The 72,089-nt window shown below is 38.3% G+C and overlaps 2 protein-coding genes across 2 annotated transcripts; one reads left to right on the top strand and one right to left on the bottom strand.

The window, feature by feature from the left end:
* Positions 1–15,896: 15,896 nt before the first annotated feature.
* LOC139736990 (lactadherin-like) lies at positions 15,897–39,747 on the bottom strand. Its single transcript, XM_071647664.1, has 5 exons — positions 39,612–39,747; positions 38,883–38,984; positions 22,871–23,034; positions 17,145–17,306; positions 15,897–16,100 (listed from the first exon to the last, which is right to left on the bottom strand). Exons 1-5 carry the CDS (start codon positions 39,745–39,747, stop codon positions 15,897–15,899), a joined length of 768 nt encoding a protein of 255 aa, XP_071503765.1.
* Positions 39,748–51,919: 12,172 nt separating this feature from the next.
* LOC139736991 (biogenesis of lysosome-related organelles complex 1 subunit 4-like) lies at positions 51,920–57,270 on the top strand. Its single transcript, XM_071647665.1, has 5 exons — positions 51,920–52,018; positions 53,595–53,666; positions 54,714–54,815; positions 55,895–56,023; positions 57,142–57,270. The coding sequence occupies exons 1-5, from the start codon at positions 51,920–51,922 to the stop codon at positions 57,268–57,270; spliced, it is 531 nt and encodes a 176-aa protein (XP_071503766.1).
* The last annotated feature ends 14,819 nt before the right edge of the window (positions 57,271–72,089 follow it).

A 72,089-nucleotide genomic window follows, 5' to 3' on the forward strand; every position in this document is an offset into this window, starting at 1 on the left:
TCTGATAAATGTAAAAAATCGGGAAATTTCTGTTGCATATGAGCTGTACGTGCGTATATGTGCGCGCGCGTACGCGTCCGTCCAATTTTTTCAATTTTTCAAAAAATGCTCCAAATGGTCTGAAACGTATGCAAAAAAAATTTGAGCTTGATTGGAGCATACAAATATTTCAACGCGCGCGTACGCGCACGTCTTTACGATGCGAGGAATTCTGAAAATATGGGTAGAATTCCCTTGAATTGAAATTTATGTGACGTAAATTTCATTGAGAAATTCCACTCCATTAATGAGATATGATTGAAAATGTGTTTTCATATAATGACGTCATAGTGACGTCACGGTCGACTGATCACTACGATTTTACTTGACATGTCGTCTTTGGGACATGATACACATATGGTATAAGTTTGACATTCATAGGCAATGCACTTTCTGAGCTTATCTCTACACAACTTTTGCGGAGAAATAAAGAAGAAGAAGAAGAAGAAGAAGAACAAAGAATCAGTACAGATACAGAAGGTGATCCGAGAGGATTCTCGGATCACCTAAAAAAAGAGAAATTTTGGCAATCACAATAGGTGATACGCTGATAGCGTATCACCTAACGAGACATGAAAACTCGTCACATTGAGGACGAGTTAGGTGATACGCTTGTGGTCATCAGATGACGGTCATCTGCGATCGACAAAGAAAAGAATGTGATATAGGCACCTTGAAAATATATTGAGCGTGCATGCCAAACCGTTTCTGTAACCACTCGGCCACGGGTCATCCACGGAAATGGTAAGACAAAAAAAAAATACACACAACAATGTATAGATATGTGGGGGAAAGTCAATGCCCACTCAACTATTAAACGTGGCCGTGTGAACATCTATTGCATTGCTAGACGGAAAAGCGGCCTTGTAACGACTGAGGTCGCTATGCCATTTCTGGCAACTTGGGAAAAATACGTCCCGCAGACATAAAACCTATAATCGGCTGGTTTTTGATACCTTGCCTTAAATCACGCACGTGTGCAACCTTACGTCTCTGAGACGTCGCCTTTAACCTCTCAGTCATACGTCTCGACGAGAAAATATGAGGAACGTAAACTTATATGTGAAAGATGACTCAGGAATCGTTTCGTCCATCTTCCATTCTCATTTTCAGTTTTATGCTGCAAAATACTCAACCTGGTGAGAAGATAAAAAAAAAATAATAAAATGTATGATTACTGCAGCTTATTGTCTCAGCTACAACATACTTAAGTTTCAGAGGAAATCAAAATCAAGTGAGGTAAAGGTGCTCGAGCGTTATCGAGTCAATGCATGGATAAAAAACAAAAATCCCCTTTCATAGACATAACGTACAAACTTCGCTGATTTCGATATCTCGCCTTTAACCATACCTTCTAGCATGATGACGTCATCAAATTAGAAAATAACGATATGGACTTGAAAGTTGTTCAATGTATAACATATTCATCGTACGTTGTCAGTTTGCTATTGACATGACGATCGATCACATGAACATGAGGCAGCTATTAGTACCTGTATGAAATTATTATAGGCATGGTTATCAAATTCCCCTAAAATTTCCTTATAATTGCTTTATTTTTACACACACTTAAGCTATCCCTTTAAACTCGTCACAGTTTAATTAGAATCATTAACATCATACATTAGTACCATATTCAGTTCCATAGCTGATCACGTTTGCTAATTAATTAAGATTAATTGTCTAGAATGTGTCATATGGCCAACCTGTATACACACGTACACACACACACAATGCTAAATGTATGTATCAAACCTCTGTAACACAACTTTGAACTAACTGTAGGAATTATCGCTGTACTTATCATCTATACTTTTTATCACTATCTGAAACTCCACAAAAACCACTAATTGACAAATAATCATAATACAGAAGACTGACTTAAAGGAACAATTCAAATACCTTTTTTACAATGTATAGCTTGTTCCATGTATAAATCAGCACAAAGTAACCACGACTACATTGTGTTACTGAATTGATATGAACAAATTTCATTTTATTACAATATTTTAAATCAGTTTGAAAAGCCCAGCCTGCAAAATTTTGCAGCAGTCGAAGTAATGCAATCTCCAACGCAAAACAAAGGGATACTATGTGAGTGTGTGCGTATAGTTGTGTTTACATGCGAACGTGATTTCTACATGGACGAAGGTGTAGTACTCCATTGAAGAAAAAACAAATTTAAAAAATAATTATTTTCTTTCGTGCTCTTGTGAGGTTCGAACCCGTACGTGTGCAACCTCACGTTTCTGAGACGACGCCTCTAACCACTCGGCCATACGTCTCGACGAGAAAATTAGAGGAACGTAGATTTATGTACGTGAAAGATGAATCAGGAATCGTTTCGTCCACATTCCATTCTCATTTTCAGTTTTAAATTGCAAAATTGTCAACCTCATGAGGAGATTTCAAAGAATAAAATGCATGATTACTGCAGCTTATTGTCACAGCTACAACATACTTAAGTTTCAGAGGAAATGAAACAAAATCAGCTGAGATAAAGGTGCTTAAACGTTGTTAAGTCAATGCATGGTTTAAAAAAAACTCACCTCCCATAGACAATACACGTAAACTTGTCCGATTTTGCGTCTTTACCTTTAATCACAATTTAAGGTATGATGACGTCATCAAATATCAAAAGCATGATATGGACTTAAAAGGCAAATGTTCAAAGTACAACATATCTGAATTTGGGATAATATTGAGCTTAAACAACAGAGATAGGAGTAAATGAATGACAGAAACAGTACCTCAAAAAAATTAATTCCACTTTTTTGATTTCAGATGATGATATGATGACGTCATGAGTTTTCCTGGCAATATTGGTACTTGAAACGTTATTTCCAAATCATATGCTTTTGTAATATGCAATAGAAATATAGGGTCAATGGACGATTTAAAGAGCTATGCCGAAATAAACAAAGACATGTTTTTTCACTATATTTGCAGAAAGACGCGCGCGCGGAATTTCAACTTTGACGCCAGTGCATTTCTTTGTTATAGGTCAACATCGATCGGAAATCAATGGATATTGTTACTCAAAGTATCAGGAATCCAAATCAGTCCAAAAAAAATGCATTTTCATGTTGCTTACGCCCTCTGCGCGCGAAATTGCGCGGACGGACGCGCACGCGAGAAAATGTTTGAAACGCTTAAAATTGTCTGAAACTTCGAGATTTCCCATTGGGAAGTCGGTTTGAGCCTTTTAAAATTTTGACGCGCGCAAACGCGCGCGTAATGAAGACCTGGGTAACTAGCGTTAAAAAGTAAGATAGAGCGTGACCTGAACTTTATGTCCACCGAAAATGATACAGAAATGATATCCAGTTATGAAGTTATGATCGATCATGTGACAAGGTCCGAAAATCACAAAATGGCGCCTAGATGACGTCATAGATATGTTACTGTCATGAAAACCTTATTGTGGCTAGATTTTGTCATGAGACATGTTGACTGAAAATGTCATGTTATTCCGTAATGTCATTGTTGAGATATTGACGACACAAAATGTGGCAGAAAGAAAGAAGAATAAAAAAAAAGAGAAATTTTGGCAATCACAATAGGTGATACGCTGATAGCGTATCACCTAAAAAGAGAAATTTTGGCAATCACAATAGGTGATACGCTGATAGCGTATCACCTAACAAGGAACAAGTAACCTCCAAAATACCAGGGACTGCAAGACAAAAGGTGCCTTTCCAAAGATCATCACCATTAGGCCTCTACGTAAATGTCTGAGTCTTTGTTAAAAGTGGATTTTGTTGGTCTATATTTTGTGCATTTTCTTCTAAAATATTTCTCTCCTTCTCTTTGTCCACATGGCTGAATCTATGAGAAAAGTTGTCTCATTTATTTGTCTGTATCTTGTTTGTGGATGGACAGAGTAAGCGTCTGGAAGAAGAGATTGAGGAAATGCTAACGAAACTTGAGCAGTTGTAGATATGGTGAGTATAGCAAGCTGACTCACTGCCACCAAACACACTCTGATAGTTACGCCATCAACTGTTTAATGTACTATACTGGCCTAGAAAAAAAAAAAACAAGATTAGTTTTTGTCCCCGCCGAACGAGTTCGAGCAGGGGACTATGAAACGGGCTCCGTACGTGTGTGTGTCCGTGTGTCCGTCCGTCTGTCCGTCCGTCCGTCCGTGTGTCCGTGTGTCCGTGTGTCCGTGTGTGCGTCCGTGTGTGATCAAAATCTTCAATTTGCTACTTCTCTGTCATTTATGAGCCAATTTTGATTCTGTTTGCTTTATATGATAGCACTACATGGGAGCTTTGAAACTTCTACACAGAATTTCAGTCGTGACCTTTGACCTTGACCTTTGACCTATATTGTACATTTTGCTACAAAATGCTACTCCTTCGCCATTTCTAACCCGATTTCGATTCCGTTTGCTTTATGTGATGGCACTAGGTGAGGGCTTCAAAACTTCTACACAGAATTTTGACCTTTGACTTCTTTGACCTTTGACCTTGATTTTTTGACCTATATTGTACATTTTGCTACAAAATGCTACTCCTTCGCCATTTCTAACCCGATTTCGATTCCGTTTGCTTTATGTGATGGCACTAGGTGAGGGCTTCAAAACTTCTACACAGAATTTTGACCTTTGACTTCTTTGACCTTTGACCTTGATTTTTGACCTATATTGTACATTTTGCTACGAAATGCTACTCCTTCGCCATTTTTAACCCGATTTCGATTCCGTTTGCTTTATATGATGGCACTAGTTGAGGGCTTCAAAACTTCTACACAGAATTTTGACCTTTGACTTCTTTGACCTTTGACCTTGATTTTTGACCTATATTGTGCATTTTGCTACAGAATGCTACTCCTTCGCCATTTCTAACCCGATTTCGATTCCGTTTGCTTTATGTGATAGCACTAGGTGAGGGCTTCAAAACTTCTACACAGAATTTTGACCTTTGTCTTCTTTGACCTTTGACCTTGATTTTTGACCTATATTGTACATTGGCTACAAAATGCTACTCCTTCGCCATTTCTAACCCAATTTCGATTCCATTTGCTTTATGTGATGGCACTAGGTGAGGGCTTCAAAACTTCTACACAGAATTTTGACCTTTGACTTCTTTGACCTTTGACCTTGATTTTTTACCTATATTGCACATTTTGTTACAAAATGCTACTTCCGGCGGGGACATATGTTACGCACCGCGTAATTTCTACTTTTCCTTGTTAAAAAATGGCTCTTTGATTTCAGTCTATTAGATTATCATGTCTGTTCAGTCATTTGTTAATCCATTTAGGACGGACTGATTTTGCTACAACACGCATTTCCCATAGACACCTGTCCGAGTATATTCAGGACCCGTCCTCAACGGGTTAAATCATGTACTTCACAAGTTTTTGCTCTGTTTTGTAACTCTTACAACTTATCCTTAATATATTCATTGAATCCCTACATTCATTGATCTTTATCCAGAACTATTTCAGTTCTAATTCATTACTTCATCTATTCAATTCATTATCCTCTTAAAGCAGCAAAATGTACAAAGGGAAAACAATTCTCTGCATGTAGCTATTTGTGCAGTTAGTGTAGTTTATAAAGTACCTTACTTTGTCATTTTCCATCCTATCATATTTTCATGTTTTTCCAGGTGTTTTTGCTTTATTTATTTTTTGCATTTTTTTCTTGGGGGGGGGGGGGAGTTACTTTTTGGTAATTGTTGGATCTTTCATTTACAACCCCCCTTTAAAATTCATCCTGACAGATTGCTTCTATTTGTGCTCTTCTCTGTCTGTTACTCTGACTCCTTGTTATAATGATAATGATAATGATGATAATAGTACTAATTATTATTGTCATAATTACATTCTTTATTATTATCATTATCATCATTGTCAGCATATTTTCAATCATCTCTTTTCACTATGAGAATGGGAAATAAAGGAAAAACAAACAAACAAATAAACAAACAAACTGTGCAACATCAGTTTGCAATTGTTGCATTCACATTCATTTAATGTTGATGCATTGTAAACTTATGCTTGCTTGAACTTGATTGATCATTTCTTTAGATATCCTTAAACTGTTCGCTGTTCATTCAACCTTATCAATTAGAACTTACAAACTTCTCTTCACCCCCTCCTTTTATTTCAGGTTCGAACAGACACATCTCTTGCCCTCAACAGACGCCTCCCAGAAATATACTCCAAAGCCATGGAAATGGATTCCATCTTCAAGAAAATTGACCAACTAGAGGTAGTGAAACAAAGAATTACTGTATTCACAGTGTCGATGTGTCCCTTTCATTCTTGCTACAACTCTCTTCGGTACTGGCGTACCTTCTTCATAATTTTTAAATGATTGATTGCTTGTAAAGCATAATAATTCTTGCAATGATTGAACATCGTCAATACAGTTTAAACATACTCATACTGGAAAAAAAAAATGCTGGTTGGAAATCCAGTAAGGTCTTATTTCCAATTCATTTGTTGTTGTTGTTTTGCATCTTTTTTTGTAATCAGTTTTTTTCAGAGCTAGTGGTAGTTACAATGTATCAAATAATGACTTGATGTTTTGTGGGGCTTTTTTTCAGTGTAATGGCTGAAGTGATACATTCGCTGCTGCTTGAATTGCACTACAAATTGGCGTGATTAAGTACAGGACTTTATTACTTCCCATTGTAATTGAGTCTAATTCAGTCTATCATGCTACAAAGTTTCATAGGGAAGTATAAAACCCAAATGAAACTCGAAAAGAGAAATATTCCCAAGAAATGTATTGCATTCATATTCTGTTTGAACTGCCATAATGTCCATCAGGATAGTTCACAATTAAAATTGCTCTTTCTTTGTTTTCATTTTCATGCCCCCACCCCCAGTTTCAAATACATCAATTTTCTGCAATTTCATTAACATTGTACAAAGCAATATTAGTACGGTATTATAAATACTTTCAACTATTTTCGTCATTTTCATCAATTATACAATAGATATATACAGTGTAATATAATTACATGAGTTACATCTTAATTTCCAAACAGAACGATTGCCAAGAATAAACACAAAGCTTGACCTTTTGCTAACCGGAAACAAATAACATTACAATGAAGAAAAACAAGACGGTCCAATGTAATGCTCGTGGAATGAGGGTTAGAGAGAGAGAAGGAGGGAAGGGGGGGGGGGTGATAAAAACCTCCTGATACTAGTGATGTGAAGATACAAGCAAGGAAATATAATAAACATACCAGAAGTTGACCACTGTTATCACTGAAAAATGCTTGTTTAATTTCAGTAAGATCAAATAATGAAGCTAAATGAAAAATTGTATGATGTGCGGGATATGTCTGTCTTGGTATGTGTTGAATATCTGTGTGATATAATTTTGCTTGTAGGGAAGAGATGTTACAATGCAGAATCTTCAGCAACCTTCTTATCACATTTGGTGAAATACAGCACCAACATTGATACATGTATTTAGTGATATACAGCTGTATTGTCATTGTGTCTGATAATTCTGTCACATCAGCACTACTTGTTGTAGAGAAAAATGTGATAGGACTTGTTATTTATTCACACAGGTGAGGTGATTACGGTGTACAATGTATACCCAAAACTAGCATTTGTGGTTTGAAAGGAGTAGTCCTACTATGCTTTTATCTGTGTGAATGTGTGTGTGTTAGTGTGTGTGCTTATGTGTATGTGAAATTGGCCATATTAGTGCATAAATCTAAGGCTCATGTTTCACACAGGAGTTCGTTGCTGTGGTGAGGAAGAATGTTATGACATATGAAAACCTTGTCAACACGGCGGAGAAAGATCTCGGGACGCTGCACTCCATCAAGTCTCTTCTGAACTCATTCCCCTTGTTTTCCTCAGTAAGTGGGCAATGCTCTCTGCATAACTACCACGGTCTAGATCATTGGTTTCTCTGTCAAGTGGTGTGTCTTTGCATTCAATGACCAATTGTTTTTTAAAAGAGCTCCCTTGTCGCATTTGTGACCATGCATCACAAAACCAACAAAAAGTAACTAGACCTGAATTTCTAGTTAAGGACAGATTCCGAAAGAGCAGACTCTAAGCTTTAGATGTATTTCTCAATTCAAATGGAATGTCCTGACCTATCTAAATAATGGAAAGAAAGCACACACTCTGGAAAGTGTGAACTGAAAAAAGAAGCTCCGAAGTACAGGGTCTATTCAAGCTCTTAATCTTTAGCAAGCCGAGCTAGTTGTGGTACAAATGGGACAAAAAAAAAAAAAACCCACAACAAACAAACCAGGATGTTAACCACTGGAGCAACAACAGTGAAGGGATTATCAGATTAAGCTGAAATTGAGCCTACTGTATTAACACATTCTGTCCATGATTAATGCCAAATTTCAAAGCAGTACCATAATCCTTTCAAAAGTTATTGGAGCTAAAAGTGAAGAGTGTGCGAAGGATAAGAAAAGGGACTTCTAGAAGACATACCTGATCACACTACTCTACAAAAAGGGGTTGTAGAAAACTGCTAAAAACACACTTTTCCATTCATTCTACGATCCCGAACTTAAGATAATGTAACAGAAGAATAACTCTTTCAGCCAAAATGAAAAAAGTCAAGATTGACGTGGCTGATCAGTTTCACCTTTTTTGAGTCCTCATGTGAAGTCAAGGGGTGCGACTTTTTGTTCGTGTTGTGATGCACGGTCACATTTATACACACTGTATCATTACCTCCAGACGACAATATATACTCTTGCAGGAATGACATATTTCAAAGTGTAAGAAGGAACTGAACAGCAATTAATATTGTGTCAAAGAAACATTCTCTTATACACTTGCTGAATTTTACTGAAACTGATGTATATTTAGTTGTCACTTTGCCTAACTTTTGATCCCTTAATATTTCTCAGATCTCCCCTTCCCTTTTCCTGCATGTCTTTCATTTTTTTTAACTAGTAACTACATGCAATATTTTCCTTTAAATTGAAATTCCAGTCGAGTTGAAAGTTAGTCTGAAAAGGAGTAAAGTTTTTGTGCACAACAATGAAAATTAGATCAATATAAGATGAAAAATCAGGAAGTTATGACACTGAAAGTTCTCTAATATTCCAGGAAAATACTTCCTGAAAAGCCAATGTTTATATGCAAATAGTGAAGTGATGAGGTCATCTCCTCACAACTTGCCAAAATTTGGTCACATAAAAATTTAGAAATTTATGCCCGTGTATAAAATCCTGATACATTGTATTTTTAAATTTCTGAAGTTATTTCACTAAGATTAACATTTTGCTTTAATTCTTTCGACCAGACAAATTCAATTCGTCATATTTCTGTACAAGATCATTTATCAGGTGATGACATCATCAGCTCACTCATTTGCATATTCATATGAACTCAATGAGAAGTTTTCTGCAGAAATTAGCAAAACTTCACAATTTCGTAACTTCCCTATTTTTATCAGATGTTGATCAAATTCGTTTTTTTTACTCTTTTCGATCAGACTAACTTATAACTGGACTACGATTCCTCTCTACCTCATGGTTAGATATGGAAAATTAATTTGTTTTGAGTGCAGTTTGTGTATTGTCTTTCATGTTTTCATATCACCTGGTATTCTTTACTGTCATCATGATAACAGAGAAAAGGAGCCAGCTCCCGTCCCACCAAGAAATTTATAGCGCCCCCAGTTTACTCCACAAGTGACTACATCTCAAAGAACTGGATACAGCAAGAGGAAGAAATGCGTTATGGAGACACAGACGACTGATGTTGATTATTTGGCAGCTGGTATGCAACGGAACTTTGGAATCTCACACCATTGCTGTGGAATATATGCAATAGAGACAAAAGATGTGTGGCTGCTGTATGCAGAACTACAGAACATAAGTGTCTATACACGTATTTCTCTTCATGGATCCGATAGCAAACTGTTCAGTTCCCATTTTTTTTCTTACTGAATACCTTTCAAATCTTTGAATCCACTGTGGAGTCAGTGACTTGGTATGTCTTACAAGGCTCAGGCAAGCTTCTGATCGCTGGGAACAGTTGATACAAAGTGTGAATGAAAATTGAATAAGTACTTTGTATATTAGTGACTGATCCATTTAACAGTGAACATCAAAACCTTCATTGTCCTAGCATGCACAGGTAGCAACAAAGAGTGGGTCAACTTCTGATATAAGAAATTAAAGCTATACCCGGGCTCAATGAGCCCCCTTCTGCATTTCACATTACATGTAATTTAAACAGGCAAAAGAAATATCGCTGAAATATGATGATTTTTTTTTCACATCTTAGTCACATTTTGAGACTCTATTCGTGAAAATTGGAGTAACATTTGCCGAGATGAAGCACATTTTCATGACCAATGTCACCAAAATTGGCAGTTTCCAGTGACATTTGTGTGTACAATGTATGGATTCTTTTTTCTGTGTTTTTCCTAGATAACATCCATTTTGCTTGTCATCAACTATGCCAGATAAAAAGAAGCAGTGACAAACAACAATTATTAAAAGAAATTTTCCAAAAGGTTATCATTTGGCAGCCAGATTGGGCAGCTAAGATTGAAAATGAAATTTTGTGTTTCCTTTTATCGCAGGCCACTACACTTGTACATCATTTGTTTGGCCCCCAATTTTCACATTGAAAGACTTAAGTAGCCCGAATTGGCTATCGCAGAAAAAAAGTTTGTGCCGAGTCCACATGTACAATGTACATTGTATTGTATATCCATGACATGGTTGCCTGTCACCTTATTCTCTGTTATGGATGCAGCCCTGATAAACTAAGCATCTTCACATGTCAGTACTTTCAGTGATAATGAGAAACTTCTGGATTTCCTGCATGTTATTTGTAATTTAGCTAAAAAGGGAAACATCCAAAAGAAAATGCTAGTTCATCTTTTACTCATTCCACCGTTGTATGCGCTCTTTTTTTCTTTTCTTTTCTTTTTTTTTAATTTGTGCAGTCGTTTTCAGAGGAATCTTGCTCTGAAGTGCAATACACAGTGTGACATTAGTGACTTTAATAATAGGATTGAGACAGAGAAGCTTTGAAGAGAATGTAGGTATTGAGATGGTCATTGTAGTCGAAATAACATATGTCTTATTTTATACGTCTTCCGCTATGATTATAACGAGTAAATGTGAATTGTGGTTGAAGGTAATTTACATGCATTTGTTACAAAAATCTGTCAATGACTGTCCTATTCTTGTATTTTGTATGCGATTGTGAGTACAACGTTCCAATTATCCCTGAGTTTCAGTGTGAAAGAGATGTGCTAAATTATATTCACCAAAGTGAAGCCTCAGTATTGTTGTATAAAAAGAAAGAAAAACAAAACAAAAACAGACAATTACATTCTAGTAATATATTTTGAATGAGCGTTTATTGTGCACTAAACATTAATTATGTACTGTATATGGTGAGATTTGCTGGAATTACCTTAATAAAACAGCATCCATGTATGTAATCATCAGAATGACAGTGTGTACACAATATGTCTACCAATATCTACTAGCATTGATGCAATAGGTGTGGCGGCATTTTGTATCAAAGGGATGGTGTAATTTTGGCTGAGATGGGGATCCAGATTTAAGCTTTTTAGAAACCACTAATATTAGATAACAAGGACCACACAATTCTGAGAAGAATTAAAAGTTTATTTGGTAAAAGTCGGTTTTGAAATGGCTGAGATAACCAAGAATGAAGAGGTCATAATAAATGGTATAACCCTTCTTTTACAGACCACCTTTTTTTTTTGCTTTATTTTTTATTTTTGTTGTATTCAGTCATTTCAAAACCGATTTTCATCACTTAGACTATGAATTCCTCTTATAATCGTATGCTTTTTTAACTAGTGGTTTGTAATTATCTCACAAAAAAGTTAAAACCTGAATTTCCACCTTAAGCAAAACTATGCCATTCCTTTAATATTTTGTTATGCGCAAAAAAAGTCCCAATAATTGAAATGTTTGTTTTTAGAATTATATTACATTTCCAGAAGTCTTTTTGAGTGAGTATTCAAGGCCAGACCTCACCTTCGCTGTACAATGCAATAATAAATTAAGTACAACGGGCATAGGCATGTACAGTGTTGTGAATCCTGTCATATACATTTAACTTCATTAAATGCATTTACATTTGATTTGATTCGATTTGATTTAATCGTATTTTCTGTATGGCATCGCCTCACAATTTCTTGTTTTCAGCAATATCATCAAATATTGCGATAACAATATAAATTATACGTAATATGGTATTACACAGCTTAGATATTTCCTACAATTTCAAGGCCTACAGATCTGTGCAATAACTCAATAATAATAATAATAGTGAAATTGACGTTATAACTTGACTATATTTCATTGCACACATCCTCAGGTTCTTTTTACTGTCACGTCTGCTCGTGGGCAATCCCTTTCATTTTTAAGCAACGCATTTTTTCTTCGGAAAATTTTCCCTCTACCCACCCTTCTAGTACTACATAAAGTACCATTGGCATCGCGTGTGTGGTGCAGTTGTGAGCCCTAATGGCAGAATATGCCAAAACGCTGACGCTGTCCTGATAGGATATTGTCGTATTAAAGCTATTGATCATAAAGACTACACAAATCACGACTACTAAAAATGGGCTCGATCTCGAAAAACATTGTGACGCCACAAGCATAAACATCTCGTCATTCAGACTACGAAAACCATCACGCAAGCAAGCAAGCAAGCAAGCAAGGAAACAAAAAAACCAACAGACTAACAATAATTATTCGAATTGCACGTTTTCATAGAGTTTATAGGAATACATTCCACTGCACACCAGAAACAAAACTAGAGAGAGTATATAGTGTCCTATGAATCATGTCTGAAATGGAAACGTGACAATAGTAACTAGGGAGACCAAAAAAAAAGAAGACTTAAAACAAATTCATTCATAACTGATTGTAGGAACTCTATATGCCTATGCATGTACAAAAATGTCTTACAAGAAGCATGGCTTTAGAAAAATTGTGTAACAGGTGAGGATTCAGAAGATTTTTGAAGCTTTTGATAGTCGAGATACATGTATCTAAAAAGCACAACTCTTTGATATTGTATTTATATACACTGTATGTATATTACATAGTCTTTTGTATAATTGACAATAGTCTACATCACAGGATGGTATCTGTCGTGACAGTATAATACAAATAGGCCTCTATATCAATATTGAACATCGCCAATAACTAATTGTTTTCTATACCTATACATGTAGTACCAAACAGTCTTGACATAATTATTATAATGTACATGTGTGCTGCCTCACAAAAAAACCCACATTATATAATTCTATATAAATACACAGAACAAGAAATATTAACTACAATGCCAATATACATGTAAGGCAGTCTGATGGGTGTGTGGAAATTCCTCGATGTTTAGAATCGCGTTAAACACAAGTTAAAAAATCCATAAGTTAACCGCGAACACCTTTCTCTTTCCGTTCGTTTTAATCATTAACAAGCCATGATATTACAACTGATTGTCAAAATTCCATTCATCGACGCAAAGAAACACCGAACATTGCCGAATAAGCCCATAGTGTTTACATAGGCATAATATAATATGTGACCGTGCACCTCAAAACGAAGATAAAGTCGCACACACTGAGTTTGCGTGAGGACTGGAAATAAGTGAAATGAGTCAACCTAGCCGAAATTGAATTTTTCATATTTTCTGAAAGAGCGGGTCTTCTTTTACATGATGCTAAAATTTGGTATCATAAAACGGGCAGGAAAGTGTGTTTTTTTAGCAGTTTATCTCGAACATTTTTGGTAGAATAGTGTGATTGGATGTGTCTTTAGAATTCCTTTTTCATTTCTGAAAAACCTTGTCCACACTCTTCACTTTCAACTCTAATAACTTTTGAAAGGATAGTGCTACTACTTTGAAAGTTGGCGTCAATTATGTACAGAATGTGTTAATGAGGCATGCTTAATTTCATTTTAATCTAATGATCCCATCATTGTTGTTACTCTGGTGGTTTACTTCCTGTTTTTTGTCCCATTCATCGTACAGCCAGCACGGTTTGGTAAAGATTGAGCGCTTGAATAGACACTGTACTTCAGAGCCTCTTTTCTCGGTTCACACTTTTGCTGAGTTTGTGCTTTCTTTCCAATATTTCGATAGGTTAGTAGAGTCCATTTGATTTGAGTTATACATCATTTTAAAGCTTAAAGTCTGTTTTTTCAGAATATGGTCTTAACTAAAAATTCATGTCTGGCGACTTTTTGTTTGTTTTGAGGTGCAGGGTCACATATTGTAGTACTCGGGTTGGACTCAAACCAATGATCCCCCGATTACGATATGGGCGTCATTATCCACTAATATACCAGGCTTCGGCCGCCTGGCAGCCAGTGCTGGTTCTTTTCCCTTTTAGCAGCAGGTTTACTGCGTACTAGTACTTTGGCCTACACTTCTATTAATTCTGTAATGGGTTCTTGAGTCGAATTCACTTTATTTCGATGAAGGGCAGTGTGATTGGTCAATCTCCACGCAAAATTTAAAATAGATACACCGTAATTTGAATCAGCTACCGCATTCGTTTCTATCAGTTTATCTCTCTATCATGTCTATTCAGTAGTATAAAAGAGTTGCATTATGGGTGAGAATCTTTTAGGAGTGACGTATTTCGATGGAAATAAATGTAGCTTTCCGCTACTTTCAAACACAGTGATGACAATACCCATCGCTCGTTAAAGAGTGATCGTATTGCTTAAAGTCAAATCTTTTGAATGTCAGTGGCCGATCGATTTCTTTTTTTCCAAATCCAAACGATTCTCTTGTCGGAGCTGATGACTGAAGTGCCAACGATGAAAGCGAAGATGATGACGATTATCATGCTAACTTACACTAATCGTAGACTCCGACTCCAACTAGAAGCAGAATACCTCCATTTAGCGAACTGTGAATATGAATTTGATGGAAACGGGTATAGAATATGCAAAATCCATCGAATAAATGTATTAGTCATTATTACTGTGTGCCGAGCTTATTTGGCAAAACCTTCAACTGTTCTAGCTTTTCTTAATTTTCTATCAGGCCATGTTCTATACCCTACACTCTTTCGACTTATCTTCTATACTTCTTACAACATGGACTTTCTGGACTTTCTTGTATATAGGTTCTTGTAGCTCTATTTTTTAAAGATGCAAGCTTACACCTCGAGTTTTTCTTGGAAATGGGTGAAATGGATTTTGTAATCTTTTATACGTCGACATCAGGGGCCTGTTTCTGAACTTTATCAGTGACAACTGCCACATTTCTATGACAAATTTGCTCTCAGCCAATCAGATGCAAGGATTTCAGTAGCTTTAATTGTCACATCTATGACAAGTTGTCACTGATGACAAGTTTTATGAAACTGGCCCCTGGTCATCAATCTCTGGGTCTGGGGAAAAAGAGTGGATTCTGCTCAAAACACTCGTTATTCAGGTAAAAAAAATAAGAACCCTAATCACTAGCCCCTGTAAAGAAAATACAGCTTTAGATGCTTTCGATAAAGACCCGTGCATGTGGAGACATGGACGTGGCCCGATTGAATCGAATTTTAATTCTCTGCCCACCGGGGTGCGTTAAATAATAATAATAATAATAATCATGAATAGCAAGCGCCCGTCAGCGAATACTAGTATGCCAATTGAAGAGTATAGGGCCTACATGAATACGTTCATGGGTAATCATAACGCTTGACACCTGTCACGTCAAGATTAGTTGGCTATTTTATGTGCTAGAATACAAAACTATCAGTGATAAAGTTATTTTTGCTGAAGGAATCTTTGATTATATCACAACCGGGCCAACCTTCCCATCTCTTGGTATCTCCACGCCACCCGTTTGATCAAATTGCAGGACATTTTTACAGATTAACGCTATGGCACTGCCAATGGTAAACTGAAATACCAATCGGCTTGCTCACTCGAAGTTTCGGAGTTCACACTCGCTGTGTAGAGCTCAAATCGCAGGCCAAGGACATTAAACCATGACACCGCATGGACCTTTACGAAGCGGCAAATGTGTGGTTCAGGAAGGCCATTGTACACCACCGTCCTTGCATCCGTATTGGCAGAAAAGATCTGATATGAAAACGACATGTCGTTTTGTATCTCAATTACATTTTAAAGCTTTGAAAAAGCCCCAACAACAATCACAATCCAAGTCTGAGCTCTATGTTCTGAGTTCATGATGTTGTCCTTTTGTTGTCTGTTTGGGTCAATTTGGTTGGGCTTTAAAACAATAATTATAACGAGACCCGAGAATTTGTCAGGACTGTCATGTCCTGTTATCTGTTCATCTCGGAAAAAAAAAGATGTTTTCATCTATGTTATAATTCACATAACCAAGGCATACGATATCAATTCAGGAAGTCGGCATTTCATGAAATGATTCCTGTAACATGCTCTACACGTGTGAAAAATATAAAGGTGATATGGACAGTAATAAGTAAGATACAAGGATAAGTTCGTCTGAAATTAAAACGGTACCCTAATTGCACAGCCAAGACATCGTGTGAGCAAGAGTACTTATTTAAAACATAATATGTTAATACGCATCCATCATGGTCAATACATTTGCAAAATACGGGGGGGGGGGCAATACATGTATTATGAATTCTACCATTATACTGGATAAGGGATTTCGGATCTTTGAACTTAATTTGCACAGCTGCGGGTCCGAACGAAAAGGGAATAATTTTATGAAAATTTAATGATCCTTGTAACTTGGTCTATAGGCAGTGATAGCTCAGAATTGATGTGCAAAATATGGGGGTGCAATACGGCATAATGCTAGCGAAATTACAGAGTGAAAGATATTATTTGACCTTCGACCCCATTTTGCACAGCAAAGATGGAATCGCTGGGCAAAAAGTTGTAATTTTTTGTTAAATTATTCTTGCGACATATTATAGTCTTTACACGTGCGAAGTGTATGGATGTGGATTCATTAACATACAGGATGCAACATTTATCTCTTCTTGCTATTGTTGTTTCTCCCTTTAGATTATGTCTGGTTGTGTTCACAAAGTAGTACGAATTGAATACTATTACAATCAGGTGCTTCTTTGCCCTCGATATGAAAAATAAAAAGACAACCGACGGGAAACATAGAGTTATTAAAACCTTGTCCGAGACACCATAGGAGGAGGTTTCTGTCACTATGACGATACTCTCTACCAGCAGTCCGCATCCAACCTTGTACTCTGTCACCCACATTTGCGGGTGAGTGTGCGAAATGCCTTGCGTTGCTATTCCAACTACGCAGGTCGGATTTTCGAGTTCGACCTGTGTTTAGAGAGGCGGAGACACACCAAGAACCTTGTTGTCAGTTCACAAGAGAAGATACATTATTTACCCATTCATTAGGTGATACGCTATCAGCGTATCACCTATTGTGATTGTCAAAATCTCTCTTTATTTCTTTTTATTCTTCTTTCTTTCTGGACAATTTTGTGTCATCAATATCTCAAGAATGACATTACGGAATAACATGACATTTTCAGGGAACATGTCTCATGACAATATCTAGCCACAATAAGGTTTTCATGACAGTAACATATCTATGACGTCGTCTAGGCGCCATTTTGTGATTTTTGGACCATGTTACATGATCGATCATAACTTCATAACTAAAGGTCATTTCTGTATCATTTTTTGTGGACATAAAGTTCAGGTCACGTTCTATCTTACTTCTTTTGATGCTAATTACCTAGGACATCATTAAGTGCGCGTAAGCGCGCGTCAAAATTTTAAAAGGCTCAAAACAACTTTCCAATGGGAAATCTCGAAGTTTCAGACAATTTTATGCGTTTCAAACAATTTTGCGCGTGCGCGTCCGTCCGCGCATTTTCGCGCGCACAGCGCGTCAGCAACATGAAAATACACTTTTTTTGACAGATTTGGATTCCTGATACTTTGAGCAACAATATCCATTGATTTCTAATCGATTCCTACAAATAACAAAGCAATGCACTTGCGTCAAAGTTCAAATTTCGCGTGCGCGTCTATGTGCAAATATAGTGAAAAAACATGTCTTTGTTTATTTCGCCATAGCTCTTTAAAACGTCAGGTGACCCTATGTTTTTATTGCATATTACAAAAGCATATAAATTGGACATGACGTTTCAAGTATCATTATTTCCATAATTACATTATGACGTCATCATATCGTCATCTGAAATCAAAAAAGTGGAATTAATTTTTTTGAGGTACTGTTTCTGACATTCATTTGCTCGTATCTCTGTTGTTTAAGCTCAATATTATCCCAAATTCAGATATGTTGTACTTTGAACATTTGCCTTTCAAGTCCATGTCATGGTTTTGAAATTTGATGACGTCATCATGCTTTAAATTGTGTTTAAAGGTAAAGACGCAAAATCGGACAAGTTTACGTGTTATGTCTATGGGAGGTGATTTTTTTAGAAACCATGCATTGACTTGACAACGTTTAAGCACCTTTATCTCAGCTGATTTTGCTTCATTTCCTCTGAAACTTATTTATGTTGTAGCTGTGACAATAAGCTGCAGTAATCATGCATTTTATTCTTTGAAATCTCCTCATGAGGTTGACAATTTTGCAATTTAAAACTGAAAATGAGAATGGAATGCGGACCAAACGATTCCTGATTCATCTTTCACGTACATAAGCTTACGTTCCTCTAATTTTCTCGTCGAGACGTATGGTCGAGTGGTTAGAGGCGTCGTCTTAGAAACGTGAGGTTGCACACGTACGGGTTCGATCCTCACAAGAGCACGAAAGAAAATAATATATTTTTTTTACTTTTTTTCTTCAATAGAGTACTACACCTTCGTCCATGTAGAAATCACGTTTGCATGTAAACACACCTATACGCACACACTCACACAGTATACCTTTGTTTTGCGTTGGAGACTGCATTACTTCGACTGCTGCAAAATTATAGTTTTGCAGGTTGGGCTTTTCAAACTGATATAGTATACTGTCACAACATGAAATTTGTTCATATTAATTCAGTAACACAATGTAGTCGTGGTTACTTTGTGCTGATTTATACATGTAACAAGCTATACATTGTAAAAAAGGTATTCAGTCTTCTGTATTGATGATTATTTGTCAATTAGTGGTTTTTGTGGAGTTTCAGATAGTGATAAAAAGTATGGATGATAAGTGCAGCGATAATTCCTATAGTTAGTTCAAAGCTGTGTTACAGATGTTTGATACATACATTTAGCATTGTGTGTGTGTATATACGTGTGTATACAGGTTGGCCATATGACACATGCTAGACAATTACTCTTAATTGATTAGCAAACGTGATCAGCTATGGAACTGAATATGGTACTAATGTATGATGTTAATGATTCTGATTAAACTGTGACGAGTTTAAAGGGATAGCGTAACTGTGTGTAAAAATAAGGCAATTATAAGGATATTTTAGGGCAATTTGATAACCATGCCTATAATAATTTCATACAGGTACTAATGCCTGCCTCATATTCAAATGATAGATCGTCATGTCAATAGCAAACTGACAACGTACGATGAATGTGTTATATATTGAACAACTGTCTTTCAAGTCCATAACGTTCCCCATATTTTCCCGTCGAGACGTGTCGCCGAGTGGTTAAAGGCGACGTCTCAGAGACGTGAGGTTGCGGGTTCGAACCCCACAAGATCACGAAACAAAATAATTAGCTACTTTACTGTTTTTTTTTCTTCAATTTTGTATTACATATTCGTCCATGTAGAAATCACGTTCGTATATAAACGCACCTATACACACACACAGACACACACACACGCCATATCCCTCTTTTTTGTGTGTTGGAGACCACATTGCTTCGACTGCAGCAACATTTTGCAGGTTGACTTTGTCAAACCGATCATAGTATGTAATGACGACGACTGAGGTGTTGTACTTTGAACAATTTTCTTTCAAGACCATGTCATTGTTTTGTAATTTGATGACGTCATTACACTGAAAATTGTGATTAAAGGCAAGGTATCAAAACCAGCCGATTATAGGTTTTATGTCTGCGGGACGTATTTTTCCCAAGTTGCCAGAAATGGCATAGCGACCTCAGTCGTTACAAGGCCGCTTTTCCGTCTAGCAATGCAATAGATGTTCACACGGCCACGTTAGTTGAGTGGGCATTGACTTTCCCCCCGTTATATCTATACATTGTTGTTGTTTTTTTGTCTTACCATTTCCGTGGATGACCCGTGGTCGAGTGGTTACAGATACGGTTTCGCATGCACGCTCAATATAACTTCAAGGTGCCTATATCACATTCTTTTCTTTGTCGATCACAGATGACTGTCATCTCATGACCACAAGCGTATCACCTAACTCGTCCTCAATGTGACGAGTTTTCATGTCTCGTTTATCTTCAGTCAGGTCAGCAGTTTTGCGCTGAAATACTTCAGAAATTTTGTATCCGAAGTGTTATGTGTCTCCCTGTACGTGACCGTTCCATGACTGTTTCTTTTCTATGTCAGCTCACCTCCTTTTGGTATGTACATGGTATGAGGCGAACTCTTAGTGTGTGTGTGTGTGTGTGTGTGTGTGTGTGTGTGTTAAACCTCTAACACTTTGATTACTGGTTTTCAATTTCTTTATAATTTGCCATCATCATTACTTGAGTAAACATCCCTAGAGGAATTATCATCGCGATCGTCCTTTCCTAGGCAAAAGGTCGCGAGGGCGACTGGTCTAAAGGCCGTGTCACACCAGCCTTGCGTGCGACTTGCAAAGAACAATTTGGACTACCCGGAGGTCCCCGTAGATGATCCGCACATGTCAGTACCTAGCATGTATCTCAAAAGTAGTCGCCCGGAGGTGCGCACGCATATTTTTTTTACCCGCAACCGTGTTTAGGCCCTGTCACACCTTTCCGGGCAAGCTACTCGGGCTTGTTACGTGTAGGGATTTTCTAGCATACCGGACGTCAGTAGGAGACCCTTAGCGGCAGTACTTCCCAGGCAATTCCCACGCAGGTACTTCGCAGTCCCGTATGCAGCCAAGATCATGAAATTCTGTGAGATTTCAGCCATTGCATTAGAGGAATTCCTTCAATGAGTTGTCAGCCCCCACGCGACTGGTACAAAGGTCACACAGTATACTCGCAAGTCTAACGTGTCCAGCAAGTAAGACACATGAGCTGACTCGCACAAGTCCTTTTCCGCCCTCAGGAATGTTGTTTACTATTAAATGGACCAGTCACTATGAACATACAAAGTACTAATTCAATTTTCATTCGCACAAATCCTCTTTCTTGCTACATGTGCATGCTAGTAGGTTTTTGTGTTCACTATTAAATGGACCAGTCACTATGAACATACAAAGTACTAATTCAATTTTCATTCACACTTATTTATATCCGCAGTTGGTCCGCACTTGACAGTATCTAGCGCGTAGTTGCCCGGAGGTGCTCACGCAAATCCGATTTAACCGCAGCCCAGTTTTGAGCATGACCAAAACTTTTTTCCGGGTGAGTCGCGTATGTAGCCAAGATAATGAAATTCTGTGAGATTTCAGCCATTCCATTAGAGGAATTCTTTCACTGAGTTTTCAGCCCCCATGCGACTGGTACAAAGGTCACACAGTATACTCGCAAGTATATAACGCGTCCAGCAAGTAAGACACATGCGCTGACTCGCACAAATCCTTATCCGCCCTCAGGAATGTCCGGTATGCTAGAAAATCCCTACTCGTAACAAGCCCGAGTAGCTTGCCCGGAAAGGTGTGACAGGGCCTAAACACGGTTGCGGGTAAAAAAATATGCGTGCGCACCTCCGGGCGACTACTTCTGAGATACATGCTAGGTACTGTCATGTGCGGATCATCTACGGGGACATCCGGGTAGTCAAAATTGTTCTTTGCAAGTCGCACGCAAGGCTGGTGTGACACGGCCTTTACATCTGCCATATCGCATTGCTGTATACGTCCCACAACAGGTATACCATTCTCGACAATAAGCATGATAAGTGAGGGCACAGTTTCGCATGACTGACCCAAAATAAAGATGGCATGTTCAAAAGTTTGGCACAACCACAAATGTGTTGAGTATTTGCATGCCTTGAACGAGGTTCTTCAAACTTTCACTGATGTGTTCTACCAAGGTTGCTGCTTTCACTCAATCCACATTGCTCTTTGGGTTTACGTTCCCTTTAAGTTACGATCCCCAAATTAATAATTTCTTCTTTTTGCATACATTCCTTGAACGAAGTTTTACTTGGATGGCTAAATAACTATCAGAGAGCAAAATTTCGGGAATTTGAGCAGTTGCATTTACACCTTTCCGGTTGACCTTCAGGCCTACAGCTCTCCGCTCTTTTTTGTTTATTTAATCTAAACATGCCATAAAAATTTGCCTGGAGATCGGATCTTCCGTTCTATTATCATATATTAAGCTAATTTCATGCCCTATCAGCTTTATGGCCCATACGAACTTTGAATAATGATCTGATGATCCGAAAATTGAATCGTTTCTTTTTAAAAGAGACTTTTCACACGCGTGTTGTTGAGTACCGAATACGTCGACCCACGCTGAGTCTACGACGTCACATGTAACAATCCGCAGCGCGACAAAACATAACAAAATAATGCAATACACGGATTACACGCTAGTGTACGCCATCGATTTTGCAGTGATTTTCTGTGATTAGCTCTAAGTGTAATTTGTGTTATTTTTTTTTTTTGTATCTCATACAGGCAGTGCCAGGAAAGCAAAATCTGGAAGTTGGATATGCTTATCAATGGTCTTATTGGTCTTTCGGATATTATTGTTGCGGGTTCTTCGTAATTTCATTGTTTTGGATGATCGATACGATGACAAGTCCGATGCATCATTATTTGGTATACACTTACCTGGATCCAGTTACCGCTCAGGCCTTCTGGAATCCATCCTCCATGAAATTTTAGTCGCGCTTTCTGGGGTGCGAAATTGGACAGAAGCATGCTGGACGCTGTAATGCTTGAATCCGGGATAATATAATTTTCCATCCCAAGCGCTTCTGCGAACGCGGGAATTTCTGGCAGTAAAAGTAGAAAAAAGGAGAATTTATCATAATGGGAAAAATAGACAGCAACAACAAAGACACGATTACTTTACCAACGAAAAACCTTGGTATGTATAGGAATAAATGAACTAAAAAAGAATCCAGAAATTTGCGCTACTCATTATACAATTACAATTACATCAACATACAAAGCTCGACATTAGCAGCATCCCGGGCCACCAGCAATAAAGGTTGGGGGGGGGGGGGGGGGAAGAGTAAAATACCTAAGTTTTATCTGCCAATTATCTGTCTATACAATATCTTTATACTTAATTTATTATAATATGATATGTATATATGTATATATATATGTAGATATGATATATATCATTATGTGTGTGTGTATGTGTGTGTGCGTCGTGTATTTAAAAGTCACAACTCTTTTTTTTTTAATTCCTGATACTTGCATATTGAAAAGGTGAGGACGGAAAGATCTGTGGGAATATTTTCCAAAAGGGACGAAGGAACAAAAAAAGCAAGTGTTTTGGCAGGCAAAGGCAGACTTTGGTCGTAATATTTCACAAACGGATTTTCTGACATGAGAAATAAAGAAAAAAGAAAAACGACGCCACAATTTTATTCAAGTTCTCATTACTCTCTTCACAAAATTTCCATTAAAAAAGCCCAACAAAATCGTAATGGAACGAACATATTCATTAAAGGTTGACCGCACGTGATCTGTCATTGTCCTTTATAAAATAATTATGTCAAGACATGGTTTGCTGCGAATTGCTTTAAAAAACAAAACAAAAAAACAATGAAAAACAAAACAAAACTGTAATAGCGATGTTGTTTGCCACCCGGCAGTTTAACATTTGACAGATTGGGGTCATAACTTTTACCAACATAAAATAAGATATATACTGTTTCAACTTTGCACATCAAGCAAGCCCAACATTTAGAGTAAACAACATTAACAGTAACAATATCCGATGGCCGTTTTTATATCACGTATATAGGCCAGGTTAAGTGAAAACGTCTAAACGCCGAATGGGGATGGTTGTGCTAAAATGTGCTAAAGGGATCTTATAATTTTGGTTGAGACTTAACTTCAGGTTTTTATCAGTTTTTGGTGAGATAGTGAGAAACCTCTTATGAATGTTAAAGAACATGTAATTCCAAGAGGGATTCAATGTTTATTTGTCGAAAATTGGTTTTGAAATGGCCGAGATATCCACAACAGAGTGATCCTATAATAAAGTGTGGGAGCCACATTTTATTACGATCGTTTGTTTTTACTTTGTTTTTTAGGATGTTTTAGCTATTCCAAACCCGATATTTATCAAATAAACTTGAATTCCTCTTAAAATGGTATGTTCTGTGTTATGTCATAAGTGTTTTCTTGGTATCTCGCAAAAAAGTAAAAGCCCAATTTTCATCTCCACCAATACTGTACCATCCCTTTAACCACCTATCTTTATCGAACATAATTATACACACAAGTACAATCTACCGCACACACATGAATACACACACAAGCGTGCACACACACAATAAAAAACTTAAGCAAAATGATAATTAAACCAACATGTATGACGCATCTGTAGCTTCAGGCCATTTCTATGTGCTAATATCATTCAAATTCCTTGAGAACGACGGAAGTAACTTTCTCCACAAGGTTTTACAAGGTTAATGACAGATGCAATATCCAACAACAACGAAAATGGCATCGTTCCCTACAAACGCCATGTCAACCATATCTAAAGTCACTTTTTCTCTGACCCCCAACAAGAGATTATGAACCTCTGAGTAAAGGGAAGGGTTCTAGACTTATAGTTATAAAAATTAATGCAGAGAAGTTTCCTGTAAAAAGGCATGTAAGTATGTACACTCAGCAAAAAGAGAAAGTAAACACTTTTTCAAGTTCATATTTTTCATAGAATGATTTGGAGAAAATCTATGCATGATATACACCATATTAAAGACAATTTAATTGGCTATCAACCTATAATGTCAATGAAAATTGAAACTTTACGCATGAGTGAACATATTCGTTTTTGTCCTTCAAGGCACAAAAGTAAAAATTGCTAGAATTGACATGTTAGTTTCATTTGCAGATACCTTTCAAGATGACAATGATAACAAAAGACATGAATGAAATAGTAAAGATAAGTTTTCCTTCTCTTTCTCTCTTCATAACCTCAAGAGAAAATAAAGTGGGATATTATAATTACATATTATGTGTGTGGGTGTGTGTAAATATAGGATTTAATCATCATTTAACATATTGAAATACATAATTTGATTTTCATAATATGTACAAATATAAACATCAGTTTATTTACATACATTTATGTTACTTAGTTGTTTATTTATTTATTTATTTATATATTAGTCCTGTTTTCACAGGGTGGCTCCATCAGTAAGTTGAACACTGTTGTTCGTGGAGGTCCTGCACAGTATGGACAATACACACATGTATACTAGTCATAAATATCAAAACAGCATGATATCAACCAAAACGATTATAGAACATGTAACCTAAACAAGACACACACATCATCTATAATGAAACAATACATATCTAATGATAAAGAATATGTATCTTCAAACTGTGTGTATAAATAATTCAGGATTTCTGATGACTGATATATCACGCTACCTCCCTCCTCTAAGAAAAAAAAAATCATGGTAACTATTCTCGAGCAAAATTAAGTGCTGTCCAGAATTGTGTGGAAAGGACTTTTTGATGAAGTATGAGTGAGATACTTTGGTAAGCTGTTCCATTCAACAGCTCCCTCGTATGACAAGGCTTGTTTTCAAGGCTTTGTTTTGGCGCTAAGTACCATCACTAGCCCCTACGAAAACGTCATCCAGACATGCCAGACCGAGGAACTTTGAGCACAAACTGAAAGCGCAAATGAGCAATTCAAACGATTTAAAAGTTAATCGCAGAACAGGTTTAATGTTATGAAAATAAAAACGAAGATTCAACCTCAGTGAGCATGGCTTCGTGGCCTTCATAAAATTGATAATACGAGGTACACTTGCTAAAATATGAATAGTACAGAAAACATCAGAAAACTGAATCATCCTCAATCTAATTCAGTGTTTGAATGAAGGAAAAACAAGACTGTACCCGTAAACGGTAGGTCTCGTGGGCTTCCTTTGCCTAGTATCAGTCTAGTTAGCCTTCTTTGGCGTGCTGTCGGTCTCGTGAGCATTCTGTGCGTAATGTCGGTGTCGTGTGCTTTCTCTGCCTAGTGTCGGTGTCGTGGGCTTTCTTGTGCCAGTATCGAGAGCCCTTATTGGGGTACTGTCGGTCTCGCGAGCCTTCTTTACGATAGTGTCGGTCTCGTGGGCTTTGCGCAGTGTAGGTGTCGTGGGATTTCTTTGAATAGTGTCAGTCTCGTGAGCCACTCCCTTTTTTTTTCTTTGGCTTATTGTCGGTTTCGTGAGCCTTCTTTGTGTAGTACCGGTCTCGTCCACAAGTCTCGTCGGGTTTCTTTGCCTAGTATCGGTCTCATGAGCTTTCTTTGCCCAGTGTCGGTATCTTGAGCTTTCTTTGCCTAGTAGTGTCGGTTTTGCGTACTGTCGTTCAGTACATTATAATTATTATGAAATGGGTTCAAGAATGTAGCCAATTGGAAGCGCTGAAATGAGTCACGTGTGCGTGCATTAGTTTCTCACTAACATGCACGGCCTGACGTCACAATGTTTACACTAGCATTGCGCACTCAATCAGTTGTTACAAGTGCATCGCGCGCTACTATACGCGCTGTCAATCCTGTAAACAACTTCTAGTTCGGGCTGCCGGCCGGCCTTTCTTGTGTGCATAACATTGTGTGGCGTACGTATACTCTTATAAGTACAGTACTTATAATTACACGTGTATGTGCGGGATTTCCGAGTGCGACGTGCGTAAATGTTTGGGACGAACATCTTCGGACATCTTGACTCTTGAGCGAGTGCTACATGTACCTGACTGGTGTTGACCCACAAAGGTACGTGAAAAAAGCTGTTAGTTTTCGACCCATTTTATAAAACAAATGATGCACAGGATTAGTTCGTGGCGTTCGTGGAGATGTGGCGCACTCGAGGGTATTTACAATTGTGAAACATGCACTCGGCTTCGCCTCGTGCATGTTTCACAATTGTAAATACCCTCGAGTGCGCCACATCTCCACTAACGCACACTATCCTGTGCATTACATTGTATAGTAATGTGCACGTGTGCTCTGATACAGTCATGTAGGCCCTATTATCTACGGAGGCGTTTGAATTAGGCCTACTGTTTTTCCTGAAAGTATTTTCAGCATGCAAACGCATTTTATTTCTCTTTTCTTAAGGATATTTCAAAAAGAAATACAGAGAGTGCAAATCATGAAATTAGAAACATGTTTTACAATCAGAGTATATACAGTACGATACCGTTCAACCCAACCCACAGAACCGTGACGACTGCAGGCTAATACACAGGATACCACACACAGCCTTGTTTATGCGTTGCACGGATTTCAAAGGTCTTGAGTAAACAGACTTTGTGTGTGGCGCAGCGCTGGTCACCTGAATTTAATAGCGCTGGTCACATTACGTCCCCCAAGTAAAATTCACCCCGAGAGCGTCTGAACAGACACTCTTCTCTTGTCGATCGCGGGATGAGATTTCTCCGGAGGCTCTCCAGAGGCTTTTCACCGTATTGCGTCTTGACAGACACAATCTTTTTCGTGGGGAAACAATCTTCGCCGGAGGCTACCCTGAGGCAACCGTGCGTTTTGTGACATGTTAAGACAGGGCTTTAGTCTACAGCCGCCGCAAGCAGTACACGACGTGATGCCGTACGACTTTCCGATCATGAGACCAGGGCCCCATTTCATGAAAGCTTGCTATGATAGCAACAGACCACTCTTGCTTGAAGGACAATTGTCATGGTAGCATCAAGCATCAAGCTTTCTGATTGGCTATTGCAATGGAAAGTTAACATTCCAGCAAGGGTTGCCATCCTAGCACCTGTTTTGAAACGGGGCCCAGGTCATGCTACCTGGCAACGCACACATTGCGACCAGGTGGGCATTTCATGAAGCATTTTGTCCAACAAAAATTGTCAGACAAATTTGCTCTCAGCCAATCACTCGCAAGGATTTCAGTAGCTTGTAACAGTCTGTCAGAAAAATATCGGACCAAAATACTTCATGAAATACCCCCTGACATCTGGACCTAAAACCTGCGCATGCGCTTTTTACCTGTCTCGTATATAGAAACCGCATGGAAATGGCGGCAGAAACGAATTTGCTACATTAGGTTTGCAGCAATTTATGTTGCTCCAAAGGAAATGTCAACAACGACGTCGACGTCGCACTAGGTGGGTGAAACGACGCGATATCGATCTTGCTACGCGATTTTGCGCATGCGCAGAACATTAGTTTTTCTCAACGTCCGCGTCGCGAAAATCTAAATTCCCTTGTAGCAACGCCAAGGTAATATTGTGGGTGTCGTGGGCAAATTTCGGGTAAATCTTGGTATCGCCAATGGGCAGAAAACTTCTGCCCACGCTGAAAAGTCCTGTCACAGATCGATGCACTGTGGGATTCTATGGTGCCATTGTCGCTTCCGGTTGTCTCGCGTGCGTCGCAGTTCCCATGCGATTGAATGGAGTTAGTCCGATATTTTCCGTTGTTAATCTTTCTGTTTGTTTGTTTGTTTTTTGCTATAATTCTGCTTAAGAAGGGTTTCAAGTTTTTAAATGTACTGATTTGCAGTGGCTAGAGTCATGGTTTATAACTGCAAGGCTTCAATAAATGTGCTGGTCTCATAATGGAAAGCGTAGAAATCTTCTGAAAAAAATACTCCTGAATAAAGACAGAAGATGACCTGAGTACATAAAGCCCAAACTGGGACAAGCTTGTCCCCTGAGCTAACCCATAATGCAACTAGCTGAAGAAAAGTGACGTCACACGCACAGTCGCACATTCGATATCTAGGTATTGGCGATACCGAGAAGAGTGTAGTATGTATAATAAAAGCTGGACACCCTGGGTCAGACGCAGCTGAAGAAAAGTGACGTCACACGCACAGTCGCACATTCGATATCTCGACTGAGCCGCCGCGTCGCATATCTGCGAAGGCGCTTATTTAAATAGGGTACAAAAACATTGGTTGCTTTCTACTCATCGCGTCCGTCGCCTTGTGAAAGCTCCCTTTAAACCCACAGGCCGATCACTCAAAAGCTAATGCACGTATCAGGGCCGGCGCAGTGTTTTCAAAAGTGTGGGGGCCCACTTTCGGGTTTCATGAGCTAACAAGCAAAAAATAAATAAATAAATACATATGATAAAAGGTCCTCAGCTCATTCTCTCCCCTCCCATTTCTGGGTGTTATAAAAAAAAATAGTCTTCAGAGAAAATGCATAACCTTACCGCCGCCATACTTCAAGATCTCTATCTATTTCTATTTTAGTGCCACTAACGTACTTCCGGGTTGAAAAAAGTGTGGGGGCCCAAAGTGATGACACCTTATGTATTCCTTTGTATGGTGCACGAAAAGTGTGGGGGCCCGAGCCCCCACGGCCCCAACTGCTGCGCCGGCCCTGCATATTAAGTGCTCTTTATTAAGCCCCTTTTACACTTTCACGGATTGCTTCACGGATGACCACGGACCGTCATCCGTGATGTTCCGGCATGCAAAATATCGATTTTCCTCTCAATACCGGTGTGAATACAATCCCAACTGGATGTCTACACGTACAAGTATACGGAGGCTACACGGACAAGTACAATTGTTGTACGGTGCCTAAGCGGACAGACAAGGAACGAACGCGGACCACAGCGGAAACGATACGGAGCCAACACGGATATCAAGGAAGAGCACGGATGCAACTGGGTCCTTTCGCAGTCTTTACACCGATGTCCCTTAAATGTTGACATATGACATTTTACTTTTGCTTTTGATACTTTATCATTCTCGGGCAACATGCCTCCAGAGCTAATAACAAGCACACTAGAAAATCTACAGCAGCCTACATAAGCCTGGGCTTGTCGATATCAGTCAAACCTCTTCTTGCAAACTCTCATTTTGCGGGAACATCATGACATAAACAAAGCAAAACACACACACACACACACACACACACACACACACACACACACAACTATCAAGGAAATGTGTGTGGGTCACTGAAGCTTCTCAGGCTACAATTGTTCGAACAGTATGAGGGGTTGCTGGCTGTACTGATGGGGGAAGATGTGAGCAAATTTCATGGACTTTATGAGCTTTTATTGGCAAAATACACGAATTTCTCATCCCGGATGGAGCCGATGCTAATACGGACGTTTCGATGTCTTCACGGATGTACCGGAATGAGTACGGAGGCAACACGGAGTAGCCGGTGCCTACAAGGAAGGTATACGGCGGCAACACGGAGTAGACGGTGCCAACAAGGAAGAGCTAGTATTGATTTTCATCCGTGATGTCCGGGATGAAAAATTAAGCAAGCTTAATCTTTCCCGCGGACATGCCGGTAGGTCAAGGATAATGCCGGATGACTTCACGGAGTCAACACGGTCATGCCGGAAACAGTACGGATGATCCCGGATCGACGATCCATGGTCATCCGTGATGGTGTCCGTGAAAGTGTAAAAGGGGCATTAATCTGAAAGGAGTAAACACAATATTGTACCATGGCTTCCTTCACCAGTCCAGTCATCAGTAATCGCATCCAGGGAACTACAAGGACTGGATGTTGTAGACAACGAGGAGGTGGCATTAGGTGGATCGGAGGGTGATACTGGACCTAGGTTGAGTGACGAGAGGAGCAGGAGGAAGAAAAAACAAAAATGCACATTTATATTAAGATCCGGTTGCTATGATGTCACAATCACTTTGACAAATCAGTATTGGACTAAATTATGAAACTAACGCCGAAAGCAATTCAAAGCAGAACGTGAAGAAAAAAATATTCAAGCAAAGAGATGAATAATGAGATAAGGAAAGGGAGAAAGTACATGATTGTCCCTGCTGGAAGGGAAGCAGCGCTCCACAGTGTGTTCACAATGTGTTCACATTGTTGATTCTGTGAAAGCCCTAGAATTAAACAGTGTGAGGTAAATTCACACTGTGGTGTTGATTTTTACAGAGAATTCACGCGGTAATGTTCTGTTTCGTACTGTAAATTGATGATTGACAGTGTGTTCACCATGTTAAAACGCACGTAGTAACATCACAGTGTGAGGAGATTTCACATTTCGTTCACAATGTGTTCACACTATGTTTCACATTGTGTTTCACACTGTAGGACGCTGTGTTTTTTCCAGTTACAGGGATGGAGGTATACGCCGCCACAGAAGTCAGATTAAAATCGCCAAACACATTACGTTTTCCGATGTGGATATTTCTAAATACCTCAGTCTCTATTTAAGCTCTCTATGATTATAATATAAACTTCTTTCACTTCGCTGCTAGAGATTACCATACAAAAGCGGTCAGAAAGCAACGGACTCTATATATAAAACAGCTTCAGGAATTATTTTCTGGAAATTTAAATGCAGTTACATGCGCATTGCGTACAGGATATTTGAGTTTCCAGCACGGCGCTTCTTTTTTTTTTCATAACTTCATCTTATTCTGACTTTTTTTTTAAAACAGCTATACACTATACAGAGCCATTTTGAAAAGAAATCTTAATCAAAATGGTGCTCATAAATGTGGGACCCTCCTTTTATCATTCCATGATCACTTTGTTTTGGGGTCCTTTAAGAACATAATATTTTCGTTAAAAAACAAAACAAAACACACACACACACACACAAATTTTCCATTCCTATCAGAACGATATGCTCTTTGATTTTTTTCTTTTTTTTTGGAAAATGCAAAGTCGCATGACTTCATTTTCTGAGCAGTAACTCTTATCCTTGAACGGTTTGGCCCTAGATTTTGATAGGATATTTGAGCAAACACTATTGGGGGCTATCGGGAATGTTTGGCCCTCCGTTTTCGATTCAATGGCGGCATTCAATATCGGATGCCATCTGGGCTGTATGAATTAAGGTCAAAGGTCAACAAAATGCATTCTGTATCGTGTGTAATATAGGTTTTCCCGGTCAATTTCATACTTTTATCATTCAAGTTCCTATTCCGAGCATTCGATTTCACGCATTCCACGCTCGCAGCACTGAATCAGCAATCAAATTCAAAATCCGGTCATTCGAATTCACTATCCGAGCATTCAAATTCACTCTCGGAGCATTCAAATTCACTATTGGAGCATTCAAATTCACTATTGGAACATTCAAATTCACTATCGGAGCATTCAAATTTAAGAGAGGAGCACGCATTTCATCAATGAGCATTCAAATTCATGTCAAGCTGGCGACGGAATCTCGTCGGTCATTCAAATTCGTAAATAGGCAACCATGTTCCAAATAACTGCATTCAATTTAAAAGAAGTCCTGAATTTAGTTAGTTTGGGCCGTGTATGCATGTGTTTCTCACTTGGCTTTGAATATATTGGGATTTATGATAATTATTTATTTTGCAGTAGAGGTCCACCTGTTAATTGACAATTTTGAACTCGCGCTTAGCAAATCGGAATATACAGGCACATGTCCCTGGGATTGGACATAAAATGGAGGTCCCACTAACGTGTAAAAGAGTCACAACTCATACACGTAAAAGATCCCACTTCATTTATTCATCGCAAAGAGCAAAATATCTAACTGGACCCGATATGGAAGACCAGCTTTTGCAGCTGAATATGGGTTATCCAGCTATCTTCTTTGATAGAAAATGAAACAAACAAACCAAAATTAGGCACTGTATAGGCCTACAGACGAGCATAATACGGAGGGTTGGTTGACACTTTGGAGGAAAAAAAACCCCACAATTTCGACTATAAACAATATTGAAACTGATACATAAATATTTTATAAGTCTTGTGTGTTGTGTATTGCTGTCTTATTGATTTAATTTTGCGGGACTATGTGAGATCATTGTGTGTCAGTTTGTCTTTAAATTGATGAATTGTCATTATGTGGTTGGTGTTGGGGCGTTGTCAGCATGCAGTATATCATCAAGAAATATGATTACTAGTCGTTGTGTTGTTTGGATGCACTGCTGATTGGACATTGCGATTTTAAATTTATTGAGATGAAAAAAAAAAAGAATACATGAACAGAGAACAATGTAGAACATGTAAACAATCCTAATTACACTATATGCAAGCATTCATTGGTTGTATTGGCCCTTTTTCCTTCCTTAAAAGTCTCCTCCATTTTCCTCGTTAAATTGATTGCACGAAGTAGGAACTTGATCGCCTAAAAATGAATTTGAACGCTCCAAACAAGCTCATTGGAACTATCACGTGACTATCGCATGAATTTGAATGCACGAGTATTAAAGTCGGTGCTCGCATTTTGAAATTGAATGCCCAATCGTGAATTTGATTTGACGAAAACGAAGTAGAACGCTCATAAGTGAAATTGATCGCTCGGATTCTGAATTTGAATGCCCCAATATTTTCGCGTGCGTGCGCTGCGTGAATTTGAATGCACATTAATGAATTTGAGTGATAAAAGTATGAAATTGACCGAGAAAACCTATACTAACCTTATCGCCCCCACAGTTTGCACAGATATATAACTTGGACATGGATTATTTCGTTTACTTCTCGATCAGACGTCATCTTGGCTATATGTATTAAGTATAGGGTCAATGATTGTTTTAGTCTCTATCTTGATCGATGCATTGTCTATCGCCGCCGATCCTACAAATATCACTTTTGTCGTCCCATTGACGAAGTAAAATGTTGTACTTATTGTTCTTGCAGCTCGGAATATTTTTTGTTTGTTCGAAACGCGGTGATAAACAAACGAGTTCTGTGCAATGAGATCCAGAATATAGTCTAGTGGGATTTCTGAAAAAGGGCTCTCTAAAATGGTGTTAGAGGCATTTTTGAGTAAAAGTTGGAAACCGGTCTCTTTTACCTAATTTGAGTATGCTGAATCCGAAAAATCCGGTTCCCAAGCGAAATTCACCGATCTTGACCATCTAATTTGCATAAACAAAATGGCTGCCCAGCCACAGAAATTGTCAGTTTCGGACACGGATTTTCTAGAAATTCTTTGCAAACGAGCTGAAAAAAAAATGATTTAATATTTTGTACATAATAGAAGTAGCAATTTGAGGGATAAACGTTACTCAGATGGTAAATAGTATATTCTATTCATAATTATGCAAATTAGTACTGAAATATGCAGATAAATATATATTAACACTTGAAGAGTAATTGTTACAATGTTTTTCTTGAGAGGCAAGTTAAAAACTAAAGATGTAAACTTTAAGGTTTTGAGGGTTAGGAAAACTCCGGTTCCCAAGCAAAATTCACCGATCTTGACCATCTAATTTGCATAAACAAAATGGCTGCCCTGCCACAGAAATTGTGAATTTCAGATACATGTACGCATTTTCTAGATTTTTTTTTTTTTTTTTGTAAACGAGCTGAAAAAAAAAGTGATTTGAAATCTATGTACATAGAATGGAATAAGCAACTTGAGGGATAAACGTTTCTCAGGTGGTAGACAATATATTTCTTTCATAATTATGCAAATTAGTACTGAAATATGCATATATATATATATATATATTAGCACTGGAAGATTTTTTTAATATTTTTTTTTTCTTGAGAGGGAAGTTAAGAACACTATATATATATATACACTTGAAGGTTTGGAGGGTTAGATGAAATCAGAATCCCTTCTCAGTGGTATCAAAATAAATGCAAATACATGTATTGTAATTGGAATGCAAATTATATGTAGGCTTCATGAGTTTTATGCGCATGCAGTTCATTCAATAGCCTATACCCTGGTAAAATTTTATTTTTCAATCCTCTAAAATGGTCCTTTGGGATTTTTTTTCAAGAATTCAAGTTAGGAACCCGATTCTTAATAAAAAATGATTGCACTAGGGCCCCCAAAAAACCAACAAAAAAACAAAAACAAAACAAAACAAAAAACGGGTCTTTTTCAAGCGAATGAACTTTAACATCTAATTGCATAATACCTACAAAATAGCTGCAATATTGCCATAAAATTGTTAATATCATGAAAAATATTTTAGTACATCGATAATCGCAAAACGAATTGATGAAAACTCTCTCTACACGGATCATAACTCAACTTTTTATGGGGGGGGGGAAATACCATCGAACAATGCCATATTATTCATATGCGACATCCATTACTGTATTGTTCCAATATGCAAATCTGTAGCATTAGCACGGATATTCTATTTCCCAGTTAACCAGAGCATGGTAATCATATGTATATGATAATATATAAATGATTACATATGATTATATATAGCAAACATTCGTCTATAGGTTGAAAAGGGATAGGTGGTTTTATTCTATTTTCTCTTATGAAGCGTGTTTTGTTTTGTTTTTTTTTTTTTGCAAGTCGACGAAAAATACCTTTAATGTCACAACAATCATTACTGATGCCCCAATGCATAAACAAAATTATGTTGCAAGTCCGTTAGATGAAATTATATATATATATACATATAAGACTGGAGAAGGATCCATTGGAAAGTTAAGTTTGTAGAATAGCCGCGATCACACGCTGGCAAAAGATCAAGAAGATCGCGATCTCCAAGATCTCAAAAGGCGCGGCCAAATTGGCAAATTATCGAAAAGTTTCAGATCGCAATCTTAAAGATCTTGAAGTTTTTCAAGTGCGTGTGACTGCAAACTTCCCGCGAAACTTCCCACTACAGCTAGGGATATTTCATTTTATAATGCTGTCCTCTCCAAACTTCTCGATCTCTTGCCAGTGTGACCGGACACCAAAAGATCGTGAAGACTTCGCGATCTTAAACTTTGCGATCTTTTGCCACTCTGACCGCGCCTTATATGATAAACTTAAATAACGATGTTAGAATAGCAGTGAGGGAGAAGAAATGGACAAAAAAAAAAAAGACGTGTGGCACACATCCACCTATATTTGATCCTTCTACATCTGTTATAAGAATGTAACTTAGTCAACTTCCAAGACAGTGCGAACTCTGAAATTGCATCGGCCAGTGCAATCTGCGAAATAAGGGGTTTACACCTTCCTGTTCCTTTTTGTTTTTGTTTTCAGTATATACTTGGATAACATGCCGCCAGTGATAACCACCAAGTATGATGCATTTCAATTTATTCTTAACTTGACGACGCCACGCCCCTTGTCTGTCTGACTTTTGATATATCTCACCTGATGTGATTCAGATCATAGAAATGACATTCTTAGCAAACAGGCCTCTATAGCTTTAAGGGCCAGTGGATTGTAAGGACTACGGAATAATGAATACTCATTAGAAACCATGTTACATACAGAAGATTTCACTTCATATCAGACGTAAATGGTCGCCATTTTGCCTCTCATTAAATGCTTTATCAAGTACAGTTTTTGAATATCCACATTGTCACTTGAATTTCTGCCCAAGTATTAGGATATGGATCTTTTCATGGAGGACCTGGGTTTTCCATCACCTTGCGAACATGAAGTTACTTTTGTTCCCTTGAGAGATAACATCAATCCGATAGCTACCTTAAAGAGGCCTTCTTCCGTAGATACTGGAGTTGTGCTTTTTCTGCCAGACTGATACTGACAGTAGCACTCTTATTAAAGCAAGTGATCAAGGACTCACAATCATCAAGGATGCTGCTTGTACGAAAAGAAAACTAAAGGATTCCAAGAACATGGTTGTTATCAGTCGTCTTTATAAGAATAAACTTATATTCGATTCAAAAGATGCATCACACGTTTGGCACAAAATATGTTCCGCCATTTTACCGACAAAAGTATAGTAAACGCTCGAGAAGCAGTCCAACGACAATACTCCAGTATTAAAAAAAAAGATAAAAAAGAAAGAAAATCCTGCTCACTGTGCCAGACCTGATCTTTCTTTAGTAGACAATGGATGAGAACGTTTTGATCTGGTCTACAGCCTGTACAACTGATATATCTAGCTCCAATCCAAACAAACCCAATGCAAACCTTGCATGAATGTAGATCAATTTGGCTCGATTGAGAAATAGACTTTTTGACTCAGATTATGTTTCTTTTCAGCCAAAATATAAAGGTGTTGATGACTACAATAATACAAAGTTCATCCTTCGTTTCTGTTTCCGACACTGTCCGAGATACCAGGATTTTTCTTACAATTTTTTATTGCTTGAGCCTGCAGAGTGGGTGAAGAGATAGATGAAAAAAAAAACCCATAAATTATGACGAGATTTATGAAAGTTGCCACTTGATTTTAAATTCAACAGATTGAAAATATAAACCAATCTATCCAATGAAAATGACAAAGTAACAGGGTGTTTGCACTAATCCATAGAGTAATGTATAGTGATGTGATTGCTCGATAACTTTGACGGCAAGACCTTGTTTTGGTGGCAAATATGTATACAAAATGGGTGATGATATTTGCATCATTTATTATGCAAATGAGATAATAGGTGTGTGTTGTTTAGTAGTTGCAGTTAATTTTTGCATCTCTTAATCACACCAGGAATCATTAACAGGTCTTGATATTGTTATAACTGTTATGAAACATATTCATATATTGCGGCAGTGCGTTGTAGAATCTCGAAACCTGCCTGGTCTACGGTCTCTTGAATATCAATTTGCAACGTGTTTGCCCGATATCTTAGCTGTATTTTAGTACGCCAAGGTACATTTTGATAGCAAGACTTTGTTTTAGGGAATATATCCATAGAAATGGCCAACTATTTGTATAATTCATATGCAAATTAGATTATTAGGGTATTTCTAATAACTGTGTTTTTTTCTTGATCTCCTTTATCACAAAAGAATCATCAACTTACGTCTTGATATTATAACTATAATGATTCAGATTCATATATCGCGGCAATGTGTTGTAGAATCTCGAATTGGTTGAATTGGTTGATTCCAGTGCTTGATTTTCCTCGGACTCAGATGGCACCATGTACACTTTGTTTGACCGATAGCATATCTATATTTTTCACTACGCGAAGGTACGTTTTAATAGCAAAACTTTGTTTTAGGGGAAAATATGTTGAGAAAATGGAAAAATATTTGCGTAATTTATTATGCAAATGAGATGCATGTTTTGTTTTAATACATAAGGTTGGTTCTTGTATCTCTTTAGCACACTAGGAATCGTGAACCGGTCTTGATACAATAACTATCTTCAGAATTATGATTCAGATCCATTGCAGAAATGCGTTGTAGAATCTAGAATCCTGCCAGTTATGTATCCTCTTGTATACCAATTTGCATAGATATTTGCATAAGTGTAATTCAATTCTTTTGAATTGATTGAATTCTTTTGAACTGATTTATTATGATTTGACTCTGGCGACACAAAGTACTTCTTGTTTGCCCGGTAACTTGTTAAAATGATTGAAAACAGAAGTGAACACGTAGGTACTATACTCATATGTGCATATTTCTATGCGGTAATGCATTACTGTATCAGCGGCAACGCCTACTTTGCATATTTCACTTCTTAATTTGCATATATAAGTAAAAGTTATGAACAAATGATGACCTAGCTATTGTCTTTGCACCTTAATTTCTGAAATTATTACTATTTCTGCGTGTCTAGGGAGATTTTATGAAAATTAGATCATCGAAACACCTTTAAAAAGCAATGAATTGGCGGCCATTTTGTTTATGCAAATTAGATGCTCTTAGACTAAAAATTTCGCTTGGGAACCGGAATTTTTGGATTCAGCGTACTTGAATTATACAAAATAGACCGGTTCCCAACTTTTACTAAAAAATGCCTCTAACAGTCATATTTTCCCCAAATCCCACTAGACTAATAAACACAGAAAGATATCACTAGTAACTTACCGGTCTCGCAATGAGGCCCTGTGTAACCTGGTTGGCAATGACACGTGTAGTTAAACATTGTCTCCTCGCAGTATCCGTTCTTACACGGCATGGATAGGCAGTCTGGGTCAATTGAAACACACCCATGGTCACAGGAACATCCAAGCAGAGAAAAAAAAATAGTTCGTTTCGACATCAGATCATTCAAGCTAGACATATATTCCTCTTTCTGATATCTCATTTATCAGCCCTGCCAGACTTCTGGCTCTTATTAACTAGCTTTTGACATTTACCAGCCAGACGTTAATCCCATAAGTGGGTGGCGTATCCACTTTCTTTGTAAGCAGAGGGTGAAAGATAACAATAAAACACGACGCATAAGCTTAGCATACAATCTTACAAATTAATTCAAAGTACGTACATAGTTACATACACTATGAACATGACGGTATTCGATGTATTAGATGTATAGCGTAATATCACAAAACAAATTCAGAAGAAAATCGTGAAAATAACATTGGTAAATCATCTAAATGATGATTGATTATCTATTCAGCATGTTCACTTTGTCCAGCTTGCAGAAACCATGATCACATGATTGGGCCCATATTGTTGTTTGATGAAACAGCTGAAAATGTGAGAGTCACTACTTTCTTATCTTTTCTGTTGTTCGATCTTGATCATGGCAGGTGATGTTTCCCCTTTACGAGACCTGATCAGACTTAATGTCTGAGAGTGAGCTCTTTTTACCCGGCCGCCGACAGACGCGATAGCCATGCTCTCTGTCTCCCCGGCAGTTTCCCGGCCGAGCTTGATGTCGAGTCAGCTTTGGTATAAGCTGCACGTCCATCCCGTTGATCTCTGCTACACGACATCGCCGGTTCATAGGGAGGGTGTAATTCAGGTTGTAGCTGGCTCCACACCGAGTTCTGGCTGCTATACGTTGTTTGCCCCAGGCGAGAAGCAAAGATGTATATAGAATGGAGATTTGACATTGAAAAGGATATAATATGCGTGCTAAAGTTTCAAAACTTGCCTTTATATATATAGAGTATACCGTTTGTATCTGATCTGTTGTTTTTTTTTAGGTATATTATCACAGTCACACTATCAAAAAATGTAGGTGTTATGTTAAAGATAAAGGAGTATTTTCATAAGCATATTTTGCATTCATTGTATTTTATTGCCTTATGCAGGTCATTGAACTCTGGCATAGGGAAGCTGCACTAAATCAAGACTTGAAATTCCCGACTATTGATAAAGGCAAGAGCCACGCGGATAATTAATTTCAACATTTCTGGAACACACTATGATACCTTATGCAGGGCTCGACACTAACGGTGGCCCGGTGGCCCGGGGCCACCAAAAACGCACGTCGGGCCACCCAAATTTCAGAAATGAAGATTTTGGTGGCCCGATTGGGCCACCAAAAAGTCGGATGTTTGCCTTTACTTTTGGAAATGGACAGCGGTAACAATCGGCTCCGTAAAATGCTAAAATAAATGTCAGATGTTTGCTTTTAATTTTGGAAATGAATAACGGTAATATTCGACTCCGTATGATACTAAAATAAATGTCGAATGTTTGCTTATACTTTTGGAAATGGATAACGATAAGATTCAGCTCCGTACGGTGCTAAAATTAATGTCAGATATTTGATTTTTGGATAACATTTGGCTCCGGAAGATGCTGAAATAAATGTCGAGTGTTTGCTTTGACGTTCGGATATGAATACTAATAATATTCAACTCTGTACGATGATAAAATAAATGCCGGATGTTTGCTTTTACATTCGAAAGTAAATAGCAATAACATTCAGCACCGGAAGATGCTAAATTAAGTGTCGAATGATCCCTTTGATGTTCGGAAATGAATAACAATAATATTCAACTCAATACGATGATAAAATGAATGTCTGATGTTTGCTTTTATGTTCGAATGTAAATAGCAACAACATTCATCTTCGGAAGATGCTAAAATAAATGTCGGATATTTGCTTTGACGTTCGGAAATGAATAACAATAATATACCACTCCGTACGATAATAAAATAAATGCCGGATGTTCGCTTTCACGTTCGAAAGTAAATAGCAATAACATTCAACTCCGGAAGATGCTAAAATAAATGTCGAATGATCCCTTTGACGTTCGGAAATGAATAACAATGATATTCAACCCCGTACGATGATTAAATAAATGTCGGATGTTTGCTTTTACTTTCGAAAGTAAATAGCAATAACATTCGGCTCCGGAAGATACTAAAATAAATGTCAGATGATTGCTTTTACGTTCGGAAGTGAATAGCAGTAATATTCTGCTCCATACGATGCTAAAATTAATGTCAGATATTTGCTATTACACGTGTACATTTCGAAATGAATAACAGTAACATTCAGCTGCGTTTGATGGTAAAGTAAATGTCTGATGTCTGCCTTGACGTTCAAAAATGAGAAACAGTAACATTCGGCTCCTTACGATGCTAAAATAATTGTCAGATGATTCATTTTACTTTCAGAAGTGGACAGCAATAACATTTGGCTCCGTACGATAATAAAATAAATGTCGGATGTTTGCTTTTAAATTTGGAAATAAATAACGGTAATATTCTGCTCCGTACGATGCTAAGATGAATATCAGATTGTTGGTTTTATATTTGGAAATGATTAACGGTATCGATCGGCTCAGTTAGATGCTAAAATAAATAGCGGATGTTTGCTTTCACGTTCAGAAATGAATAAGGATAACATTCAGCTCCGTAAGATGCTAAATGAATGTCAGTTGTTTGCTTTTACGTTTGAAAATGATTAATGGTAACATTCGGCTCTGTAAGGTGTTAAAATACTAGTAAATGTTGGATGATTGCTTTTACAATCAGAAATGAATAACGGTAACTTTCGGCTCTTTACAATGCCAAAACAAATAAATGTCGGATGTTTACAAATGTCTGCAAATGCTCCCACTTTATCATTTGAAACGTAAGTTTTGACCACCTAAACAGGCATCAACTTTTATAATAATCTAAAAGCCTATTTGCTAAATCTTAGAACTCAGAATATAATGGTGAGATGATTGAATTTTCTGTTCATTTATTTTAGACATGGCTACATGTATCATTTCAGTAATACTTGATATTTATTTGTCTATATTTAGTAGGACCGATTTAGTTTTTCTTATGTTTTTCTTGATTTTTTTCGGGCCACCAGATTTTACTTTCGGGCCATTAAAAAATAAAGATCAATGATTTTGGTGGCCCGATTGGGCCACCAAAAATAAAAGTTAGTGTGGAGCCCTGCCTTATGTTTCTTCCAGCAGAGCCCTCTAGATCAAGGATTTGTATCTCTTCAATATTGGATCATTTATGTATTAGTTAGATACAGGTAATCTCCTAGCCGTGTTTTCATCGATGTTCGTTAGAAATAGTAAAGTCTATATTCTTACTCTACGAGACAAAAACAATTCTTTTCATCTTTCTCCTGTACATACTGTAGCTGCTCTAAAAAACAATATAACTACCATAGGACCAAAATTCTGGAATGACCTGGATAGTGAAATAATTGACTCCCAATCTCTTAATTAATTTAGGTTTAAACTCTATTCTTCCTGGGCGTTCTTCGACATTTGTATTTCCCTACTTCATGATTTGTCATTCCTTTCAATTTTTGAATACTTTTTAGTAAATCTCAAATCAGTATCTGGGAATATATGTCCTACAACATTACAAGCAATGCTTCTGTGTAGATTCCTCATGTTTCAAAAGTTATGTCTAATTGTATTATTTGCTATATTCGACAATTTACTTATTCTATTTCCTGTTGGGTTTACGGTGTAGTTGTTACAACGTGGAATAAGGAACAATGGAAACACACAAACAATAGCATCTATTGATATAATGTATCCGCTATAGTCTGATGTGATCGTGACACAACGTACCATCAACGGAGTTCAGATGGTATTCTTATTTTGTATAACATGATTAAAAAAATAATAAAGACTACATTAGCATGTAGGTCCTACGTAACATAGCCAGTAAGTTGACCGGGCACCTCAAAATCGCTACGTGTGGCGTTTTCTTGGTGTTCTTTTTTCTTTCCTATTTTTTTTTGAACACTCACATTGATTCAAAGACGCAGTATTCTGCATCTTCTCGGCGTGATTCTCGTATTGCAAGAACATGTTACAGCAAACACATTTTGTTAGACAGGAAAGCCCCATATTCAATGTATCCATAATAGAAGGCATAAGGTAGAAATCATGGCGAAATTATAAGGGCAATAATGAAGTAGTCCTCAACAAAAATTTCGTTAGCGTTAAAAGAAGGATGGAAAATCAAGAAAGCACTTTCAGTGAAAAAAAAATACCAAACTTAATAATGAGATAATGATGACTGCCATTATTTTGCCAAGAATGTCACATTACGTAAGATTTACATATACCCTATTTATCGAAATATTGTTCTATGTTGAAAAAAAAAACAACCAATATTATTCTATATCTCCAGTTACTGATTCAAACAGACAAACAATTAATTTCCGGCTTTGCTTGTCATCAACAACTTTGGTAAAACAAGTATATGTAAAGATTAATTCTAGCTTGGAACTGTAGTGCTATTCATTCTAGACAACATAGTTTTGTTTATACATATATATACAAATCAAAAGTAATAGTATGTGAAGAGATGACATCAGTGTCAATACTAGTACGTTATTGTGCTCATAATGTGATAAAAATTGATTGTTAAAAGCATGACATTCAAAATCTAAAAATCTGAGCAATGCCTAGATAGTTAAAATATATATTTTTTTTCTGAGATACTGTAGATCGAGACTCGTAATAAAGAGTAAAAAAAAAGTATTGAATCTTTCGCGTAGATTGAATTCTAAGACAAAAGGATGCTATTTAAGGAACAACATATTTTATCATGAAAATGAGAAAAATACTCAACCTTGGTGTATAATGCACATTTTAAATGAGAAGGGGGCAGATTCAAGAAGGTTTTACTCATTGTGTACGTAGTTTAACTTGTTGTTATGGTGACAATACAAACTTGAATACGTCAGATACCATAAAAGTTAATACTGTTTCCTTCGTTTTTTATTTAAGAAAGAATAAGCACTTTTCTCATAAACTATTTGTTGTATTACAATATTGCTTTGTAACTACTAATATTGATAATATTGACAATAAAAATAACTAGGGGCGATCTGGTATAGTGGGTAAGAATGTTAAGAGTCCCAATTGGAAGATCCCAGTTCGAATCCCATCCAGATCATATACTTCCTTGGAAAAGATGTTTTTACCCATCACGTCCCTCTCGACCCAGGTATATAAATGGGTATCTGGCAACGGTGGAAAATTGCCGCCTTCGGGCGCCTGGTAGAGCAGTGCCAACACTTAAGAGGCTACCCTGGATTAAGGTAACCTCATTATCATATTCTTATTATCTTATTATCAAGACGATAAAGGCTCTATAAGCTGGATCATGACTACGCGAAGCTGAACATCACGACACCTCATTTTGATTACACATCTCTAGGCCAGTAATTAACGAAAAACACTGTATTTTTAATTGTTTTTGCAGCGTGGATGGCGTTGTCACAGTAACAGGGCTGGGTGTCTTTTCACACAACTAGTTCAGGGGAAAGCAAAGTGTATGATATAAGGTTGAAGCTGACCCGGGAGCCTCGGAAGTTATGGAATACGTACTATGAATTAAGTCATCCAAAAAATAAAAATAAAAAAAGCTCACGCATACACACACACACACACACACACACACACAGACTCCAGGTTTATACTGTATAGGTGTTACAAAAAAAAATATCCACTTTTGATCCTTAAAGGGGACCTCCGGATGATTTTCAGACTTTTACATTTGAAAAACTATAAATCAGTTAAACTGAGTACAGAGTTTCAGAATTTATAGTGATTGGGATGAGGAATGAGAATGTTTTCAAAATTTATAACAAATTGCAATGAACAAGGATGATGACATGGCAGCCTCACCGTAAGAATGCATAAGTTGGGGCTCAAGGAAGCAGAACAAAAGAAGAAGGCATGCCTAGATTCTTCACAGGTGAACTTGTTGAGCAAGTGGTATTATAATGGAATTGCACTGTTACATTTCTGAAATATATGAGGCTCTGATGTCATCGACACTGTTCAGTGTAATTTGTTTAAGATTATCAATTTATTGGTTTCTCTGCTCAAGGACCACAACAGATTCCACGAATCTATACATGGAGCTGTTGATTTATGTACTACATGATGTGAAATTATGAAAATCGTCCGGAATGTCCCTTTAATAGTTAAAAAACTACACATCAGATAACACTGTCATATTGTACACTTTAGTTGGAGGTGATTTGAATATGAGAGCATGAATCAATTTCGTTAAATCCATGATTAATTTTAAAGTTAAAGGGTGTGTACAGTTCTGGTCGAGGTGAGGATTTAGCTTTTAACGTTTAGCGAGATATTCAGAAACCACTCTTTTGAGATGTCAAAGAGCATTCAATTCTAAGGGGTATCAAAAGTTTATGTGATGAAAATCGGTTTTGAAATGGCTGAGATATCCAAAAACAAGGTGAAACAAAGAGATCCTAATAAAGTTGTGGCATGTCGCCTTTTATTATTATAACTTTTTTTGGATATCTCAGCCATTTGAAAACCAATTTTTATCAAATAAACGTTGAATCCTTCTTAAAATTACGTGCTCTTTCATATTTTATAAGAGGTTACTCATTATCTCACTTAAGAATGTTCAAGACATGAATCCCTACCTCAACCAGTACTGCACAGTCCCTTTAAGTTCCTGATTTTGATCAAATTTGATCCCTCTGTACAAAATTGAACTTCACACAAGAACCAGTGATGTGTATGTGAGTGTGTGCTTACAATGACCCTGAACAATAAACATGAATACCACGAATACCACCATTTTAGAGCTCTGCTAACCAGGCTTCTGGACAATTGCTCCAAGGCACATGAATGCTTTATTGATAATTCATGATGGATTGCCCTGGGCACTGCTCGTCTGAATTCATGGTAAAGGGTAAAATGCATGTGCATAAAAAAATAAGCACATGTTTTCAGGTGCTTCCATGCACATTTCAGGATGAATAAAGACTATCTGTGATAGTGGAATTTCTCATGAATGTAAAGAGCATTCCAATCCTGGCCATTGTTAAGGACCATTGTCTGGGTGTTAATCGCACAGTCCCATACATACCCATGAGGGGCCGCGGAACGGGGCACACACACACACACTTTTGGATCGAAAAAAAAAAGAAAGAAAGAAATGGGAAAAATCGGGGGAAAATTACACTACCCGAATTTCTCACAAAAAGTGTGCTTCAGATCGCTGTATCTTGATTTTAAAAACGCAAAACCTCCGTCGAGTGGGAGGGGGCATCCCCCTCCCACACCCTGCCCCTCTACCTCATTACACTTTGTACATACACACAGATGATGCACACGCGGAATAAGAGCTAAATACTGCGATTTTGCTATTAACACTTTCCTGAAGAAAAGTCCAAATTATTTCCATTAATTTGATTTTTTTTTTTGGGGGGGGGAGGGGAGCTAGAAAAAATTCCAAGTATTGCACCAAAAGTTTGCACCAGATCGCGGAATTTCAGGCCTGAAAATGCAAAATCACCTTCGTGTGGGAGGAGAAATATCCCTTTTGTACACCCTCTTGTGCATGTCTTTTCTGACTGATTGCTTAACAGACAACGTACATGAAATTAAATGTAACAATAAATCAATACAAAAAGTTTATTCAAACGCTACCACTATATAGGCAGATTGTTCAATAATAATCCACATCAAAATATCGTGCTACAAGTAGGGTCGTTTCAAGTCGATAAAAGACGCAAAAACATGCATCAAATTGCACCATTTATACAACATCAAAATGCAAAAGGTTCTCACCGTGGGAGGGGGAACACCCCCTCCTACACCCTCCCCCCCCCCCCCCCGTTCCCTCCCCTTGCTCGGGCTCGGTCGCTTCGTTCCCTCGCATAGTAACCGCCCCTCCCCCCCCCCCCCCCATTTCACAAGATCATTATCCAGGCTACGCCGGTGCGTCTAAGCGGGGGGTTCAAGTCGATAAAAAACGCAAAAAGATGCATCAATTTGCACCATTTACAACATCAAAATGCAGAAAGTTCTCCCCGTGGGAGGGGGGAACATCCCCCCACAGTAAAAAACGTTCCATGGCCCCTGCCCATTGCCCCCAGTGCAAAATCAAAATTTGTACAGAGGGTTGAAAACAGCGCAAAATCTGAAACCTAACTTTAGAATAAATATTTTAATGAAACCAACTCATGCTATCATTTTTAAATTCCCTCCAACAAAATTCTACACTCTTCAGCCACTGCTCATATGCCAGTGTTATCTGATATAATGGTTTTTGAACTTGTAAGGATCAAAAGTGGGAAATGTTTATAACATCTATTAATAGTATAAGCATATTATATAACAATTACAGGAATTAAGGTGAACTAGGTGCTTTTACGCAGCTATTTTGATGACGTAATTGGCCATGTTCCCGAAGAGAAAATTTTCAGATCTGAATGTTGTTCAAATAGACATGTTATTGTCAAAATATTGTGGAAATACAACTCACCTGCTATGCTGCACACGCACATAGTGATCGTGAATAACAGGGTCCAGTCGAAGAGCTGTTGCTGAACAGAGATCAAAATAATGATTATAATGATAATGATGATGATGATGATGATGATAATGATAATTATAATCATAATGATAGCAATTGTAATGGATAACATTTTTAACGACAGATAATTCTTGGCCTGAAGTCGGAACTTGATCATCTTAATTTCATATATCTGCAATGATTTCATATGTATATACAATGTTCATGTTATCAGTTTCAATGTAGTCAAAATTGTCTGGGGTTTTTTTCCCCGAAGGTGTCAATCAACCTTCCCTATTGTGCTCCACTGTAGGACTATATAGTGTCTGTATATTCCTTCTCGTGAAGCCCGAGTTCATATTTTAGAATGAACAGGTGGACATATGCTGCAAAATAAATAATCTTCACCATAAATCCCCAAGCTGAATGAAAAGGACACATTATACACGGCCCGTGCACGAATTCGAAATTAACTTACCATTTTATTGGTGAAGTATTTCAGCAAGGGGACATTGGACTCACAATCTAAATCTAGCAAATGTCTGACTTAACTTCCACGCTAAATCTGGAATACTATTAAATAAAGTCGGACAAGGTTTTGACGATCTCCTCCTCTAAGTGGTGCCCAATTCGATCTGGCTGAACCCCAGCACCGTAACAGCTCACTGCGAGGAAGAGGTAAAACCACGTGATCCTTGGGGATAATTGAACTGGAATTTTCCAACGCAAACTTCTCCGTGCGTGCGTTTGGGTAAACCGGTGTGGAAATGTATGATAGCTGCTACATGTGAAATTAATTAATGCTGATATATGCAATGAAGGAAATGTACTTGTACGACAAAGGAAATAAAGTCAGAGGAAGTTACTAATAGGAGTATTGCTCTTTAGGTCTTGTGGCGTCGATTTGCAGTCTTCCTCTTGCGTAATTAGCGCAAGAAAAAACAAAACAAAACACACACACACACACACACACACACACACCCACACAAAAAGACACAAACAGACAGACAGATACACATAAACGCTCAATATTTCACTCTATGACGCTATCACAATATAACCCAGGAGGTTCGAGAGATGGCGTTACAACTGACTATAATTATTCAATCAGCTGTCAGTTTTCTATGGATGGACAAATGAATTCCTCAGGTAAATTTGTGCCTTTGATGTTCGATGCTTGAAACCGCCATCTTTCTGAGCAATCTGAAGATTCCTTTTTAACGCTAACATAATATCGGGTATATGCTGCTCGTTTATAATTATATCAGTTGAAATTAAATTTCACCTAATGATAAAGTATATAAAACAAAAGTCAAATCCGTTCGAAAATATGTGAAAAGTGTAAATCTGAACTGTAATTTGTGAAAGTGTTTGAAATTTTACCCTCTGGAAAGCCGGTTTTATCACTTTTCTGATTATTTCCGACAAATGAAACTAATATGGTATCATCTTCAAGTATAGTTCTTTATAAATTGATATGTCAGATTAGCGTACAGACACGTACAGTCGAGTAATTTTGATATCTATTTTAGCAATATTTGAGCAATTTCTATTCGCGCACCCCCGTGTCTTTACCATTGTTTACCGCCCATCGTTTGTAAGTAGGGATAGCGAAAAGTAATTACCATCATAAAGACATATCTTATCTTCCTTATAGACAGTGGCTGGTCATTATGCAATGAGACGTGAATTCATTTTCATCCTATCGGGTGGGGGGGGGGGGGGGGGGGGCAGATCCAGTTTGACACATACTTCAAATATTTTTGGTGGCGGCTTCAAGCATGGGATCAAAACGAATAAGACTGTTGTGACTCCATTTCTCGAACCTCCTTGATATAACACTATATTTCTTTATAGATATATTTGTATGCGCATATTGTAATTATGTGTGTATACTGCAGGCCTATTTAAGTGTGTGTGATATTTCTATTTGAAAGAACCAAAATGATGAACTTAATTTACGTACATATCAAAATGTCCAATGTCGACATTATTTACCTGACGAGTTCAATTCTGAATTTTCTAATAATGAACTTTTTTTTTCAGCATGCATATTACACATTAATTCTCGCAGTCTTTAAAGAAATTATGAAATATGCAATTATTGTTGTCTGCGATAGATATGAAGTTCTCAGTTATTGGTGTTACAGAAACATGGCTTAACAACAAATCTGCCCCTTTATATAACATTGATGAATATTCTGTTGTCCGTTCTGATAGAAAATGCGGACGAGGGGGCGGAGTTGCACTGTTCCTATCACACTCGTTATCGTTTAAAGTAAGACCTGATTTGATAAACAACGGTAAAGGAATTTTATTGCACGTGCGTTGAAATTAATATGAAGAATTTGTTCGCAAAAAGCGATAAGTCCATATTTACCAAATGGAGATATTTGCGATTAAAGGTCAAGAAAAATAAGGAAAATGATAAAATTTTTGCTTCTTTTAACCATAACTTCAAAAATGTACCTCTATATGTAGTGACCAATATATCATTTAAAAGGTATTATTTTGTACTTTATGACAGAGAACGTACTTCAAAATCTTCAAAAATGGACTTATCGGTTTTTGCGAACAAACTCTTCACATCGAACATGATGAAGTATCCGAAAGATGACAAGGTGTTCCAAGATGATGAAGTGTCCGCAGACAAAATTTAGTGCACTGTCAGCTCAGCTGCGATAACTTTCACCAAATCTTTGCGGTACCGAGGGGGTCAAAGTGTCCGAAGGTGGTAAAATATCCAAAGGTGACATATTTCCGAAGATGATGGAAGTCGGCCAAAGTGTGTCCGAAATGACGAAGTGTTCAAGATAACAAAATGTCCGAAAATTATGAACTGTCCAAAGACCCCGTTTTCAAGGCATTTTCTGTCTCCCTGTCCACGATCTGTCTGTCTGTCTGTTTGTCTGTTTGCCTGCCTGTCTCCATCTCTCTCCCTCTCGTCCAAGTTGTCCGCGTGAACGACTCCTCCGATATATAGGGAGGCCCTGAAGGACTACGATGGAGGTGGAAGAAGACGATTGCACCGAATACACTAATGTCCAAGAAAGAAAAAAAAGTTGCAGTAACTATTTATCCATTCTAACATGAAAGACCACTTAATATCCATTTCTTAATGTTGCCATATCATTATATGAAATAGGCGGATTGCGCTTATCAGCCATCCTTGGTTAAAGGAAACCAAAACCCAAAGAAATATGTGGAATGGGTGAAATAAGCAACATTTAGTAGAACACATCAGTGAAAGTTTGAGGAAAATCGGACAATCGACGCAAAAGTTATGAATTGTTAAGATTTTGGTGTTGGAACCGCTGGATGAGGTGATTACTGGGAGTTATGACATCATGTGTGGACAATAACGTAGCAAATATAAGGAGGATTCCACCAAAAAAATGCTCTTTTATATAGATCAAAACAGCACTTTGACTAACCGCTTTCAGAAAGCTGGGGGAATAACCGCTACCCTTAACATTTGTCAGTATCAAGTTGATGGAATATGTTATTTTCATGAAGAAATAATTTTTGTGGAATTTCCTTTATATTTTCTTTGTATTGTTTCCACACATGACGCCATAACCTATAGCTGTCTCCAGTTCCAACACCAAAACTTTAAAATTTCGTAACCTTTGCATTGATTGTCCGATTTTCCTAAAATGTTCACTGATGTGTTCTACTAAATGTTGCTGGTTTCGCTCAATCAAATTTTTCTTTGGGTTTCGGTTTCCTTTAATCAAGGACGGCTGATAGGCGCAATCCGCCTATTTCATATAATGATTGGGCAACACGAAAAAATGTATATTAGGTGGTCTTTCATGCTACAATGAGCAAATCGTTACTGCTACTTTTTTCTCTTTCTTGGACATTTATAGTATTCAGTGACATTTTTTGTCTTCTCCCACATCCACAATATCGGAGGAGTCCACCACGCGGGCAACTTGAACGAGAGGGAGACATGTGAACAGACAGACAGACAGACAGAGCGTGGACAGGGAGACAAAAAATGCCTTAAATACGCTTTCACCAAGAGCCGTACACCCGGGAGAAGATGAGACGCAGTCCCCTTATATACCCTTGTTGAGGATGGGGTTATCGGAGTTGACAAAGACGGCATCCCAGACCACCGAGACACTTTGTCTAGAATGAACACATCTTTATCTTTGAAGTTTATGTTCAGCAGTCTTCAGATGGCAAAAGACGGCCGAATGACAATTGTTGGCAAAAGTCCTTGATCTTCGATGTCATAGCTGCTTGTGAAGAGGCTGCTTGGTTTCACCGATATAATTCTCTTGGCAACCCTGTTTTTGGCAATGAATGGCATAGCGGACATTGCTTTCTTTTTCGGAGAATTCCTCGACAACAGTGGGAAGACTATTAAACACTACAGTCGAAATGGCGAAATGCCAACAGTTTCTGACAACCATTTGTCTGCAGATGAATGTGTTGATCGAGTCGCTTCTTCGTTTGTAGCATATCTTCGAGTTGAACCAGAGAAAGAGGTAATTATAACCAGGTCAAGCTACATCGGTGGTCTCTATATTGATGCAGTCCCATACTCTCTAAAAAAAAATCGAGTGAAAATATTCACTCTTAAAGGAGTGAATGCAAAAAAGAGTGAATTAAGAGTGAAATTGGAGTGAATTTTGAGTGAAAATGTTCATTTTCACTCGTTTTGGAGTGACCTCAGGGATCACTCCCAAATCTTCGAGTGATCCCTGAGGTCACTCCAAAATGAGTGAAAATGAGCATTTTCACTCAAAATGCACTCCAATTTCACTCTAAATTCACTCTTTTTTGTATTCACTCCTTTAAGAGTGAATGTTTTCACTCGATTTTTTTAGAGAGTTTACACTGCATTTTGTGTTGACTGCGTGGTTCTGACGAATGCGGCGAATTGCGTTGCGTTGCGAGCCCGACCAGACACAGTAGCGTCCCCGCCCCGTGCGCCAGCACGGTCGCGACACTTGTGTACAGCGACAGCCCAGCAGCAGGGCTCTACCCTGTCTGGGCCCTGCTGGGCCTTTGACCGAAAGATCGGTCTGTATCTGGTCGTCGGGGATTTGTGCCGTGGGGACTGCGTCTGGCTTCACGGATCCCCTCCTCGGAGAGTGATAACGTCAATAAAAATAAAAGACTCCTCCGGACAGACGGATCTTTCTGTCTATGCTGGACCCTGACCTGCTGGGGGGGGGGGGGGGGGGGGGGAGGGGCGTGCGAGCTTCTCTTTGTGGGTGATTTATTTTTAGTCAAACATTGCTTTACTCTGTCTTACAAGAAATGTATTCTCCTTTAAGAAACTTCGGCATTTGCTTTTTAAGATAAGTACTGTAAAAACTATTCAAAATATACCACAAAGTCAACGAGTGTGAGAATGATGATAAAATTTGAGACTCGTGATCATGTGATTCTGTTGTGAGAGAGTGACAGTATGCTCTGTTATTAAAATATATAAAGTGTACTGTAGTTAGGGATATTTATCCCTTTCATCATTAGTTGGCCGCTCGTAGCTGGTCGCCTTCAAACTTCATGTGATATATAGGCTGATTGAATCTTCTAATTTCAGTCATTTGTTTGAATGCTCTGCCCTGTTAGTTGCCTTCTCAAAAGTCTGATATTCTTTGTTTGGAACAGTTTTATGTGACCACATTTCAATGTTTTATGAGCAAGCCACCACCACAAGTTACCTGCTCGGCCCTGTTAGTTGCCTTCTCAAAAGTCTGATATTCTTTGGTTGGAACAGTTTTATGTGACCATATTTCAATGTTTTATGAGCAAGCTAACACCACAAGTTACCAGTAGAACATCTACAGACAGGACCGACAGCAATAATTTTAAAGGAACAAGTCCCCTCCAAAATACCAGGGACTGCAAGACAAAAGGTGCCTTTCCAAAGATCATCACCATTAGGCCTCTACGTAAATGTCTGAGTCTTTGTTAAAAGTGGATTTTGTTGGTCTATATTTTGTGCATTTTCTTCTAAAATATTTCTCTCCTCTTTTTCCACATGGCTGAATTTATGAGAAAACTTCTAAGTTGTCTCATTTATTTGTCTGTATCTCGTTTGTGGATGGACAGAGTAGGCGTCTGGAAGAAGAGATTGAGGAAATGCTGACGAAACTTGAGGAGTTCCGGGCAGTTGTAGATATGGTGAGTATAGCAAGCTTACTCACTGCCACCAAACACACACTGATAGTTACGCCATCAACTGTCTAATATGTGTACTACACTGGCCTAGAAAAAAAAAAAAACCCGAGATTAGGAGAAAAAAAATAGATTGTGGCTCTTTGATTTCAGTCTATTAGATTATCATGTCTGTTCAGTCATTTGTTAACCCGTTTAGGACGGACTGATTTTGCTACAACACGCATTTCCCATAGACACCTGTCCGAGTATATTCAGGACCCGTCCTCAACGGGTTAAATCATGTACTTCACAAGTTTTTGCTCTGTTTTGTAACTCTTACAACTTATCCTTAATATATTCATTGAATCCCTACATTCATTGATCTTTATCCAGAACTATTTCAGGTCTAATTCATTACTTCATCTATTCAATTCATTATCCTCTTAAAGCAGCAAAATGTACAAAGGGAAAACAATTCTCTGCATGTAGCTATTTGTGCAGTTAGTGTAGTTTATAAAGTACCTTACTTTGTCATTTTCCATCCTATCATATTTTCATGTTTTTCCAGGTGTTTTTGCTTTATTTATTTTTTGCATTTTTTTTCTTGGGGGAGGGGGGAGTTACTTTTTGGTAATTGTTGGATCTTTCATTTACAACCCCCCTTTAAAATTCATCCTGACAGATTGCTTCTATTTGTGCTCTTCTCTGTCTGTTACTCTGACTCCTTGTTATAATGATAATGATAATGATGATAATAGTACTAATTATTATTGTCATAATTACATTCTTTATTATTATCATTATCATCATTGTCAGCATATTTTCAATCATCTCTTTTCACTATGAGAATGGGAAATAAAGGAAAAACAAACAAACAAATAAACAAACAAACTGTGCAACATTAGTTTGCAATTGTTGCATTCACATTCATTTAATGTTGATGCATTGTAAACTTATGCTTGCTTGAACTTGATTGATCATTTCTTTAGATATCCTTAAACTATTCGCTGTTCATTCAACCTTATCAATTAGAACTTAAAAACTTCTCTTCACCCCCTCCTTTTATTTCAGGTTCGAACAGACACATCTCTTGCCTTCAACAGAAGCCTCCCAGAAATACACTCCAAAGCCATGGAAATGGATTCCATCTTCAAGAAAATTGACCAACTAGACGTACTGAAACAAAGACTTATTCATAGTGTCGATGTGTCCCTTTCATTCTTACTATAACTCTGTTCGGTACTGGTGTACCTTCATCATAATTTTCAAAAGATTATTGCCTGATGTAAGCATAGTAATTCTTTCAATAATTGAACAACGTCAATGCAGTTTAAACATACTCGTACTGGGGAAAAAATGCTGTTTGGAAATCCAATAAGGTCTCATCTCCAATTCATTTATTGTTGTTCGATGTTTTTTATCAGTGTTTTCAGACCTTGTGGTAGTTTTCAAATAACGATTTGATGTTTTGTGTCAATTGTGTGGCCTTTTTTCAGTGTAATGGCTGAAGTGATACATTTGCTGCTGCTTGTATTGCACTACAAATTACTGTAATTAAGTATAGGAATTTATTATTTTCCATTGTAATTGAGCAATTAATTCAGTCTATCATGCCACGAAGTTTCATATGGAAGTATAAAACCAATGTGACAGTCGCCAAGAGAAATATTCCCGAGAAATGTATTGCGGTCATATTCTGTTTGAACTGCCATATGTCCATCAGGATAGTTCACAATAAAAATTACGTTGTACTTATTCTTTTTTTTTATTTATTCTTGGGTGGTGTGAAGATACAAGAAATGGAGCATAATAAGCATACCAGAAGTCGACCACTGTTATTACTGAAAAATGAACATTATGATATGCAGGATATGTCTCTCTCGGAAAGTGTTGAATATTTGTTTGATGCTGTTTTGCTTTTAGGCAAGATGTGCACAGTGCTGAATATCCGGGTACTTTCTCATCGCAGTCAGTGAAATACAGCACTATATGATATATCGATTATGTGACATTTAGTGATACGTTTGTATATTGTCATTTTTTATCTGATAATTCTTTCAGCAAAGCAATACGGAAAGTAAAATATGATAGGATTTATTATTTCTTTACCACACTGGTGAGCTGACTATGCTCAGAGCTGGTATTTAAGGTTTGAAAGGAGTGCTCCTATTATATATTTTTGTCTGTGTGTTTGTGTGTGTTCTGAAAATTGGTAGTATTAATACATTAATCAAGTCACATGTTTCACACAGGAGTTCCGCGTTGTCGTGGTGAGGAAGAATGTTGTGGCATATGAAGACCTCGTCAACACGGCGGAGAAAGATCTCGGGACGTTGCACTCCATCAAGTCTCTTCTGAACTCATTCCCCTTGTTTTCCTCAGTAAGTGGGCAATGCTTTCTGCATAACTACCACGGTCTAGATCATTGGTTTCTCTGTCAAGTGGTGTGTTTTCTTTACTTTCAATGACCAATCGGTTTTTGGAAGTGCTTTCTTGTTGCATGATTATATACATTAAATACTGTGTCATTACCTTCAGACAACAATTATTACTCTTACAGGAATGACATATATACTTAAATTGTGAGAATTAACTGAACAGCAGTTAATATTGTGCTAAAAATAACTTCTCTTATACACTTGCTAAATTTTACTGAAATTGATGTATATTTAGTTGTCACTTTGCCTAACTTTAGATCCATTAATATTTCTCAGATCTCCCCTTCCTTTTTTCCTATGTGTCTCTCATTTTTTTTTTAAGCTAGTAACTACATGCAATATTTTTCTTTAGAATGGAATTCCGATCCAGTTGAGAGTTAGTCCGAAAAGGAGTAACATTTTCTTAGCACAATCTAAAATTAGGTCAAGATCAGATGAACATTAGGAAGATAATTCTAGATTATGACACTTTGAAATTTCTATGATCTTTCAGGAAATAGTTCTTGAAGAGCCAATTTATTTTAGTGACGTGATTAGGTCATCCCTTCACAACTTGCCATATAGTGGCCACATTAAAATTTAGAAATTTATGCCCCCGTCTAAAAGCCCGATAAATTGTATTTCTAACTTTCTGAAGTTATCTAAACCAGGAATAACATTCTGTTTTGATTCTTTTAGACCAGACAAATTTTATTCGTCATATTTCTGTACAAGATCATTTATCAGGTGATGACACCATTAGCTCACTCATTTGCATATTCATATTAATTCAATGAGAAATTGGCTAAACTTCACAATTTCGTAACTTCCCTATTTTTATCAGATGTTGATCAAATTCTTTTCTTACTCCTTTCGATCAGACTAACTTATATTTGGACTATTTTCCTCTCTACCTCATGGTGAGATATGGAAAATCAATTTGTTTTGAGTGCAGTTTGTGTGTTATCATTCATGTTTTTATATCACAAACAAACGTTATTCTCCTGGTGTTGTCATTCATGTTTTCATATCACAAACAAGCGTTATTCTCCTGGTATTCTTTTCCGTCAAAATGAAAACAGAGAAAAGAAGACAGCTCCCGTCCCACTAAGAAATTTATAGTGCCCCCAGGTTACTCCACAGGTGACTACATCGCAAAGAACTGGACACAGCAAGAGGAAGAAATGCGTCATGGAGACACAGACGACTGATGCTTATTATTTGGCAGCTGGTTTGCAACTGAACTTTGGAATCCGACACCAATGCTGTGGAATACAAATGATATGCAATCAAGACAAAATATGCATTTGCTGCTGTACACAGATCTACAAACTGTAAGGGTGGGATTTCACGGAGCACGCGAACGATTTGCGAATGACGCGAATGGCAAAATCCAGCATTCGCATTTTAGTCTACAAAAGATCGCCAAACAAACGTGAGGGTTCGGAAGCGTCGTCAATTGTTCGCGAATGTCGTTTTTACTTCGGCGAGAATTTCAAAAAAGTTTGAAATTTTTTGCGAACCTTTTCCGCACACTTAGTCGGGATTTGCTCGTGAATTGTTCTCGAAAGTGTCTTTAAAGCTTCGTCATATGCGCAAGACCTTCGCAAGACACGCGCGATGTTCGCAAAATGTTCGTGAAACCCCAAACAGACTCCGAAACTTCGGAGAATGTCTCGCGTATGTTACGCGAAGTCTGCGAAGTTTTTCCGATCATTTTACGACGTAATCGCAAACTGTTCGCGTACCTTTTGAGACATTCTCGCGAACGTTTAGCGTACGTTTGGGGGATGTATGCCCTATACGTTTTCTACATCTAAACATCAAACAATTATTAACAACTATAGTAACAAAAGAAGTTAAAGACTAGCAAAGAGAAAGAAATGCTTGATATAAAAACAAATCGCAGAATACACTTAAAATTTATCGTAAGTATGTGAATTTTATTTGAACTATAGAGATTATGTGTTAGAGGAACTGCAAAAAAAAGAAGAAAGATCAAATGCTTTACTAGTGGAGATAAGGAAAAAAATGGGGGAGGGGTGCTTGTGCCCCCTCTTTACGGAGTTGCTGGATCTGCCCCTGATTGTGACGAATAAAAGTGAATTGTGGTTGAAGGTTATTTGCATGTACAGCGTGTATTTGTTACAAAAATCTGTCAATGACTTTCCTATTCTTGTATTTTGTATGTGATTGTGAGTACAATGTTACAATTATTCCTGAGCTTCAGTGTATAAGAGTCGTGCTAATACTGTACACACCAGTGATACCACGGAATTGTTATCTGCAAAGAAAACAACAACAACAACAACAAACAAACAAACAAACAAACAAACAAACACACACACAATAACCCCAGTCAATTACATTGTTGTAATATATTTTGAATGAGCATTTATTGTGCACTAAACATAACCTTTGTACAATGTACTGTACATGTGAGGACGGACAGTCAACTGTCCAAAACGTTGAGTCTTTTCCTAAGCTCATCTATCTCTTTGGTTCACAGTCCTTTTCAGGACTACACTCACTCCAGAAAGAATACTCTCATTCAATTCCTACCTCTTCTCTGACCTTTCATTCTTCCTTTTTCCTGTCATTCCAACAGACCTTCTAAGGACTACACATGGTGAACCGCAAACCGAGTGTATCTTATGTATAAAAACACCATGCAAACACCTTTCTTCAAAAATCATCTGATCAAGCTCTACGGGAAGCCTACTCAACGCACCGCTAGACTTCTCCAAAGCAGCCAATCCAAAGCCGCCAAGCTCACCAACCACCTCGCCTTCCTCAAACGATGCCGCGATTCCAATATCGTCCCCCCGGCCTTCAAATGAAGTCGTCCATCGACTCTCCGAAAGCTCATCGCGTCCTAAACCAAGCGAGGACAGCCCTTACCTGTGAACGCATCGCCTACACCAGAAGACAACTACACGTCATTGACTAAACCGTTGCCTCCTCTCAATCTCAGCTCTCCCAAGAACGTCTACCAGACGACCTACAGAAAGTGACAACACTTAGCGCCGACTCTGCACGCAAGGTTTTTCCTTTCCAACCGACTCAAGCAAATCAGGAAATTCGACAAACTACATTCCCAAAGTAGCCATTCTCCAAATAACCGTCCAGCACCCCAAGCCACTAAGGACACCGTCATCAACTTCAGCCAGCACCATCTCTCCGACACAGAACGCAACGTCCTATCTCTGGGCCTGAACTTTGCTGTGGCTCCGAAGAAAGTCCCTTTCTCGGAGATCATCCAACATGTTGAACCTAAACTCCGATTCCTCACGAAGACAGCAGCTGACAACATCCGACTCAAAGTCGCCCAAGCTCTCTCCGACGCCAAACCTCCCAAGCCCAACATCACTATAGAACAGTGGCGTATCTAGGGGGGGGGGGGGGGCAAGGGGGGCACGTGCCCCGGGCGCCACTCCTTGGGGGCGCAAAAAACGAAAAAAAAAACGAAGAAGAAGAAAAAAAAAAGAAAAAAATGAAGAAGAAGAAAAAAAAAAGAAAAAAGAAAAGAAAAGAAGAAGAAGAACACAAATCGCCCGGAAAGGGAGGGAGAATGGTGTGTGGGGGGGGGGGGGGCAGAAAACCAAATCAAACAAGATAAAAACAAAACATGATGATGACGCGGACAAAATGACAATGTTTATTGTGTTATTGTGTTTACACAAGAATTCCATGTTCTGTAAGCTGAAATACAAACATTTTCGGCTCCCTCGCTGCGTTCGCTCGCCAAAATTTATATAAAAAAAAGAAGGTAAGAACAAAACGTGATGATAACGTGGACAAAATGACAATGTCTATTGTGTTCATTCATGTCAGTTTATATTTAGCAGGCAAAATGTTTCACGGAGCAGCGGCTGCAATTTCTTTCGTTCTGAAGCGATAGCCAATTGGATCAAAAGAAGGCGCCAACAGTTTCGAACATACGGGGGGGGGGGGGCAAAAAAACAACAACAAATCAAACAAGATAATAACAAAACTTAATGATGACGTGGAAATATACAAACTTCGGCTCACTCGCTCGTACTAATTTAGAGTATTTTTTCTAGTCTTCAGTTTGTTGGTATAAATTGTCATCTATAAGGTCGTCACTATATCTTGATTAGAATTGTAAGATTTAATACGCAAAAAAATGACAGGAGTTCCATGTTTTGTAAGCTGAAATACAAAAATTTTCAGCTCGCTCGCTACGCTCGCTCGCCAAAATGTATCAAAAAAAAAAAAAAGGAAGAGAAAGATAAGAACAAAACGTGACGATGACGCGGACAAAATGACAATGTCTATCGTGTTCACACGTGTCATTTTATATTTAGCAGGAAAAATGTTACACGGAGCAGCGGCTGCAATTTCATTCGTTCTGAAGCGATCGCCGATTGGATCAAAAGAGGACGCCAACGGTTTCGAACATACGTGGGGGGGGGGCGGAAAAAAAAACAAATAAAAAAAGATAAGAACATAACGTAATGATGACGCGGAAATATACAAATTTCGGCTCACTCGCTCGTACTAATGTAGAGTATTTTTTCAAGTCCTCAGTTTGTTGGTATAAATCGTTATCTATAAGGTCGTCACTATAGCTTGATTAGAATTGTAAGATTTGATAAGCAAAAAATGACAAGAATTCCAAGTTTTGTAAGCTGAAACACAAAATTTTCCGGCTCGCTCGCTGCGCTCGCTCGCCAAAATTTACCCCAAAAATAGAGATAATAACAAAACGTGATGATGACGCGGAAATATTGTAAGATATGATTAGCAAAAAATGACAAGAATTCCATGTTTTGTAAGCTGAAATGCAAAAATTTTTGGCTCGCTCGCTGCGCTCGCTCGCCACAATTTATCAAAATTCATTACATTTGAATCACCCTCAAAAGACCCCTTTTAAGTGCTTGAAAAAGCATATCATATGGACTTTGTTTAAAGCGTATTATATCGGGACCATGTGGAAGAACAGACATATTTTGAAAATATGACTGAACAGGCAATCCCCCGTTTCTTCTGTACGTATATGCAATGTATATGTAACTTGTAATGTGTGTATTTTTATATGAAGACGGAAATAAAAACAAACAAACAAATAAAGTCCCTACCGGGATGGGTATAGGGTTGAACACTTTTTCAGAAATTAGGGGCGCAATTTTCGCGCTTGCCCCGGGCGCCGTTTTCCCTAGATACGCCACTGCTATAGAAGAACGCGCAGCCATCAAGGACCTTCGACACAACAAGACCATCCACATCTTACAAGCCGACAAAGGCAACGCCATCGTCGTCATGGACAAACAAGACTACGACAACAAGATTCAAGACCTTCTGGATGACCCCAACACCTACTCCAAACTAAAGAGGGACCCCACCGCTGCCGCTGAAAGAAGAATCAACCAGAAACTCCTATCCCTTCACCATTCCGACGTACTACCCAAACCTCTCTACTTCCAGCTTCGCTATTCCTCCGCAACCTGTCCTATCCTCTTCGGCCAACCCAAAATCCACAAGCCACTCACTCCACTCCGCCCCATCACTGCCACCCGAAGTTCGCCATGCTACAATACAGCCAGACACCTCGCCACCCTACTGCAACCTCTAGTAGGACTCTTCACAACACTTCGTCGACATCATCTCCAAGACCCAAATTCAACCATCCGACATTCTCGTCAGCTTTGATGTTGTCTCCCTCTTCACCAGTGTTTCCGTCAACGAAGTCTGCGGCATCATCAAGCAACGACTCATCTCCGACCCAAACCTTCCTGTCAGAACCATCTCACCCCAGACCAAATCCACTATCTCCTACTCACATGCCTCAACTCGAACTTCTTCAAATGGCGCACCGACTTCTACAAACTACAAGGAGCTGCCATGGGATCCTTCTCTCTGCAATCATCGCTAACATCTTCATGGAACACTTCGAAACCCACGTTCTCCAATCCTCTCCGACCCGCCCATCCCTGTGGTTCCGCTACGTCGACGACACCTTCGTCATTTGGCCCCACAGCAGATCCGAACTCGACCTCTTCCTCGACCATCTCAACCAACAACACCCTAACATCCAGTTCACCATGGAGATTGAACAAGACAGTTCCATCCCCTTCCTAGATGTCCTTGTCAAGAAGACTCCTTCCGGCTTCCCTTCTCACCAAGTGTACCGAAAGCCCACACTCACTGACCGCTACCTCCACTACCGCTCCCACCACCATCCTTCGGTTCAGCAATCAGTACCCAACGCCCTCATCAGACGAACACACCAACTCAGCGACCAGGAACACCTACACAAGGAACTCAAACACATCACGCACGTCCTCACCACCATTAACAAGTACCCTCGGCGAAAGATCCGCACACAACCATCAACTAAGAAGACAGCACCACCACCGTCATACTACCCTACATCGGAAAAAACATCTCACCAGCTACAACCTCAGAACAGCCGACGTCAAAGTCAGACATTGATTCTCTCACAAACTACACTCAATCCTCCACTCTCGCAAAGACAAGATCCCGACCAACAAGCAACCCGGCGTCTACAAGATACCATGCGAGTGCGGCAAGGTATACCTCAGGGAAACAGGCCGCAACTTCGACATCAGACTGAAAGAGCATAAGACCTGTCAACAACAATGCGACTGGGAGTCAAGCACGCACGACAAGAAGACCACCTCATCGACCGGAACAACAGCCAACTCATCTCATCCATCGCGCAATGGCACTCAAGAAGAATCAGAGAAGCCATAGAAATCAACAGACACAACACCGTTCCTCAAGACACTGGCCTCCACATCAACATCTGGTTCCCGGTCCTACACAACGAGACAATTTCTGCACGTAAGCCAGCTAACACCGCCCCCATTAGCGCCAGTTCACCCGAGACCCTGCCCGCCACTCTCACGACACGCAACAGCACCTCCCGCTATCCTACAACCTCCGCCACTCACACGTCGCCAATGACACGTACATAGGTATTTATGTCCCACACCCACGTCCGCATACACACCGTCGCGCCGCCGCCACTCTCCCAACATGCATCGCCGCCTCCAGCTACGTACTACCCCATATCCCACCCTCACGTCCGCATACACCGCCGCCGTGCCGCCACGCCGGCTTCACTCACGTCCGCATCTCGCCTACTCAATCCCTCACATCTCCGAACTGTCAACTGTCCGAAACGTTGAGTCTTTTCCTAAGCTCATCTATCTCTTTGGTTCCCAGTCCTTTTAAGGACTACACTAACTCCAGAAAGAATACTCTCACTCAATTCCTCACCTCTTCTCCGACCTTTTTTTCTTCCTTTCTCCTGTCATTCCAACAGTCCTACACATGGTGAACCGCAAACCGAGTGTGTCTTATGTGAGATTTGTTACAATTACCTAAATAAGTTATGTAATCATAAGAATGACTACTGAGTGCACAATTATGTCCTCCAATATGTACTAGCATTGATGCAATAGGTATGAGATTTTGTATCAAAGGGATGGTACAATTCTTTTTTGTGATATGGGGATTCAGGTCTTAGCTTTTTAGATAGTTAGAAACCACTTATGTTAAATAATAAGGACCATAAAATTCTGACAGGAATTAAAGCTTATTTTTCAAAAATCAGTTTTGAAATAGCTAAAAAATTGCCAAGAATGAAGAGGTCCTAGTAAATGGTCGGACCTTCTCTTACAGGACCACTTTGTCGGTCGTTTCAAAACTGATTTTCATCAAATAAACGTTTTCTTTGAATTGTATGCTCTAAACAAGTGGTTTCTAAATATCTCACAAAAAGTTATAACCTGAATGTCCAAAACTATGCCATTCCTTTAATATTTTGTTTTGTGCAAAACAAATCCAAATCAGTTAAATGTTTGTTTTTAGAATGAAGGCTTTTACGTTGCATTTGCTGTACAAGTGCAATGATAAATTCACTGCAACACGCATAGGCTGGTATGTACAGTGTTGTAACACCTATCAGATACATTTAACTACAGCTATACATTTAACTTCATTAACTGCATTATATGCGATTTGATTTACACCTATTATCTGTATGGCATCGCATTACACTTATTTTGGGCAATATCATCAAATATTACGATAACGTTATAAATTATACATAATATGTATGGCACAGTTTGGCTATTTCAAACTATTTCAAGGATTGTCTTTACACATACGGACTATGCACATGTGAGGCAATGACTCAATGGTCATAAAAAAAATCGACGTCATAACTTAGACTACGTGTATATTTCATTGTACACATCCTTTGTACTTAATCAAGGTTCTCTTTGCTGTCACGTCTCTGCACGTGGGCACTCAATTTCATTTTTAAGCAACACATTTTTTCCTGGTTCGGAAAATCCCCTCTTTTACCCACCCTTTTAGTACTACATACACCTGACATAAAATACCATTGGCATTATGTGCTGGCGTGTGTGGTGCAGTTGTCAGCCCTAATGGCATGGTATACCAAAACATTGTCTGATTGTCGTATAAAAGCTATTGATCATAAATACTACAGGAATCACGACCATTAAAATGGACTCGATTTTGAGAACATTATGACACCGCAAGCATTCTCTTCATCCAGATTACGAAAACCATGCTGCAAGCAAGTAAGCAAGCAAACAAACCAACAAACGAACTAACAATTCTAATTGTACGTTTTCATAGAGTCTTATATTAGGAATACACTCCACTGTACAATACTATATAAACAAAAGAGAAAGAAAGAGTATAGTGTTATATGAATCATAAATGGAAATGTGACAGGACAGTAAACTGGAAGACAAAAAAAAAGTTGGAGTTGTAAAACAAATTAATTCATAACTGTTTGGAGGTACCCTTTTCTACATGTACCAAAAACGCCTATACGATCCGGTGATCGTATTGCCTAAAGTAAAATTTTACTCGAAAATGTTTAGGGACCAATCAATTTCTGTTCTTTTTTCCTCCAAATCCAGATGATTCTCTTGTCGGAGCTGATGACTGAAGTGCCGAAGATGAAAGCGAAGATGACGACAACCATGCGAACTTTCGCTAATTATAGACTCCGACTCCTACTGTAGAAGCAGAATACCTCCATTTAGTGAACTGTGGATATAACATTGATAGAAGAAAATGGTAGGCCTATGTATAAATCCTTTCATAGTTCAACTTTTCTTATTTTCGTATGTCAGGCCATGCTCCTATACCTATACAACAAGTGTACTCATCGGACTATTCACTTACCTTAAACCCAACCACGGACCTTTTAAGCTTTTGTATACCTCCTTGGTTATGCTAGGTGATACATCTCGAGTATTTCTTGGAAATGGGTTAAATATATACTGTATATTCTTTTATCTACGTCGACATCAGGACATACATTTCTGAGGAAGAAGGTATTGGGCGAAAGAGTGATTCTGCTCAAAACACTCGTTATTCAGGTAGAAAATGGGAACCATAATCACTAGCCCTTGTAGATATAATAGAGCTTCAGATGCTTCCGATAAAGGCCTATGCATGGGGAGATAAACGCTTCCCGATTGAATCGAATTTTCATTTTCTGCCCACCGGGGTACATTCGATTAATACTTAATTATGAATAGCGCCCGTCCGGGAATAATGTGCCAATTGAAGAGTGCATACTACGTTCATCGGTAACGGTTTACTCCTGCCGAGATTCGTCGGCTGTACAAAATTATGTGCTAGAATACAAATTATCAGTGATGCTCTCTAAAAAGAAAAAAAAAATCGAGCGAAAATGTTCACTCTTGAAGGAGCGAATAAAAGAAAGAGTGAATTTAGAGGATAGTGAAACTGGAGTGAATTTGGAGTGAAAATGTTTATTTTCACTCATTTTGGAGTGACCTCAGGGATCACTCCGAAATCTTCGACTGACCCTTGAGGTCACTCTAAAATGAGTGAATATGAACATTTTCACTCAAAATTCACTCCAATTTTACTCTACATTCACTCTTTTCTCTTATTCACTCCTTCAAGAGTGAACATTTTCACTCGACTTTTTTAGAGAGTAAAGTGATACACTTTGCTACAGTGATCTTTGAATGTAACCGGGCCAGCCTGCCACTCCTCAATGGTATCTCCACGCCACCCGTTTGATCAAATTGCTGGACATTTTTACAGATAAACGATATAACTACTCCAAGTGGTAAAAGGAAATACCAATCGGCTTTCTCACTCGAAGTTTCGGAGTTCACACTCGCTGTGTAGAGCTCAAATCGCAAGGCCAGGTACTCAAACCACGACACCGCATGGACCTTTACGAAGCGGCAAATGTGTGGTTCAGGGAGGCCGTTGTACACCACCGTGTTGGCATCCGTATTGGCAGAGAAGATCTGCAAGGAAAACGACATGTCGTTTTGTATCTCAACTACGTTTTAAAGCTTTAAAAAAGGCCCATGCAACAACAATTACAATTCAGGTCTACGCTCTATGTTCGTGATGTTGTCCTTTTGTTGTCTGTTTGGGTCAACTTGGTTGGGCTTTAAAACAATAATTATAACGAGACCCGAGAATTTGTCAGGACTGACGTTGTCATGTCGGGTGATCTGTTCCATTAGGAAATAATGTTTTGATATATGCTATGATTCTCATAACCAAGGCATATATCAATTCAGGAAGTCGGCATTAGTATTTTCATGAAATGATTCCTGTAACATGCTCTACACGTGTGCAAAATATATAGGAGTTATAAGGCATGTAATAACCAAGAAAAAGGAAAACTTTTTTTTTTTTGCACCATTATACAAAGGAATACATAAGGTGCCATCACTTTGGGCCCCCACTTTTTTACCCCGAAAGTACGTACGTGACACTAAAAAGAAATAGAGATCTTAAATTGTGAGCGCGGTAAGGTAATGTTTTCGCGACGACCCCCCTTTTTTGAAACCAGGAAGTGGAAGGGGAGAGATAAGCTGAAGATTTTTTTTTCTTTTTACTTGTTAGTTCATCAAACCTGGAAGTGCCCCCCCCCCCCCACGCTCCGCCGGCCCTGGAGTGAGTGTTGGTCCCACCTTTTATTAGGATCGCTCTTTTTTGGGCATCTCAGCCATTTCAAAACCAATTTTCATCAAATAAACGTTCACTTCCTCTTGGAATTGCATGCTCTTTCACATTTCATAACAGGTTTCTCATTTTCTCACTAAACAACAACAACAAAATGTTAGAAGCCTGAAGTTAGGTCTCAAACAAAACTATACAATCCCTTTAATATGTCTGGTTATGTTCACAAAGGAGTTCAAATTGAATACTATTACATTCAGGTGTTCCTTTGCCCTCGATATGAAAAACAAAGAGACAACTGATGGAATAAATTGACTTATTATAACCTTGTCCGAAACACCATAGGGAGAGGTTTCTGTCACGGTGACGATACTCTCTGCACGCAGTCCGCATCCAACCTTGTACTCTCTTACCCAACATTGAGGGGCAGTGGTCGATATGCCTTGCGTTGCTATTCCAACTACGCAGGTCGGATTCTCGAGTTCGACCTGCGATTGGAGAGGCGGAGATACACCAAAACCCCCCTTTTTCGTCAGTTCAGAAGGGAAGAGATATTATTTCTATCTATTAATATATCTTCAGTCAGGTCAGCAGTTTTGCATTGAAATACTTCGGAGCACTCGCACTGCAGTGGAGGGATCTTATGTGACCGCGCATCGCCAAACGAACAAAAAGTCGCACCCCTTGATTTTACGTGAGGACTAAAAAAAAAAAAAATTGAAACGGGTCAACCAAGTCAATATTGGGTTTTTCATATTTTCTGAAAGAGCTATCCTTCTTCTATGTTACTCTTTTTTGTTTTGGATCAGTGAACCAATGGGAAAGTGCATTTTTAGCAGTTTTCCACAACCCCTCTTTTTCAGAGTAGTGAGAGCAGGTATGTCTTTAGAGGCCCCTTTGCATTCCTTGATAACCATTTGCACACTCTTCACATTCAAGTCTATAGTAACTTTTGCAAAAATGATGTTACTCTTTTGAAAGTTGGCACTGATCATGGACAGAATATGTTCATAAAATATGCTCAATTTCACCTTTATCTGATAATCCCTCCGTTGTTGTTGCTCCGGTGGTTTACCTCCTTTTTTTGTCGCATTCATTGCACTGCTAGCACGGTTTGGTGAAGATTAAGCGCTTGAATAAACCCTGTACTTCAGAGCCTCTATTCTCGGTTCACACTTTTCCAGAGTGTGTGCTTTCTATCCAATATGTAGATAGGTGAGGAGAATCCATTACAGTTGAGCTATACATCATTTTAAAGCGTAGAGTGTGCTCTTTCAGAATCTGCCCATTAGTAAAAATCCTTGACTGGCGACTTTTTGTTGGTTTTTTGATGCAGGGTCACATATTCCGTCGACATGTGGGACCTTAATATGATAGTGTACAAGTATAGTGATATGAACTAAGTTTCATTCAGCCGTTTCCGAGTTGTGGAGGAAAATAGAATTTCCCAGTTTTGTTGTGTCTTTTGACCTTTAACCTGTAACACCATCTCCGAAAATTTTCCGTAAAGATTCTTCAACGGGAAATACAAGACTGGTAAGGTTAAACACACTTGAGTTTCATGAAAATATCTTTTGGGATTGCCGTGATTGGGGGAATAGTAAAATTTGACCTTCACTAGGTGCACCAAAAAGTTGACAAGCACAGTTTTGTCCACCAACACGTATAAAAATTATGTCAAGTTTCATTTCGATGCCGTTCTTAAGTTACGATGCCCAAATTACATGATTTCTTCTTTTTTGTTTAATTCAATCTAAACATACCTTAAGGATTTGGTAAAAAATCGGATCTTCCGTTCTAGAATCATTGTTAGACTAAGCTAATTTCATGCCCTAGCTTTATGGCCCAAACGAACTTTGATCTTTGACCTCATGACCCAAAATTTTAATCGTTTCTTTCTAAAAGAGACTTTTCACACGCGTGTTGTTGAGTGCCGACAACGTCGACCCTACGCTGTGTCTACGACGGCACACGTAACAATCCGCAGCGGGACAAAACAAAACAAAAACAATACACGGATTACACTCAATTAGTGTACGCCGTTGATTTTGCACTAATTTTCTGTGATTAGCTCTTAGTGTTATTTGTGTTATTTTTTCCTTTTTTTTTTGTATATCATACATTAGTCAGTGTCAGTAAAGCAAAATCTAAAATTTGGATTTGCGTATTATTGGTCTTATTGGTCTTTCGGATAATTGTTGGTTGTTCATAATTCAATGTTTTTGGCTGATCGATACGATGTATCATTATTTGGTATACACTTACCTGGATCCAGTTACCGTCTCTATATTTTGCAATCCATCCTCTATAAGAGTTTAGTCGGGCTGTCCCGGGTGGCCAATTGGACGAAATTGTGCTGGACGCTGTAATGCTTGAATCCGGTATGATATACTTTTCCATCCCAAGCGCTTCTGCGAATGTAGGGATTTCTGGCGGTAAAAAAAATGAAAAGAAAAAAGGAGAATTTGTTTATCGTAAAATAAACAGCTGCAACAAAGACACGTACTTTACCACCGAAAAACCTAGTTAGGAATGAAGGAACTGACAAATAATCCAGGAATTCGCGCAACTCATCATTTAACTATAATTTCATATTCATACCAAGTTTTATGGTGTCCCGGACCAACTCAGAAAGAGAGGTTGGGGTGGGGGGGGGGGGGGGGGGTGGGAGGGGGAAGGGAAAAAGTTAGTGTCAATCTTTCTTTATCTGTCATTGTAATCTCGTTGTACAATATCTATATATAGCCAATGTTCGCGACATTGAAATGTACACGAAAGCTCTTGTCTACACTATATGCATTGAGTGCCAGGGGCACTTCGCGAAAATTTCATTCCGCTAAAATATCATGTTTCACAGTATGTAGGCCCTATATAATGATGCGAAAAATATGATGGGGCCTGTGTAAAAGCGTTAGCTTGTACAGCCGCAGGTCCCGTGATAAAATCAGACTAGGATATATATATATATATATATATATATATATATATATATATATATAAGATAGATCTGTGGAAATATCTTCCGAAAGGGAAGGTTTCTCAATAATACATCCATAATACCTTGCACAAAATAAATGTCAGACCTATAAGATGTTAATACCTTTTTAATGTTTTACATCAATACTATCAGTGGACCTTCAAGAAGGAACACTGAAGAGATTTGAAATTTGTGTGAAATTGTATTTTGTTTTACTGGCCCCACAACCTGCTTGACCTTTATTATGTATCCACCTTATGAGACAAATATATATATTTATATACATATATTTTTAAAATTTTTTGAAATAAACCCTGTGTAATGAGTGGGCTTCAGTTATACATGCATCATCATGCATCATACTGTATGATGGACTAAAATATGAAATTATGTTTGATGTTTGTATGAAACACATTCATGCCAAATACTGGTCAGGTCAGGAATCATAGTCTGTGACTGAGACATAAGCTGGACATTCTGCGTCAGACGAAACTGATGGAAAGTGACGTCACACGCACAGTGTCACACCTTCGATATCTCGACTGAGTCGCCGCGTCGCATATCTGCGAAGGCGCTTATCTATAATGCACAAAAACATTGGTTGCTTTCTCCTCATCGCGTCGCCTTGTGAAAGCTCCCTCTAAACCCACAGGCCGATCACTCAAAAGCTAATGCACATATTAAGTGCTCTTTATTAGTAGGAAAGGAGTAAACACAATATTGTACCATGACTTCCTTCACCAGTCCAGTCACCAGTAATCGCATCCAGGGGACTACAAGGACTGGATGTTGTAGACAATGAGGAGGTGGCATTAGATGGAGCGGAGGGTGATGTCGGACTCAGGATGAGTGACGTCGGACCTACGTTGAGTGACGAGAGGCGCAGGAGAAAGGATAAACAAAAATGCGCATTTATATCACACTGTATTAATATCCGGTTGCTATGATGCCACAATCACCTTGACAAATCAGTATAGGACTAAGCATGAAACGAACGCCGAAAGCTGTTCAAAGCAGAAAGTGAAGAAAAAAAAATCAAAGCAAAGAGATATAATGAGATAAGGAAAGGGAAAAGGTACATTGTCCCTGCTGGAAGAGAAGCATAGTGTTCCACTGTGTGTTCACAATGTGTTTACGTAGTCGACTCTGTGAAAGCCCTAAAATTTAACAGCGTGAGCTAGATTCACACGTGGTGTTGATTTTCATAGAGGATTCACGCGGTAATGTTCTGTTCACATTGTGAATTTATGATTGACAGTGTGTTCACCATGTTAAAACGCCCGTAGTACCTTCACAGTATGAAGAGATTTCACATTGCGTTCACAATGTGTTCACACTGTGTTTCACATTGTGTATCACATCATGTTTCACACTGTAGGACGCTGTGTTCGTTACTCTAATTATAGGGATGCAGATACACGCCACCACAGAAGTCAGATCAAAATCGCCGAACACATTATGTTTTCCGATGTGGATATTTCTAAATACCTCTGTCTCTGAGCTCTCTATGATTATATAAACTCCCTTCACTTCGCTGCTAGAGGTTACCATGCAAAAGCGGTCAGAAAGTAACGGACTCTAGATAGAACAGCTTCGGGAAATATTATCTGGGAAGTTTGAATGCAGTTACATGCGCATTGTGCAGGAAATTTGAGCTTTCTGCACGGCACTTCTTTTTCTTATAACTTCATCTTATTCTGACTTGTTATAGTTGTACAGAGCCCTTTTAAAAATAACTAAAACAAAGTGGTGCTAACAAACTGTGGGACCCTCCTTTTATCGTTCCATGATCACTTCGATTTACTCTCTTTCTTTTTTTTTTTTGGTTATCCCAGTTCTTTCAAAACTGATTTCTATCAAATAAACTTTCAATTCCTCTAAGAATGGTATGCTCTTCCATATTTTCTAAAGATAGCTTCTAATTATCCCGCAAAAAGTTAAAACCTGAATCCCTATCCCAACGAAAACTATCCAATATGTTAAACCCTGCAAAATTTAACTATCTTAATGTTATTTCTATGGCTTAACTTTTTTTTTCAATGGAAATTCACATGACTTCAT

Source organism: Diadema antillarum, unplaced genomic scaffold (genome assembly GCF_040938485.1).
Source record: "Diadema antillarum isolate AM-2024a unplaced genomic scaffold, OU_Dant_1.0 seq00000675_RagTag, whole genome shotgun sequence".
Lineage (NCBI taxonomy): Eukaryota > Metazoa > Echinodermata > Echinoidea > Diadematoida > Diadematidae > Diadema > Diadema antillarum.

Excerpts from the sequence above, each read along its gene's own strand:
- LOC139736990 (XM_071647664.1), bottom strand. The coding sequence starts at position 39,747 with ATGAACCGGCGATGTCGTGTAGCAGAGATCAACGGGATGGACGTGCAG. Across the intron at positions 23,035-38,882 it reads AGGGCCTCATTGCGAGACCG|AAATTCCCGCGTTCGCAGAA; the intron begins GTAAGTTACTAG and ends TTTTACTGCCAG. Across the intron at positions 16,101-17,144 it reads CCTATGGTGTCTCGGACAAG|ATCTTTTCTGCCAATACGGA; the intron begins GTTTTAATAACT and ends TTTTCATATCAG.
- LOC139736991 (XM_071647665.1), top strand. The coding sequence starts at position 51,920 with ATGCCAACAGTTTCTGACAACCATTTGTCTGCAGATGAATGTGTTGAT. Across the intron at positions 52,019-53,594 it reads GAGTTGAACCAGAGAAAGAG|AGTAGGCGTCTGGAAGAAGA; the intron begins GTAATTATAACC and ends GTGGATGGACAG. Across the intron at positions 56,024-57,141 it reads CATTCCCCTTGTTTTCCTCA|AGAAAAGAAGACAGCTCCCG; the intron begins GTAAGTGGGCAA and ends AAATGAAAACAG.